Raw genomic sequence first — 72,089 nt, forward strand, 5'->3', positions numbered from 1 at the left:
GAACTGGACGCGTAATTAAAAGAACGGACTCGAATTCATACACGTTTATTCTTTGTTTACTCTTGAATACAATGACAATGTTTCTCGCACGGTTTTTAGAAAGAAAGGTCATGAGTTAAAGATAGGTATGTGCGATATTCTATTAGCGCAAGGTTAATTCAGTTACAGAGGTATGACAGCTCTCCCCCTCGTAAAGCAAATGTAATACAATTCAAAATTACAAGTTAAGTTTTTGGGGGGCTCGTATAATTCGGGTTGAACGCCTTAAGGGCTGCCCTTCTGATTTCCTGGCAACATCAAGCCGACCTGGCTGTTCAGTGATGCTCGTTGAAGATGTCTCCGCTGTTATGTTTGGTCGATTGGTGATGCTAGTATCTTCCACCGCCGCTGAAGCAGTATCGGTGGCAATCAGCAACGGTTTTGAAGTTGTGCGAGTGAAGACAGGAACTGTTGGTAGAAGAATACTCGGTTCAGGGATAGCTCCCGGAGCTACACGAGGCATCAAACATTCTCCAACTCCAACGATGTGGTCTACATGTCGCTCCCATACCCTTCCGTCGTCTAGTCGTACTTGATATCGTAGCTTGCCTGCCTTGAACACGATTCTCCCAAACTACCATTTGTTAGGTGTTAAGAAATCTCGTACGCGCACTCGGTCTCCATCGTTCGTACAACATGATTTGGTGATTCCTTCGGGTAGTTCTTGAGAAGCAGTAGGTCCAGACGGGAACGTATGTGTCTTCCAAACATTAGCATCGAAGGCGATTGTCAGTTGAGGGATGAATGGTCTTGCGGTATACCATTAAGATGTTCGCTATCTCGGTTTGCAGTTTCGATTTCGTACACTTCAAAGCTTTTAGCTTTTGCTTGAAAGTCTGTACGTACCGCTCCGCTTGTCCATTTGAAGCGGGGTGGTACGGGGCCCCCATCTTATGGACTACTCCATTTCGCTTCAGGAACCGTTGAAAGGAGTCAGCTGTAAACTGAGTGCCATGATCGCTTACGAACACAGAAGGAATTCCAAACGTACTGAAAATTTCCCTGCACATCGCCTCTGTAGCTTCGGCCGTTATAGCCTTGCAAATCCTGATCTCTGGCCATTTGGTGTAGGCATCCACCAGGATGAAGAAATATGTGTCCATAAACGGTCCAGCGAAATCAGCATGTACTCTCTGGAACGGCATCGTAGCAGGTTCCCAACTGTGCGGTGTTGCTTTACTAGGTTCTGGTCGAACAGACTGGCAGTCAGTACAATTTGCAATCATTTCTTCAATTTGTCTGTCCATACAAACCCACCAGCAGTAACCTCTTGCTAGAGATTTTGTCCTAGTAATGCCGAAGTGAGTGGTATGGAGTTCCTCGAGAACCCTTCGCCGTAACATAGGTGGAACATAGACCCGAATACCTCGCAGCAAACATCCACGTTGAAGAGAGAATTCACTCTGGTCTATTCCAAAACGGTCTTTGGCATCAACCATTTGTCCATGCTTCAGTCCCTGGATCAAACTGTTCACAGACTTGTCATCTGCAGTTGCTTGCGATAGTTCATCCGCTGTCAGAGGTAGTGTCTCTATTTGGTTCATCTCGACGATATCGGACTCCTCGATGACGTTTCCCGAAACTGTTTGCTTCAGTGGAATCCTCGACATGACGTCCGCGTTCGCATGATCTGCAGATCTCCGAAAACGTATCTCATAGTCGAACGATTGCAGAAACGTAGCGTAATGCTGCATTCGTAGAGCAGACATTACGGGAAGGCCTCGGTGCTCACCGAAGATCTTCGTTATGGCTTGGTTATCCGTGAGTAACACGAATCTCCGGCCGTACAAGTATTGGAAAAACTTTTTGACGCCGAACAGTATTGCATAAGCTTCTTTGTCAACTTGCATGTATCTTTGCTGGATACTGTTAAGAGTCTGAGAAGCAAATTGGATTGGTCTCTCTGACCTATCTGGGTACAAGTGGCTTAAGACTGCGCCGACACCGTAAGGAGACGCATCCGTGGCGAGTTGCAAAGGTAATTCAGGTGAGTAATGCACCAAGCAGTTCTCAGACTGCATCCTCTTCTTCACATCTTAAAAAGATTGCTCGCAATCACTTGTCCACTTAAACACTACGTTGTTCTTTAACAAGTTGTTTAAGGGATACAGCAGGGTGCTTAGGTTCTCAAAGAATCTTCCGTAGTAATTGATTATGCCGGCAAACGATCGGACCTCGTCCTTCGTTTTAGGTCTACGCATCTCCTGAATTGCTTCCACCTTTTTCTTCATTTTATGTATGCCTTCTCGATCGATCTCATACCCGCAATATTCGATCTTATCCGCAAAGAAGACGCACTTTCCTTGATTCACACGAATTCCGTAGTAGCTCAATCGACGTAGAACCTCATCCAATCGACGCAGGTGGATCTCATCGTTTGGACCAGTAATCTTGATGTCGTCCAGAAATACCGAAACTCCAGGAATGTCTTGTAGAATGGTTTCTATCTGACGCTGCCATATAGCGGGGGCAGATGCAATGCCGTACATCAGACGATTTGGACGGTATAGCCCTCGATGGGTATTGAGAGTTAATATTTCACGGTCTTCAGGTGCAACCTCTACCTGTTAGTACGCCTGTACTAAATCGATTTTGGAGAATTTGTCACCCCCGGAGAGTGAAGAAAACAGTTCATCCACGGTGGGTAGCGGATGCCGATCAACCATCAGCAGCGGATTAACAGTTTGTTTGTAGTCGTCGCAGATACGCACACGATTCTCCGATTTCTTTACTGGGACCATTGGGGTTGCCCATTCACTTTGATCGACTTTCTAAAGCACCCCTTGAGCTACCAACTTATTTAATTCGTCCTCCACAACCTTCTTCATATTAAACGGTACCTTCCGGGCCTTCAAGAAGACAGGTTTTGCATTGGGCTTCAGCCGCAAATTAGCTTGCACCGAGGCAATCCTTCCAATTGAATCGCCAAACACATTGCGGTACTTAGCAAATAAACTTTGCAATACCACGGAACGATCAGCACTTGCAATTGAATTGACACAACTTGATTGCAGAACTTTGTTCCAATCAACGGCCAATGCTTTCAGCCACTCTCGACCCAGCAACGGATGTTTAGTGGAAGGCACGACGTACAAAGGCAAAACCTTCTTGGTACCCTGATAATCCACCTCTGCATCGAAGTATCCCAGAACATCAATGTTGGCATTACAGTAACTGACCAACTTCAAAGAACTTGAAGTGCTTCCCATAACATTCTGCATTCACAATGCTTACGGGACAACCCGTGTCTTATTCCAGACGCACTGGAACACCGTTCACAATAACTGTCGCCCACATTTTCGCATCATCAGGTCGACTGGCAACCATGCAAATTTCTTCCACAGCAATGTTGTCAATACTTTCTGCTTAGCATTGCTCCTCGACGTGGAGTGCCCTCGCTGGCGCTGATTTCAAACCGGATGGTCCAGACTCCGATCTCTTCCCTGCAGCCTTTTTCATGCATACTCTCTCCAAATGGCCTTTTAACTTGCAGTACGAGCAAATAGTGTTTTGATGCTTACACTTTTTCGCAAAATGCGATTTATCTCCGCAACGGAAGCAGTGCAAATCATCTGCATTCCTGCTGGATGACTGCAAGGATTTTCCCACGTTCTTATTCTTAGCCTTACCTTGTGGCTTCTGCAAAGCGTTTACCTCCTGTTTGGCCATCGCACCTTCTATCTCGGCACCGCCCTTCAACGAGAGCTCCATGCTGACGGCGACGTCAATAGCATCCTGTAGTGTCAGCTGTCTTCGTTCCAACAAGCGGCCGCGTATGTTGTTCCTCTTAAGGCCGCATAATAATTGGTTACGCAAGGCTGTTTCCAAATAGTTGCCGAAGTTGCATGTTACTGCGATTCGCCTGAGAACAACTAGATACTCATCCACGGTCTCGTCTGGAGAAGCGGCGGTTTTATCCCCTTGGCGTCGACATTTGAAGCGGAAGTTCTCACTTATCTCTAAGGGCTGCGGGTTAAAGTGAGCTTCCAATGTATTCACTATTTGTTGATAGTCCATCTCACGTACGTTTTGCGGAGCTACCTTGTCACACGCAATCTCGTAGGTCTCCGGTCCCATAAGGGGTCATGCACAAATTACGTCACGCTCCAAGGGGGGAGGGGTGACAAGCCTTACAAAATTTTTGTACGACTCATACAAAAAACGTGACAAAGGGTGACAAGCCTTTCAAAATTTTTGTACGACTCATACAAGAAACGTGACAAAGGGGGGTCGAAAAAGTCGAAATTTAGCGTGACATAATTTGTGTACCATCCCTAAGGTGTAGTAGAAGATTACGACGCAACACGGCATCGTTGACGTCATAAATCGCAAACGCAGTTTCCAACCTTTCGACCCACCTACACCATCGAATTTTCCGTCTGTCGTAGGGGTCAATGTGGAAGTTGGGTGGCAAAGCTCGAGCCCCAGCCGCAGGGATCACATTTGCTGGCAGCTCAGCGTTGTTTACCGGAACACCCGGATTGTTTACCGGAACACCCGGATTCGCATTCTGCGCCATCTTCGTCGCCAATTCTGTTGTATCCGGGGTAAATCTGGACCGAAATCCGCAAACGGAACTGGACGCGTAATTAAAAGAACGGACTCGAATTCATACACGTTTATTCTTTGTTTACTCTTGAATACAATGACAATGTTTCTCGCACGGTTTTTAGAAAGAAAGGTCATGAGTTAAAGATAGGTATGTGCGATATTCTATTAGCGCAAGGTTAATTTAGTTACAGAGGTATGACATATTGAAATTCTGAATTGTCTCCGGCAAAGATGTTCAGCAGTTCAAGGACTATGAAAACGGAATGAGTTCTCAATCAGATTTTCTATCAGACAGCCCTTGATGTGCTGAACAATTTTACTGAAAACATCAACATTCTAGCTCATCAGGATCTTGAGTTATATGTTTAATAGATGCGTGACTTATTTTGGTATCCAAAGAATATCAGGAATAACTTCTGAACCATTTATACCATACTTCTGAATGCTTCAGACTATTAACTAGAACAGTTTTAAGGGAAATCCTGGAATTTCAAAATTATTCTTCAATGACCATAAAAGCTTTGCACATACAAGTGTGTTTCACTACATCTTTTTTCCCACCTAAGTAAGACCTTTGTGAAATAATATATATTTGAAAATGAATAGAGTGGTAGATCTTCCACATATTCGATGCAATCCAGCTGAACAAACTTAAACGAGTTTTTGTCTCACCGATGGGGAAAGAGTTTGAAACTAGTGCGATGTTTGCAGAAAAAAAAAATGCGTAAAGTGATATTTGCATAAGAACACACACAAAATTTTTTATAAGATACTCAATCTAAACTTATGCTACTATTCCCAGAACAAGCAAAGTTTTTCGAAACTAAGGTAAAACGCAAAACATTGATGCAGAAACTAACAGACCTTATGTACAAAATCTAAAAAGATTAAATTTTCATTTTGTTGCTTGAAATTAAAGTTCGAATTCATTCAGAACTGCGTCTAAAACAATAAAAACGACACTGTACTTTGAGAAAGGCTTATCTGACTTCATCGATCCTCTCCTTCGACAATAAGCGCCAAAATTAATACTTCCGATGCAAGAAACTACGATTTTCTGTCGTACAACGAGAGCAACGATGGATAGGAATTTATCATTGCAATTGAGCCCTAATAAAAAATCAAGTGCATCTTAAAAGTCCGAGAAATCGTCATTACTTTTCCCTCTCGGGTGACGCGTTCTTTTCTGCCGGGCAGTGCGTCGAGAAAGCCCGAGAAGTCGTCAGTTTTTTTTTTCTCAGGTTGCGCTTTCTTTGGAGTGCATGGAGAAAGCCAGAGTAATTTTAGTTTGTTTTTCCTCGGGTCGCGCACCCTTTTTTTCTGAGTGCTTTTATATGGCCGAGCACAAGAGTGAAGCTGAAAGTGGATTGTGGCTGCTCAATCAAGGATGAAGGATCAATTGGTAAGCTCGTTTCATGCTTTTTTTTTCAAATCTGTAAATATGTATGACCGCACATTTAGAGGTCTATTTTATAAGTCGAGTCGATCAAAGTCTTAGTGTCGGCATAAACTCTTATTCATAACTTTTTTGTTTTATATTTTTTATATAACATCTCTTACCTTTATTTCTATAAATAAAAAAAGCTTTGAATGGTTCGGTCTGTTTGTCTATGCTAGAAGTGTAGACTTGCAAAATGTTCATTTTATTCAAAAGACTTTGAATGGTTCGCCACTGTAAGTGTCGGCATACGTATGTGATGGTCCAGCCAATCGATTTTTTTTCATTTTGAGTAAAATATCCTAACAACTGTAGGAATGTTGCTTTTAGCTATTTGTTCAACAAACTTTGAATGGTTCGTCACTTCAAGTAACGACATTATTTTCTCATATTTGAAAATTTTTCACGTCAATTGAAAATATTATATTCCTAAGTATGCTTATATCTCACAAATAATCGTTTATCATGGTCTAATCGCTTATCAAAGTGAATCCTGTGACCCAACGATCCTCCCCATTAACAACCATCCCTCCCAGTAACCTTTGGGGAGATGCAGAGGAAAACACGGTCTCCAAATAGCAAAGGTTACACACTAACATTCCTCCCCTCAATCCGACCTGACTGCAAGGATGTGGCCGGCGCCGTTATTGACCATGTATGAATAGAGGCACTGGATTGTGCACACTAAAGAAGATTATGGCCAATTCCAGCCAAACTTCTAGTTGATTCTTTGTGCATTTTCACTGACTTCGGTCAATCACGGAATAGCAACCATTGATATGTGTAGTCAGTCTAAGCTAAGCTAAGCTAAGCAATTGAGCCTCAATAAAACATCAATGTTGAAATTTTTTTAGCGAGTATCTTCAGACGAATCCTTGAAGAAATTGTTGAAAGGATTGAAAAGAAGAATCTCTGAATTGAACCTCGAAGAAATTCCTGGAAGAATACTTGCAAAACTCTCGGAAAATTGTACGGTTGAATTGCAGGAAAGATTCCTGAAAAAATCTAGATGTATCTGTGAAAAATGCACAGGAGAGCCATTTCATTTAACTTTTTTTTCATGAAATTCATTGAAAGAGTTCTCAGATTCCTCTGAAAAACATCCAGAAAGAATAAGATATTTCTAAATGAATTCGCAGGGTATTTTTTTCAAAAGCAAACAATAAACATGAAAGTATTTTCTTAATACCATTCCATGAATCTTTAGTTAAAAGTATCTTCGTGGAAATTTTCCTAAATTTTAATTGTCAATAATGAAGTGAAGTTAAGAAAATATAAGAAAATTTTTAGAGTATGTTTGCTGGAATTAGTTGAGGATTCCACATTGAAATATAACGCTTTTTGATAGTCACCTGAAAAATTCTTTTATACGCTCTCAAGCAATTTCTAGAATCTCTTGAAGATTTTTTTGTGTAAGCAATAGGGGGTTTTCTTGATAAATCTTATAAGGAACCTGTTAGCTTCGTGGCCGTGCGGTTAGTGTCGTCAGGCATTAAAGCGCATCGTATCATCGGGTGTGGGTTCGATTCCCGCTGCAGCCATTGAAACTTTTCGTCAGGAATGCTTCTCGGCTGTAGGCGTTGTCTAGTGTTAAGTTTACAGTCTGTGTAGCTAAATGATCTTTTAAATACGTTTCTGAGAAAAATATCGGACAGATTCATTGTAAAATTCTTGTAGGAATCTCTGCGTAATGTCTTAGAGACATGTCATAACAAATTCTAGAAAGATTTTCCGTGGGAAACCTATGAAGAGTTATTATAACTATGACTGGAGAATCTTTCGGAGGAGCATTTGCAAATTTTTGTTTGTAAAATTCAGTAGGAATCGGAGAAGGACATTTTTTAGAAAAAATCTGGAGCTATCTTTGTAGATGGAGTAGTCTTAGTTAAAATTTTATGGATGTTTTGTGGGAAGCTTAGGAATTCGCAAGGAGTTTCAAGAGTTATTTTAAATGGAACTCTTGGAGGAACAGCCAAAAAAGAATTTAATGAAATCGCGAAACATTCTTAATAAGTCACTTCGAATAACGTTTTGAATATTTTTTGAAGAATGTCTGCAATAATTTCTTGTGGAATATCCAGATTAATATCTTAATAAATCTTATAAGCAATGTTCATTAGGGCACTTCAAATTTTGAAAATGTTTGAAAATGCAATCTCCCATATGTCATCCTCCATATCCATACCATCCTTACCATAAAACAAATTTCAGCTTACTAGGTGGTGATTTAAAGGTGGCCCAAAGACGATGTAGGTTTATATGGAAATTACTATGGAGAAATTTTGAGAAATGTTCCAAACACGCTAGTACTGTAATATAAGTAGAAACTTATCATCCCATATTGAAAACTCATTTTTCAAACCTTAAGGAAGGATGTTGCTGAGAAGCAGGCTCTGTTCCAGTGGGGACGTAACGCCAGAAAGAAGAAGAATCAACATGCATGCAAGTCTAGTAGTGATTTATTTTCTTAATTTACTACATAATTCAAACTTCATGTTGTAGCGGTGTTCCGAAAATAATGAAATTAATTAGCATTCCCACAGAACAGAATAACAAATAGTAACATAATTCAGTCACTGTTCAAAACGAACAACTCAATAAGTAGATAATCTTGCATACAAAATTGAATCCACATAGCTTGTTAGTAAATCCAGCATTAAAGTTCCCTCATTTTAAGGTCGGTTCCTGAGAAGGCCATAGATTTAGCAATTCCAAATTTACATAATTTGATCCTTGAAACACGCGAAAATGTGATATTACCCAGTAAACACAAACTCGTATACGATAGCGCATATGAGTACAAAACTGGAGGCGATATACGTACATGCGCCTTTAAACTGTATGCAAAATGTGCGTATATCGCCTCCACATTTGTACCTTTATATAATATTATATACGATCGTGTGTTTACTGGGTAGTTACGCTGTGTTATGAATTACCAAATTAATCTTTGAATGAAGCCTCGATGAAATTTCTGAAAAAATGCTTGCAGCACTTCCTCAAGGTTTCACGAATGAATTGCAGAAAGAATTCCTGGAAAAATCTAGGTACATCTGTAAAATATATTCAGGAGAGCTTTACAAATTTTTTTATGCATTATAAGAATGCTCAGATTTTTCTATATAAACTGAAAAACTTCCAAAATGAATTATAAATTATTTTAGTTTGTTTACCGACATATCGGTATGTCTCGCTCAAAGTAGTAGGGAGCAAGGAAAAGAAAGCGAGTAATACTGTTTCATATGGTTTCATATGTCCTCTTCAACATCTAATCCAGTTTCTCTCTTCGTTCCATCTAGTTTTGATTGCTTTCTTCTCCTTGCTCCCTACTACTTTGAGCGAGACATACCGATGTGCCGGTAAACAAATTAAATATAATTATTACGGTCGATACCGTAATCCGGGGTAACATTGATCATTTTTTTGTGGTATTTCTTAAATTTTTCATTTGAAAATGCAAATGTCGCAAGTTTTTGTATTTTCAAAACAAGAACTGGCACCCATTTCTCGTGACTATATACTGTATTTTGGTTTTCAAAATATTTACAGTATAGCCCATAAAAAAATGCGAAAGTCGTCATATCATGTTTTATGGTAGTTTTTACATAGAAAATGTGAATGAAACATAAATATTATCCATTACTTACATTGTTTAATCTCGAGTTCAATATCTGTGTGATGAAAGCTTCTTAAACATTAACGATGGCGTGAGATTCTTCACAGACCTTGTCTCCAACATACGCCCATATCAAATGATAGAATTGTTTCATACCTGGGTAATAGGAGACTTAAACATATTTTCGAAAAAACGGCTCATTTTGGAGAGCTTTGATTGAACCTTCACATAAGTGTGATAAGCGGCTCCGTTTTGCTAGTAGAAGCATTAACCTAAGAATGCTAATGTCGCTACTGTTCGTGTTACCAACATCTAGTTTGCCACGCGCTGACAGCTTGAGTACCGGCCCTCAAAGTGTCAAATAAATTTTAAAATCATCCACTACAACATGGCATGAAATAAACAATGAAAAGACACAGTTAAAGGTGATAATATACTAATTCAGTTTTGTGAGAACAGCGCCATTAGCGTTCTACTACTAATATTTCTATTGTTTTGCTCAAAACCCATGAGCTAGTATTGATATAAGTTGTCTCTAACCAAAGGAACCAATTTCATCCTCAAAAATCTGATAAAGGCCTCCGTATTTATTTTTTATTCCACCTTAACAAAAAATAAAGGCATATCAAACCTATAAGACGCAGATGCCCTCAAAACTATGACACTGGCAAAATATTTTATTGTGATCATGAAAAACACGTTCTCTAAGAACTCCTCCATCCTCTGATACCAAACAAACTAAAATTTTCAACAATAAAGTGTGATTTTTGAAGGTGGAAAGTTTATCACCAGAGTATACGACAATCAGACGCTGTTTCTAGCTTTGGACGGACAAAACCTTTGAACTTATTTGCTTTATTAGATTATTTAGGATAGTAAGAAAAATATGACAAAAATTTTCCTGGATAGCGAAGTTATGTCAGAATATACTACAATAATCAGAAATTACATTCACTATCAAAAACAATGAAAATAACGCTTGTGAATGCTATATTCACGTTCGAACAATTTTCGCATTTTTTTATGGGCCATACTGTAAGTATGTTTAAATAAATGTTTTAAGTGATTTTTTGATTTAGCAGATATGGGGTAACATTGATCACCCATGTAAACAACGTTTGGTAATATTGAAAATGTCGTTGCTTACTTAAATCATGGCCCGTGAAGCCGAATATGAAGACCAAACTCTTACAAGTCATTTATTTTTTAGGTAATTTCAAAAGTAAAAACATTTTGAACCGAAGAATACGCCTAAAGGTAGGCAATTTCCTAAGGAAATTCTGCATTCTTAATAGAATAATAAACTTATAAATGATTTGACAATGGAATCGTTTTCGACGATCGATCGATTTTAGTAACAATCGATTTTTCCTTACTCATACCATTTGCAGAACTCATTTGAGACATTAATCTACGGTATGGACGACAATTATAAAAGTCATTGATTCAAAAAGTTTTCAGATTTACGCATGATCGAAAAACAATTTTGGCAAAAACCTCAATTTTTATTAGCTTATGAATGTAAGAAAGAGAGCGCCATTCATGCTTTGAAAATATTCCATCAATAAATTATGATTCGAACTTTTTACGAGAAGGGTCATACCGATCAATGTTACCCCGGATTACGGTACCTTTGTATGTAAAATAAATGAATTTTTGGGAGAAATTTTCAAGAAAGACTTTTGATGATGAATAACCCATGAAAAATAGTGGAGTATTTTTTTTCGAAATAATATTCCGTGAAAGGATGTAAAAAGTGTTTATGAGAAAATTCTTCAAGAAATTCTGGGAGCTATCTATGAAAAAAACTAGGTTGGGCAACACGTGGGCTGCCGAGAAAACGACCTCGGCTGGAGGACACAACTAACGTTAATTTTGAACCTAGAGGAAGGTATAATCTATCAACAAAGTGTATTTAAATACTGTTTCTGGTGAGCTCAACAGAGCCAGATTTGTTGAAAAAGTAATAAATCAAACTTATGTTATGATTTTTTATTTCCATCATTCTTTGAAAGGTCATCCACAAAATTGAAATCACTGTTGATTGGTCATTTCCATCCTATTCAAATCCATCCTATTGGCATTCCCCCTCGTTCTGCTCGCACCACTTGGGCGTTACGGCTTCCGGTTTCAGCCCCCGCGTTATCAGCCGCTCCCGGTGCCGATAGAATCGTCCTTCCGCTTTGGAGGCATCTTGCTCCGGATTCGCCCAGAGACGCTCTCCCACCGCGGCCAATCGGGGCCATGTGCGAGAATCTACAATATGAAAGTTCAATTATAATAGAACGTCTGAGAAATTCGACTTACCTAGCGAGTTCTCGTCGATAAACTCGGTCCAGATGCAGGCCTCTCCACCCAGAATCTTAACGTTATTCAACAATCTGTTGTTGTACACCTTGCGCCAATTGTAGTAATTGGTGATTCCCCAGAACCCATGATCGAAGTACCACGCATTCTTGGTGGAAACAATCAGTCGGTATCCCTTTCTCACCAACTGCAGCGGAAGATCCTTGTCCGATTCGACCCACGTTTGTACGATGTACCGTTCCTTGGGCAGATACTTTTCAATCACGACCGGATCGGTCAAATGGCTGGACCACAACACGGTGGACTGCAGTTCTTCCAGCCCTTGACGTTGTCGATCCCACAGCTCCAGAACATTCTGCTGAAATTCACCCCACAGATCCAGGAAGTCGTCCGGTCCCCGACCCTTGTTCTGCCCGGCCAGGTACTCGACTATCTCATGGGTGGCATTCCAGCAGCCGAAGAAGACTTCGTCACCGCCCATGTGGAGAATTTCTCGTGGAGGAATTAGAGAGGAGAAATCGTGATACAATTTTTGAAGCGTCGGGTAGAGATTGGGATTGGCCGGGTTCAGTTGTCCGCAGGGGGGCTCTATGCAGAGCTTTCGCCACGGTTGGCGATTGACGCAAACGGCGAGGTTTCCAAGGCCGGCTTCCGGGCCCCATTGCCAGCCATTTCCTGGAAGAATGTTTTTTTTCGAATGGGTGGTATTTGGAATTCATGTAAAATATATTGGGAAGCAGAAAAAAGGGTACTTATCCGAAGAGTTCAACCGAAGATCGCACTTGGCATTGTATAAAGATCTCTTGCAGAGATTGATCCTAGTCATTCAGGTATTCTTACAGGATTTGCTCAAGAGATTCTTTGATGGATTGCTCTAATATAGTTTTTGGAATTTCTTGGAATTCTTTCGTAGATGTTCCTACGAAATTTTAAAAAGTATCTGCAAATTATTATTAGTAGTTTCTGCTTGGAGTTCTATTATGAAGACCTAATAGAAAACATGGTTTTCTTCAGCTGTTTCTCCATCCAGTCCAGAATTGTTCCAAGAATTTTAAAAATAAATTTCATCTTTATTATGGTACGCAAGAACACATTTAAGCTTCAAGTTAGTTGAATGCAACCTGGAATATTACTTGGGAGGGACTTCTGTAGAAATGCAAATATGTAATATAACAACTCTTCCAATGATTTCGTGGGAAGCTGTTCGAAGTGTTCCTCCTTGAATCGGGCAAAGAATCCTTATTATGCCACCTGTAAGCATTGCTTCTAAATTTCTCTTGTGATCTCATGTGTTTGACTCGTCAGATAATCGTTAAGAAATTTCCCAAAAAAATCCTTAAACAGTTTTTTGAAGTAGTTTATCAGGTAATTCCTTGGAATTTTTCCAGACGTTCCTCTTTATGAAACTTTCTTTCTAGTTCACAATCATTTTCTCCAGAGATTTTGAAACTAGTAAACGAACTCATGAAATGTTTTTTCTTCAATTCTTTTAATAAATTCTGGAGACATTTATGTAGGGATTCTTCTAGAATTTCGTCCCGAATGCTTAGTATTCTCCAAACAACTGGTATAAGTATTGTTTCAGTATTTTCTATAGATAAAACTCAAGGGAATTTTCTAGATATACTTAGGAACATTTCTTTTAAATAAATGGAGAGATTTGCAGAAGAGAGGCATATAAATTGTTAAATTTATACCAAGATATCGAGCTGTCAAGATAGCTGTTGAAATAGCAAGATATCGAAATAGCCAGATAGTTAAATAGCCAGATATCGAGAGAGAGAGAGAGAGTCAAATATCTAGAGACAGATATCGAGGGAGGCAGATATCAAGAGAGAGAACCAGAAATCGAGAGAGCTAGATATCGAGAGAGCCAGATAAAGAGAGTGCCAGATATCGAGAGAGCCAGATATCGAGAGAGCTAGATATCGAAAGAACCAGAAATCGAGAGAGAGACAGATATCGAGAGAGCCAGATATCGAGAAAGCTAGATATCGAGAGAGCCAGATAACGAGTGAGCCAGATAACGATATCTGGCTTTTGGTTGCTTGGGAGGATAGAGAGAAAGAGAGATAGAGTGATAAAAAGCTAGAGAGAAAAGAGATAGATATATAGAAATATAGAGAGATAGAGAGATGGAGGGAAAGAAATAAAATGATTGAGATATAGAGATAGAGATATGTGAAGATAGTGATATAGAGATACAGAGACGATAGGTAGAGAGATTCTGATTCTGATTCTGATTCTGATTCTGATTCTGATTCTGATTCTGATTCTGATTCTGATTCTGATTCTGATTCTGATTCTGATTCTGATTCTGATTCTGATTCTGATTCTGATTCTGATTCTGATTCTGATTCTGATTCTGATTCTGATTCTGATTCTGATTCTGATTCTGATTCTGATTCTGATTCTGATTCTGATTCTGATTCTGATTCTGATTCTGATTCTGATTCTGATTCTGATTCTGATTCTGATTCTGATTCTGATTCTGATTCTGATTCTGATTCTGATTCTGATTCTGATTCTGATTCTGATTCTGATTCTGATTCTGATTCTGATTCTGATTCTGATTCTGATTCTGATTCTGATTCTGATTCTGATTCTGATTCTGATTCTGATTCTGATTCTGATTCTGATTCTGATTCTGATTCTGATTCTGATTCTGATTCTGATTCTGATTCTGATTCTGATTCTGATTCTGATTCTGATTCTGATTCTGATTCTGATTCTGATTCTGATTCTGATTCTGATTCTGATTCTGATTCTGATTCTGATTCTGATTCTGATTCTGATTCTGATTCTGATTCTGATTCTGATTCTGATTCTGATTCTGATTCTGATTCTGATTCTGATTCTGATTCTGATTCTGATTCTGATTCTGATTTCTGAATTCTGATTTCTGATTCTGATTCTGATTCTATGATTCTGTTTCTGATTCTGATGTGCTGATCTCGATTCTGATTCTGATTGATTCTGTCTGATTCGATTTCTTGATTCTGATTCTGATTTGCTATTCTGATTTCTGATTTCTGAATATGAAGTGTAAATTTCAATTTCCAATTTCAATTTCAATTTCAATTTCAATTTCAATTCAATTTCAATTTCAATTTTCAATTTCAATTTGCAATTTCAATTTCAATTTCAATTCAATTTCAATTTCAATTTCAATTTCAATTTCAATTGAGATTTCAATTGAGATTTAGATTGAGAACTGTATCAACAAATGTTGTTTATTAAGAACACTTTGTACAAGTTAAGGTTTAGATTTAGATTGAGGTTGATATTAAGAACTGCAGTGAGATTGAGTTTCAAAATCAGATTGAGATTGAAATTCACGAAGATTGAAAATATGGTTCAGATTAAGATTAAGATGAAGACTGTAATTGATATAAATCGAATGTGATCTTCGTATCAACCAATGTAGCCTTTCAAGATCACTTTGCACATGTTTTGAAATGGTCTCTTTGAACACTTTTGTTTTTCTTCTAATCAGAATACAGGGGATAGGCAAAATGATTGAGATAGGCAAAATTTTGCCCAAATTCAAATGCTTATAACTTTATGAAAAATGAATGAAATTGGATGCATCTGGAAGCAGTCGACGGCAAATTTGGTCCAGTTTTAGGAACTTCCTTGGCCATGCATATTGGCCACTGGACACCGGAGATGTTCCGGATTTTCTGAGGTCATGTCCAAATGTCATTTTTTCTGTCGCTTGTATTTTTGTGCGGTGTAAAGTTAGATAGATGTTTGCAATTTTCCTAGAAACTAGAACTAATAGGAAGTTGAATGCCACCGGACGCATTAAGATTGGTTGGAAATCTTCAGAAATATGACCATATCCGTAAAACTGGTTCCGGAAAGCATGGTCAGTCATGTTTGTATTTCCAATCATGTAAATATTATCCGGAGCTATATCCAAGTGGACATCAACCTTAAAAATGATGTTTCCTGCAGCGTATTCAGAACCATTAGATGCACAGACCACTCTATAGAAGGTTCCAGGTGCCCTGGGGGAAGTGGTCAATTAGGAACATATCTGGAACCATATCAATATGGGCATCAAACTTCATGATTTTCAAAGGTTATGCTTTCCGAAGCATTTCCAGCACCACCGGCTACCATGACCACTTTATAGAAGATTCCAGGTGCCCCGGGGATGTGGCCAATTCAAAACATGCCCGAAAACACATCAATATGGGTAAAAACATCAAGATTTTTGAAGGTGATGCTAATAGAAGTATTTACAGCGCAACTTATTTATATGACCACTGTATAGTAGGTTCCATGGGCCCTGGGGGATGAGGTCATGTTTCGAGTTGGCCACATCTCTAGGAGCCCCTGGAATATACTATAGAGTGATTATTATATCTTGTGGTTCTGAAAATGCTCGCCATTTTCCAAGTCACATGGATCTTACTGTTTATGGTAGAATGTGATTCTAAACAGATAAACGGACATGTTCCGAATTGGCCACATCCCCCGGGGCACCTGGAACCTACTATAAAGTGGTTATGGCAGCCGGTGATACTGGAAATGCTTCGGAAAGCATAACCTTTGAAAATAATGAGGTTTGATGCCCATATTGATATGGTTCCGGATATGTTCCTAATTGACCACTTCCCCCAGGGCACCTGGAACGTTCTATAGAGTGGTCTGTGCATCTAATGGTTCTGAATACGCTGCAGGAAACATCATTTTTAAGGTTGGTGTCCGCTTGGATATAGCTCCGGATAATATTTACATGATTGGAAATACAAACATGACTGACCATGCTTTCCGGAACCAGTTTTACGGAAATGGTCATATTTCTGAAGATTTCCAACCAATCTTAATGCGTCCGGTGGCATTCAGCTTCCTATTAGTTCTAGTTTCTAGGAAAATTGCAAACATCTATCTAACTTTACACCACACAAAAATACAAGCGACAGAAAAAATGACATTTGGACATGACCTCAGAAAATCCGGAACATCTCCGGTGTCCAGTGGCCAATATGCATGGCCAAGGAAGTTCCTAAAACTGGACCAAATTTGCCGTCGACTGCTTCCAGATGCATCCAATTTCATTCATTTTTCATAAAGTTATAAGCATTTGAATTTGGGCAAAATTTTGCCTATCTCAATCATTTTGCCTATCCCCTGTATGTTTAAAAGATGCACCTGATCTACCCTTAAAAACTTCCTTTTATAAATTCGATTACTTATCATTGGTGTTCCAACCCTACGACCAGCCCACACATTGAGACCAACCCACTCGAAACTGTTTCAATAAACGCATTTGTCCTTAATTAATTATCGATCGTTGACGAGCGTCTATCTATCTGCAAACGTTATCAAACAACAAATGCTTCGCAAATACAGAATGCAATTCTATATTCCAAACACTTAACCGTTCATATCTTACCAGCATGCGCTGGAGCGTCGAACTCCAGTATGATCCGAATCCCCCGATACTTTGCGTACCGGAAAATATCCTTCACATCTTGCTGGGAATAAATCTGCCGTTCCGAGTAAGCTCCATATTCAGTCATCTGCGGTAAGCTGGGAATCTCCAGTGGGAAACTCTGCGAATCGGTGATGTGCCAATGCAGGACGTTCAACTTGGTAGAGGCCATCCCGTCCAACTGACGTTTGATGGCTCGGGTTGAGATGAAGTTCCTAGCTGTGTCTAGAAGGAAGCCTCGATGGGAATAGTGCGGATAGTCTTTTAGATTGACAGCCGTTAGAATGAGTAAACAGTTGCCATCGGGGTAGGATCGCAGAGCTGTAAGCTGAGAGACCGTTTCTAGAGCATGACGAGCGCCAAAAACTGTTCCGGCCACGATCGATACTTCCAGCAGTCCGTCATGATCGTCTACGAAAAGATCGTACGACTCGTCTGTTGACCAAGTCAGACTGGTTTCGGTCGTTTCCACCTTTATGGTGAAATATATCCTGGTGTTGGTTGTAAGGTTACAGTTTCGACCACATTCCTTGTAGAGATTTTTCAGGAATAGGCGTGTCGATTGATTGAGGTAGTCCTGCACATTGACATCATCGGGACTCGCGTGGAAATCGAACTCGATATCACTGGGAACAAATTCGCGCGTATCATAACCCAAGTTCACTACAACGGCCGGAATCGGCCAAAGTGCTCGATATTCGCCACACACCAAACGGCACTCGTTCAAACTGTCCAGATATGATTCACTTGCGTTCAGGGAGTCCTTGTGCTGTCTAAGGCATTTGTCCCGAATGCAACAATACTTGTACAAAGAAGACCTGAAACTTACACCAAAACTCCACTCGAAACAACCGGCGACGACAATCACCACAAAAATGATTGTTCGCACTTCGGAAGTGACCGTCCGCATTGTAGCGTAAAATTAAACTGAATCCAGACCAAACATCGCTCCGACGACCAGAATTGAAAGCCTGCTATCGGTGTTGCAAACTCGTGCTGAGTGTGAATGTTCGGCACCAGTATTGCTCAATTAAAGTTTGCTCAATTAAAGTTACATTTAAGTTACAGTCTTAAATGCAACTGAATCTATAATTTGTATATCTCATCGAGCATCACCACAATTCGACATTTATTGAAAACCATTTAACAAACAAGCACAAATAAGTTCCGATGATTATTCAGAACGGTTGAATTACCCTGTTTTGCACACATCCAGTGAAGCAAAAAAAAAACGCAATTGTTCCTCACATCTATCCCAGTGGGCGTCCCTGTTGTAAGCGATTATCGTTCGTATCCACTGTGAAGCTTGATGATGTCACCGTAAAAACTGTGGTTCTTCATATCAATAAAATATGACCATAACATTGTACTGGAAACAATCCAAGTTGTGCCGTCGTCATGCTGTGTGATGAACTCTACCACGCACTGTTTGATTAAATTATGGAGACAGTTTTGCTATTAGCAGCGTGATTACTTTTTCTAGTCAGTGAAATGAATGATAAAAAAAATGGTTTAAATTTTGATTTACAGTGTATATTCAGTTTTGAACATCTATATCATTTGTCTTGACTATGTATGGATAGCAAATATCATTTTCAACCTTGATTTCCAGTCTAATACGTTCTTTGAAAACCATTTCAGTTAGCACACACGTTATCCAGAAGCATTTATTTTAACTTTTATCTCGGAATTTGAGAATTTTAGAGACGTCCCAGCAATCTCCACATTCCCCAAATAAACGTAAAATTTCATGAAAATCATTAAAATTCATTGTAAAACAATGAAATATGACTCAAGCTTAATTCGATTAAATACGAAAACAATCATAAATGAGAGAGAATAAATGTAGCTATCTTTATAAATTACGAAATAAGTAGAAACAATTTTAACTTGTTAAGAGCCAGTTCGCGAGAACCGCAACCCCCTTACCTAGAGAGGTTGTATTAATGTTCTCCGATCGAGCTGAAATTTACGAGAGTTGTTTAACTATACAAAAAAAAAGATATTTCGCAAAATTTCAGATTTTTATTTAACCACTAATGATTTATTTATTTTTAACACAAAATCAATTAAACTACTTATAGCTATTGTAAAAATGCACGGATTTGTATGAAATTTGGCATGTTTATTTTACGTTTTATGAACTTCAAAATAAACATGGTATTTGAATGAAAAATGTATAAAATCGAAAAACAATCTTTTTTATGTATTTATTTTTTTCAAATCGGCTTATTTTTTTGTCAACCGAACTAGGTCGAAAAACTAAATATGAATTTTTGTATGGCAACTCAAGGGCTTTCATTTGAGGTGTACCGTTGGGAATCAAAATCGGGACGGTATAAGCAGCGTATGGAGGCGTCTTGTATGTAGTTGTAATACCGGTTTTATTATACCGTGTTGCCGCTGCCATATCTGAAAGAAATTACACTTCCTTGCAAAAGTGATAATGTGGATAACAATAGGGTCCTAAAATATTTAATGAAATCTTGTTTTTATTCAATAATACGAAAAAGCATGTTATTGCAACTACTTTAGCAATTTTTCCCGCTCAAATATCGGTTATATCATATATAAACTTCAATTCAAAAGTTGGGTCCATAAATGAACCATGACATGTAAGATCATATTTGACGTTCGTTCAGTCGACAAAAAACACCATAGGGGTTTTAGTTTTAGCACTGGAGTTGTTCCTATCTGACATTTTGGAAGGCACACGGAAAACAAAATACACCCAAAAATTTGAGTTTAAGCCAAGGGGTGCGACAAAATCTAAAATAATATAAAAACAATATTTTTTGACTTAAACAAACGAAAAACATCAAAAACATGAGTAAACGTGTGTTTTTGGCCTAAACTAAAGCGTTTGGCACTAACATTGGGACAGGGCTTTAGGACCCTATTAATCATTGCACCAATGTTTTCGTTGGCAGCCTCGGCAGTTTAGTAATAAGCGTTGTTTCTTCTCACGCTGTTTGGTTGGGAATCAACTACCGCATATATTTTTGGGTAATGTTTTGATGAGATCGATTGGGAGGGCCACATGTGTGTGTACCTTATATGATGATATGTCTGTTAGAGATCATTTTGTAAATAATTGAATTTAGCTAAGTTTAGACTGACTGTACATATGGCTGCTACAGTACAGTACAGTGTCTCACTGTTTATATCTTGAATGGAATTTTGACTTTTAATGGCCTTGATGTTTGCAAATTTCACGAAAATTGTGTATTTCTACAAAAAAAAAACATATTTTTTAGTAAAATTTATTTATACCTTACAGTAGTTCTTGTGATTTTGTGTATTTTCCAACACAAAAATATTGGCGTTCATTTTGACTCACATTTCCTTTAAGAAAAGTATAGTTCTGCCAAATGGGGTTTTTTGTTGAAAAGTAATAAATACATCTTGAAAAACTATAGATTATTATGAAATAGTTGACAAGCTTTACATTGTGCACATTGTAACTTGGTTACCTGATTAAGTTCAAACACTACAACGAAAAATGTAGCAAATCATAAATCCGGACACTTTTGAATCAAAATGCGAACAACTATGTTTTAACATGAAATTGTAAAATTGAACCATGCAAAGCTTTTTAAAATCAACTAAATATATCACGCCTTTAATAACTAGTAAACTATAACTTTGTATATTATTATGTTACAATAACTATATAAAAATCATATATTTCATTTAATATAGTTGTATAAACGTTGTGGGTGTATTCGTCTACACTTTCACTAATATAAGTTCACCACGGAGAATAGAAGTTCGTCTGGAGTAACCTATTCGTTTTTTTTTTTCAATTAATTGTCAATGGTAACTGAACTATTTATTCGTGTAAAATGTTCAATCATGTTTATAACAAGGAAAGAATTAAAATAAACATATTAACCTTGAATTAAGCATCTTATTGGTAAATATTATCAGAGTGTCCAGATATTGACGTCGTCCGATTGATTTTGCTGACGGATTCGCGCGTATTTTCGTTGCCGGAGAATTTTTTCCCCTGTTTTGGAGCGCCTTGCTGGGTAGTGCTTTGTGAAGCCCAAGCAGGACAGTTCGGTTTTGCGTCGTCCGATTGATTTCGCTGACGGATTCGCGCATATTTTCGTTGCCGGAGAATTTTTTTTTTTTCCTCTGTTTTGGAGCGCCTTGCTGGGTAGTGCTTTGTGAAGCCCAAGCAGGACAGTTCGGTTTTGCGTCGTCTGATTGTTTTTGCTGACGAATTCGCGCGTATTTTCGTTGCCGGAGATTTTTTTTTTCCCTGTTTTGGAGCGTCTTGCTGGGTAGTGCTTCGTGAAGCCCAAGCAGGACAGTTCGGTTTTGCGTCGTCCGATTGTTTTTGCTGACGGATTCGCGCGTATTTTCGTTGCCGGAGAATTTTTTCCCCTGTTTTGGAGCGCCTTGCTGGGTAGTGCTTTGTGAAGCCCAAGCAGGACAGTTCGGTTTTGCGTCGTCCGATTGATTTTGCTTACGGATTCGCGCGTATTTTCGTTGTCGGAGATTTTTTTCCCCTGTTTTGGAGCGCCTTGCAGTGCTTTGTGAAGCCCAAGCAGGACAGTTCGGTTTTGCGTCGTCTGATTGATTTTGCTGACGGATTCGCGCGTATTTTCGTTGCCGGAGAATTTTTTTTCCCTGTTTTAGAGCGCCTTGCTGGGTAGTACTCTGTGAAGCCCAAGCAGGACAGTTCGGTTTTGCGTCGTCCGATTGATTTTGCTGACGGATTCGCGCGTATTTTCGTCGCCGGAGTTATGAGCGTAACTTTTATGTAATATTAAAACAAACTTTGTATGGTTCGTCACTATAAGTGTCGGCATTATGCTTTTTTCTTATACAACTTCAATATACATATATTTTTCTCTTTTTGACATTATTAAAAATTATCTCTTGAATTGTTCGACATTGTGAATGTTGACGTATTTTCTAAAACTTCTACCATATCGAGACAAAATGCACAGTAATACTCATATGTAATTTTCAAACAAACTATGTATGGTTTGTCACTACAAGTGTTGGCATTATTCCTGTTTCATTTAAGTTAAAATATATAAATGCAATTTTCAGTTTTTGTCATTAATAAAAACGTCTTTTGAATTGTTCGACATTATAGATGTTGACGTATTTTTTCCAAAAACTTCTCGAGACAAAAATACAAAACTAGCTTTAAATACAAGTCGTATATTTCCCCCTTGTCCATGGATCGCATCACCGACCAGAGGTGACCCCCAGATCTTTTCCTCCCTCACTAATAAACACCCTTTCCGTGGTGGTTGTGGAGATGCAGAGGTATTCTCGGTCTCTAGAAGCAACAATCATTACACCCTAACATTCCTTCCCCATCCCAACTGACTGTAAGGACTTGGCCGGCGCCGTTATTGATCAATAATATTAGATCTGCTAAAATTGCACTTCGAGAGTAAGCGAAAACTCCCATCCCTTATTCATTTGGATCGTAGTGCAATTCTTACCAGTTCCGATCAATCACGGAGTAGCAACCATTGACATGTACAGTCAGTCTATGCTATGCTATGCTATGCTATGCTAATATTATCAGAGTGTCCAGATATTGATACCGTCTGAACTTTGATTCACCACGGTACACCGCGAATGAAAGCTCTAGAGCATGGTTGGGGAAAATCTTGACATTCACTCTACAGTAGCCAAGCAAAGCAAATCACAGCGAAGCCTATGAAAAGCCTTGAAAATAGCAAAATACCCGTTTCTAAGGGCAACCCAAAATAACTGTATAAAAATGTTCTATTTCCCGCAGCATTTCCCGCATTTAGAGCCTTCAATGACACTAATGATTTAGAAAAGTTGTGCACCCAACGTAGGTTACTTGATGAGACTCACATTTTTGAACTACTGTACTGGGAAAACTCAAGTAAGTTTCTCGAAATTCAAGCCTACTACTATTACCATTTTCAGGACTGCTCTTGAGTTTTCCTACAAAACTTCATATTTAGTTTGTTGACCTAATTCGGTTAACAAAAACTAAGTCGATTTGAAAAAAAAACAGTTGTTTTAGATTTGAAACATTTTTTTAAATCCAAATACCATGTTTATTTTGAAGTTCATATAACGTAAAATAAACATGCCAAATTTTATACAAATCCGTGCATTTTTACAATAGCTATAAGCAGTTTAATTGATTTTGTATTAAAAATAAATAAACCATTAGTGGTTATTTTGTACCGCTTCCCCCTAATATAAAAATCTGAAATATTGCGAAATATCTTCTTTTATATAGAAAAACAATTCCTGTAAATTTCAGCTAGATCGGAGAACATCAATACAACCTCTCTAGGTAAGGGGGTTGTGGTACTCGCAAAATGGCTCAAATTCAAACACTACCCCGAAATTTTTTTTTTCGAAAGTTTGTCAAACGGCATCATTGGATTACACCTCAAATGAAAGTCCATGAGTTACCCTACAAAACGTCCAATTTAGTTTTTTGACCTAATTCGGTTGGCAAGAAAAAAATCGATTTGAAAATCACTAATTATTTTCTGAAAAACTTGTTTTTATCGATTGGAAGCACTTTCAAAATTCATATACCATGCTTATCTTAAAGTTTATATAGCGTAAAGTAATCATGCCAAATTTCAACATAATCCGTGCACTTTTACTAAAGTTATATCAGTTTTTGTGATTTTGCATGTTTAGTGACATGAAATCATTGGGGGTCATTTTGACCCACTTTCCCCTAATATAAAAATCTAATATTTTGCAAAACATCTTCTTTTATATAGAAGAACGATCCCTGAAATTTTCAGCCTGATCGAAGAACATCGATACAAGAAGGGGTTGCAGCTCTCGCGAACTGGCTCTTAAGTTGAAAAAATTATCTATTAGTTTGTTTATTATTCTCTTCAACATAAGTCGTTATTATAAGCTAAGACTGAGCGAACTTTACTAAGAATACACATTAACTTCAGTCGATAGTTTTCAATAATTAACCTTTAGCATGGTTCCTCTACAGTGTGTTCAGTGATCTTCAATTGTTCTTTTGATTATCAATTTTAAAATGCCTGAAGTTAATTGTTTTAATGCTATGACCTATATGTTGATGCTACTTTAATTTATGTTGAAGAGAAGCTTTGATTTTCGCTATGTTACTTTATCAGAACATAGAACAAAATATGTGAACATTTTTTTTTATTTTGAATAGTTATTATCTAATTAGAGTTCATTGAAAAATTGTATGGTTGAAAATTTACTTATAGTTCAATAATTGAACTTGTTTTATTTAAAAGTTGTAAAATCCCTGGATATCCCGAGACAGCCTTCAATGTTTGTTCCGAATCTCAGGACAGCCGGAAAATGGGCACTCTAAACCAAACGGGGCATATTGATGTCACCAAAGTTTTCCTTAATTAGTGTTAGGCTATTTTCTAGCTAACCTAAAAGATTGTGCATAATGTTTTAATTAGAGAAATATCAGTAGGAAACGTTTATGCAATTGCAACACCCTCAGAATAAGGAATGTGACTACATATTAAGGTTAATGAAGATATGCAAATATGCAGATACTTTATCAAGACAAACGTTAAAAATGTATAAATGTATAAATGTATAATGTATAATGTCAAATTTCTTGAAGTGCAAGTCATTGTTAGCAGCCACTTTCTTACCCTTTTCTACCCATACACGCTGCTGAAGAAAAAGCCCTTGCTCCCAATCATTTCCTGGATTGTACTCCGTTTGACATAAAGCCGTTTGGCATAATGGCCGTTTGGCATAATGATTGACTTAAAATGTATATCGGCATTTTTTAAGCTTTTACCGAGATCAACACCACCGAGCCCATAGCAAACAAATTTGGTAGGTTCTAAACAAGGGTTGTGTTCGTTCAGAGATTTTCCAAGCTAAGAATTGTTGTGACATTAGAGAGCATCACTAAATAAAACTCGTGACGGGTCTCTACATCTCAGAACATAGAATATCTTTGAGCTTGTTGCGATATACATATTTGAAAACAGTATATTAGCTAAGAAAGTTCGCAGTTATTGCTCATAGAATATTTCGCTGCAGATCAAGCTCTGTCCCAGTTTGGACGTAACACTCGATGAAAATTACTTGATAAAAGAATGATTTTTTTTTGCAAAATATTAAAAGCTCTAATCCAGAGATCTATCAATGCGACTTAATGCAAAAACAGCCTATATACGAGAATAGATTATTTTGCGTTTAAAACGTTTAAGGCTCTAACGCAAAAAAATCTTTTCACAGCATAGCTCAAATTAACAGCACGTCTATAAATTAAAATATTTGTGGCAAAACTTTTCAACGGTTGAATATAAATTCTAATTTTGGAAGTGTACATCAAAACACCGTCTATTATCGAGAGAAGGGAAAATTTTTGATTGAAATAATATGTTTTTCCAGTATATCTCGGAGGGAGATCACGCGTTTGCTCCAAAAAAATATATGTTGAATATTGGCAGGTTCTAAAGTAATAATCATTCTTACAAAACATCTGGAAAGAAAGGATAAAACAGCAAAATATAAAAATGGTTGACATTTAGCTTTACTAAATAATAAATATTAGAACAAATTAGAGTTACATCATATTTGCGATACTCAAAGGAAGAATTAATATTTGAAAGAAGGGTAATTTATGGATAATTAATAAAATACTATAGGCAAAAACTTTCCTAATATGCATAAATTGATTCAAGAGCGAATAATTGTTGAATAATGTGTCATTTTGTATCCATTCACTCCAAAACAAGCCTGATGTCATCAGAAAGATTCAATAGAAACGTAAAAACGAAAAATTGAGAAATTCTTGGTTTCAGACTCATTATGCCAAATGATTATTATGCCAAACGGCTTTATGCCAAACGACCATTATGCCAAACGGCTTTATGCCAAACGACAATTATGCCTAACGACTTTATTCCAAATGGCCTACCACCCATTACTAGTAGTTTTATTTTGAAGCTACGGCAGGCAACAATAATTCATCAATCTATTTGTGTTGTTTTATATTATATTAATTTGTTTTCCCCTACCCTAACGAAACGAAAGATGCAAAACTAGGGGAAAAGCACCAATTTTCGACCCATCCATATGATTTTGGCCTACTTTGTATGGAAATCCGAAAATTGGCACAGAATTCTTGTGGGTCAAAAATTAGTGCTTTTCCCCTATGCGCTTTGCGGCAGTTTCTCTCTTTACCGTTCGTTTGCCCGTAATGTAAGTGGGCGGGGCTAATTAGTCTGGCTGTGCTGAGAGCATAGATCAGCCTATGTGCTCGAGGTTGAAGAAAACTACTCGTCTTTTTCATTCGCCGTAATAACATACTTGACGTCATGTCTGCAATTGCATAAGAACGTCGAGGGATTGAAAGAGATAACTAGTGCTTTCAACCAGCAGTAGCAAACTCTGCTTGCATGGCGTGCAAAGCAAGGTACACGATAAAATGTAAGCATCATTATATCAATAGGGTTTCGTTCTACTTCGTCGTAAGAGCTACTATTCGTCGTATCAAACTTTAAATGTTCCACTACGGCGGGTATTCCAACTTACCTGCAACATAGATTCATTTTCCGAATGTAATTTTGTGAAAGCTTTTATGATTCGTCCACCTGTTCACCAAAAATGCAATGAAACTACTGTATTTCGATAAACAACTTCAGTTCAATTATCCACTTTTCACTTTTTCACCGAAATCGCATGGACGAACACGATTTGAGAGAAATGCTTAGCGATCGACACCAGTCACACCACTTTCGAACACGAGTTTCTTCCCGCCCCCGTGGGTGACTTACTTCGCCGGGCACTTATTTTCACTATGGAAAACCTTCGTACTTCTTCACTGAAGGATTTCATTCCAATCACACGCCGTAAAACTTCAATTAATCACCAAACTTTACGAAATTTCCTCAACCGCCGCGTATATTTGAGAATGTAAACAAAGTTCAATCCGTCGTACTGAGAAAAAAAGCTTGTGCGCATCAATGTGTGCGCGACGCTCGACGTAAAAATACGGTTCCTTTGATTGTGTTGTTTTCGCTGTGTTATACTGTGAGCAAATGCCATAATTGTACGGTCAAAAGGAATTGTGTTCATATGTTTAGGCTGAATTTTGATGACGAACAATGAATTTTAAAGGAAATTAGTATATTCCATCATGCTGAAGGAATGGAGGGAGATGTCCGTAGATCTATATATTCTAGTAAAACATTTTATTATAGCGTTGATATATTGTGTTTTAACCACTCAATACATCACAGTGAGTCGTAAGTTGTGGGACGAATCTGGAAACTGATTGCGACGGAGTTGAAAACGATACGACGGATTGAGAATACGATAAGATGCATTTTCTTTGCATTATTTCCAAAAACAGATCAAGATTTATCAAAATGTTATTGTACAATGCTAAAGCCGTTTTGAGAAAGAATTGTTTGGCATCGGTTTGTATCAGCATCATTCACTGCAATACAGGTCGGACTCGATTATCCGGGATTCGATTATCCGGAATTTAGTTTTTGATGTTCTTGTTTTTCAATTTTTATGCATAAATCTGAGATAATTTGGTATTGTCATATACAATATGAATGATTTTGCAGTTAAGAACGTGTTTAAAAAGAGGGGGTTTGAAAAAGTGTTTTTTTTTTTGTGTATGCTGGTCAAAAATTTGTTTTTCTTGTGAAGGCCCGTACTGTTCCTAGAAAAAAAATCTGGCTACACCACCGCATCATATAAATAAAATAACGAAAAGAGATAATATTTTATTTCTTTTATCGAAGATTTCAATATTTTTCTTAGTGATTCGATTATCCGGAAAATTCGATTATCCGGAGTGAAAAAAAAATCGACACTCCGGATAATCGAGTCCGACCTGTACTGGGAAAATTGCAGCTCTCACTGATCAATGCTTAATACGATGGATACTAGTTCTGCACTTGGAGTTGCACTACTGTTTAATCTTGGCAATATTAAAAAACATTTCTTGAATTCAACGTTGCATGTTTTGATTTGAAACTCAAAAAAAAGTAAATTAAACGTTTCCGCCCAACCCTGACTTGAACCTTCAACCTTTGAAGTGCATGTCTTGTGTCTTACCTAGACACTAACTTGCATCTATTGGAAGGGATTGAATTAACTTCAATCACTTTCTACAGCTAACTGTCTAGAGACCGTCCATAAATGACGTAACATTTTGAGGGAAAGGGGGGATTCTACGACTTTGCTACGAACCATGTATTAGGTATGGAAAAACAGGCTATGATAGGGAAGGGCGGTGTCGAAAATTTGCCAAAAAATGCTACGTCATTTATGGACGGTCCCCAATGATTAATTTTATACAAGCGACATGATGTTCAAAATCATTTACATTTCATTTCAGTCTCTAGTGCTAGAAACAGTAGAGCCAATCCAAAGTTCGAACCTCTTAAATCATTGTGATTAGTATTCAGTAAAGGAAGACATAAATTCTTTCAAACAAACGTACTGATTTTTTACCGTGTATGGGTCATGCGAGATGCGAACGAAAGAGAATTTGAGAAAAGAATCCGTTCGTTCGTGGGTGAATTGCATAGTAGGAAATAATAAAAAACTGTGAATTCACGAATATATTATACATGTCATGCCGCGTATTGGTTAAAACAATATGGCCTTAAAACTGTTACTAGGTCCACGTTTGGCTTGTTCGCTTATTCGGCGTACAATACAGTAATCGAATAATTCCGCAACTCCATTGAGGCGTGAATATATCAGGAATCGCATAACGCATCCTAACTCCTAACCTTATCCCACTAACCCAATACATTAACCTTTCCAGACAGAAGATCGAAGACTCTAGTAACAATGGTTGTCTAACTAACAATCCTTTCCTTCCTCGACGACTTTGAGGACGTGTCCGGTACCGTTATTGACTTTTAAGGTGATTATGAATCGAAGCCAAAGTTCAGATTTTCAAGAGCACGGATCTGGAGAACCAAACATCCATTTGAGCTGAAAACCTTATCGATTGGTCACCACCAGCTAGTGACCGATCGATTATATTTTCAACTCAATCAGATGTTTGGTTCTCCAGATCCGTGCTCTTGAAAATTTGAACTTTGGCTTTGATTCATCTCCACCTTAAATATTGAGCTTGTACACTTTGAGAATGGTAAGCTAGGCCCAAGCTCCATTCATTAATCTCTGTGCAACTTAGATTGTTCTGGTCAATCACGGAGTAGCAACTACGAATTGTACGCTCAGCTCATACGCAAAAGATCTCATCTCAACTATTATGCTGCCAAATATTGTTTTTAATCTAACAGTTTTTCGCGAAATTGACAATTTTGACAGTTTGTGAGAATTCAATAATACCGTACCTGGTTCAACAAATCACCCACTGTTCCAAGTTTCACCTCTGAATAAGATACCCACATCATAGGACTTTCTTCCATTTTCAAGAGGTGTACAATAATAAGACCAAACCGTATTCCCGGCCGACCAAACCAAGCCATTTGCAAGAGAAAGTGGATAGCTTAGCTTAGACTGACTACACATATCAATGGTTGCTATTCCGTGATTGACCGGAGTCAGTGAAAATGCACAAAGAATCAACTAGAAGTTCGGCTGGGATTGGCCATAATCTTCTTCAGTGTGCATAACTCAGTGCCTCTATTTATACAGGGTCAATAACGGCGCCGGCCACGTCCTTGCAGTCAGGTGGGATTGGAGGAAGGAATGTTAGTGTGTATCCTTTGCTATTTGGAGACCGTGTTTTCCTCTGCATCTCCACAAAGGTTACTGGGAGGAAAGTTTGTTAATGGGCAGGATCGTTGGGTCACAGGATTCACTTTGATAAGCGATTAGACCATGATAAATAGTTATTTGTCAAATATAAATATGCTTTTATGAAAATATAATATTTTCATTTGATATGAACAATTTCTATGTAGAGGAAAATTATGCCGACACTTGAGGTGACGAACCATTCAAAGTTTGTTGAACAAAAACCTAAAAGTAACATTCCTACAGCTGTCGAGACGAAAGCAACAAAAAACTCGATTGGCTGGAACATCATAGAACACTCTTATTCTTATGCCGACACTTACAGTGGCGAACCATCCAAAGTTTGTTGAATAAAGTAAACCTTTCGCAAGTCTACACTTGTAGTGTCGAACCGTTCAAAGATTTTTTAATTACAAAAATAAAGATAAAAAGAAAGGGGTGTTTTGAAAACAAAAAAATGTTAAACATAAATAATTCATGAATTAGAGTATATGTCGACACTCACAGTGACGTACCATTCATAGTTTGTTGAAAAATCATATTTACGTCCTTCCGTTGTATCGATTAAATGTGCAGTCATACATTTTTTTTAGATTAGAAATAGTAGCATGAAACGAGCTCACCAATTGATCCGTCATCCTTGACTGAGCAGCAACAATCCACTTCAGCTTAAGGTGAAGATGAATCGAAGCCAAAGTTCAAATTTTCAAGAGCATGGATCAGGAGAACCAAACATCCGTTTAAGCTGAAAACTTAATCGATTGGTCACTAGCTGGTGGTGACCAATCGATAAGGTTTTCAGCTCAAACAGGTGTTTGGTTCTCAAGATCCGTGCTCTTGAAAATTTGGACTTTGGCTTCGATTCATCTTCACCTTAACTCGTTTGCTCGGCTATATAAAAGCACTCAGAGAAAATAGGCGCACGACCCGAGAGGGAAAACAACTGAGGACTGCTCGGGCTTCCTTGACGCACTGCTAAGGAGCAAGCGTCAAGGTCGGAAGATCAAACAGAACTCCCATTTGCAAGAGAAAGTGGATATGAAATAAAATTCGCAAAAATGTCATTCAATCGTACGTGCGTGCGCAATCAAATCCGGCTTCATTAGAGAAAAAGGCGAACGAGAATGTGTAATATGTATTTAAAACTGCTTCTGAACAGAGAATGTCTCCACAAGACGACTGACTAGCGAGAAGATTACAATGAGAGTGCTTTGGCTTCTAGCGTAAATCTGAATATGTACACTTGCATAAACTATGTATACGTATAGATGTGCTCAAAATAGTGGTAGTAAAAACCGAGTTTGACAGAGAGATAAACTTTGACTTGCTGTTACTTTGTGAATAAGAATATTGGCAGAAAAATACAAGTATGCTCAAGTTTATTATTACCACAAAAATTTCACCTGGTGTCAAACTTTTCACAAATTCTCTGAAAACTTTCAATGTTTTTGGTAATGAACTTGAGTATATTTAGTTCTCTGTCGATTTCTCAGAGGGAAACAAAATTAGTGCATGCCAAAGTGGAGCAGTTTATATGAAAATCGACTTTCACCACTATTATTCTGAACACAACTGTACACTGTGTGTAATGGAAGAGCTTAATTCCTATTAGCCCCACTGCTGGAATAGTCAATGCAGCCTCCGTTGGTGGTGAGATCGATCTCTTCGGATCCGTCCGAAAGGTCACTACCGTTGGAATCCTCCGGGTGGTTTGCAATGTGAGTGGCCGCATGAGCCAATGGGTACAGTTGACGATCGTCTCGTACTGTGGGTTGCCCTGTTGGTCCACCGTTAGGGAAAAGAGCAGGGTGATTTGGCAGATCCGGTCGTTTGGCTGCTTCGGTGGAGTTGTTCGGCGAGGATCCATTTGGCCCCTGGAATGCCGGGTGCATGAGGGTGAATTCTGGTTCTTTGGGAGGTGTTCCGGAGCCGTCCGGTTTCTTGCTAGGGGGGTTGTTGTTGTTGGCTGAGGCAGGGTTTTGTGGATCTGGAATGAGACGGTGGAATAAATGGAGCTTTTCTAAAAGGGGAGAATGGTGAGTGGTAGGACTTACCAACAACTAGTTGCGGTGAGTTGATACCTAAGCAACGCATTCTCCATGCGTCCTGCAGAAGCTGAAGCCTGGCTTGTTTTCTCCATTTTGCTCGGCGGTTTTGGAACCAAACCTGCATCAGCGAAATAAGAAAATAGACGATATTATGTTAAATTTTGGAACTATTCTGCTACTAAGGTGGTAGCAGTATGAGCAAATTATCATGTAATTAGAAACTCGTTTTTAACTTTCATCGTCCCAATGAACATATTCATTGCCAAAAAGTTTTTGAAAATAACATTTATTGAACTATCAACTTTTTAATATGTTGTTTTTTCGAGGCTACAGACAGTTATTATTTCTTTTATCAACAATTATTAAGGTTAATGTGTGAGCATTAGACTGAGGCAAATATTGATGTTTTTGCACCCCTAGATTTAAACGGTGTCAATTATGTCCCGAAATTTGAAGTGATTAGACACGCCATTCGAAGTTTCTATGAAAATTTCTATGGAAAAGGAAAACCTTTTGTGTTCAGTCCTCTAACTGTTCGTAATAATTACACAGCGTAACAAAAATGACATTTTTGCTTGTCTTAAGAACCAGATTATGTGTCTCTTGTAGATTTGGGGTTGGTGAATCTGATGCCGTTCTCAGAAATGTTCCAGCACGTCACAATTCATGGCTACAGGTCACCAAAGTTGAATAAAACTCTGGTTTAATGGATGTTGACATAACTTATTTTGTGATCTTATCGACCAAGCATGCAAAATAGGACTTCAACTTTCATTTTAGATATCATTTGGTTGAAATCACACGGTTAATTCCAGATTAAATGGATTTTTTCAATATGCTTGTAGTCTCCATTCCAAATTTCTCGTTCCTCTTATATGACACAATACAATACTTTTCTAAATCATCAAAAAATAACTTTTGAGCACCGACAATATTATGATTTCTTATTATGAGCAAAGACAAACAGACGTAACAGCTGGAACAATTATCAATTGAGAAAATAGTCACGTGAACACTTACGCCCAATGCTAAAAATACCTCATTTGGCCAACAACGAACTAGATGGCGGTAGTGAGCAAACGTCAAACTCGAACAAAAGCGACGCGAGCGTTACGATTGGCCCGTCGGCCAACTACCTAACATTAGAATTGGGCGCTATTATTCTGTGCGATGTAAATTATTAGAGTGTTACGTCTATTTGTCTGTGTTATAAGTGTTGTTTAACACATGGAGTTTGAGTTATGTGGTAAATTAATCAAATAAATTGCCTAACAAGCTGTCAAACTTGCATACAAGTTGGCTGATATAGGCAAATTTTGCACTTTTAAAAACAGAGATATTTTCGAAAATTTCAACAGTGATATTTTTGAAAGCTGCAATGGACTCAGTAATTCTTAGTTAAGGCGAAGTAGGCCGTCATTGAAATTTGTGCGCGTCGTTGATGATTGTTGCTAATTCATCTCACGTTTTCGAATCAAAGAAAATCATTTAGTTTTGCATACTTTATGCATGTTAGCGCGTACAGTGATACTTTTTCAAGTCAATATAAACTATCGAGACTGAGTTTTATCACTTTGAAATGCAAGCTGAAAAGTCATCATTGTTGTTGCCAAAACGAATGACGGGCTACTTAGCCTTAAGCTAATAGCGGTATTTTGATGCTTGGGACAAAAACGTGTTCCGCAGTGTAATCGCAGTGTTAACAGAAAAGTGAACACATTTTTCTCCTGTCAAATCTTCACAGTTACAACTTTGCCGAAGACCGCATTTTGATTGGACTTCGTAAAATTAGTAAGCAACAAGGCCAGTAAACGTCAATATCTCATGCAAAATAAAAACAGTGCAGAGCCCCATTGTACCTGCCCGCCAGGAGCACCACTGTTGCCTGCCGAGCAGTTGGTTAAGCATACAAAATGCAAACCCACGTTTTGATTATGATAAGCAATTTATCCTATTTAAAACTTGCCGTAGCAGTTCAGATTTTTTACAGGTGAGTTGATTTCACCTGCTTATGGGAGAAAAAAACCTAAATTATCCTAAACATATAACGCATTAATCGTGGCAATAGAAGATTGTAACGATTTTTACCTGAAATTATTAAAAAAAAATATTTGACATTTGTTCCAATTTTTAAAAATTGGATATTCTATGTAATTCAATGGTACTTTACCAGAGAGGAAGCTTCAGAATCATTTTCAAAATTTTGTTTTGAATTCTCTGCATTCTTTCCTGGTATTACAACAGCTAGTCCATATTGGTACAGCATACAACATGACTGGCCTGAAAATTTGTTTGAATATCAAAAGCTTGTTCTTAAGACAAAGTTTTGATTTTCTATTAATTAGGGGATAGACTTGAATACCCTCAAATGTGATTTTTGAAAGTTAAATTCTTATCTAGCATGAGCCTTTGATACTTAACTTCATCTGACCAATTTATTGGAACCCCTCTCATCGTGACAATATGTCTACTTGAAGGTTTCAAATAAAGAGCTTTTGGTTTATGTGGGAATATTATTAGTTGAGTTTTGGAAGCATTAGGAGAAATTTTCCATGTGTGCAAGTATGAAGAAAAAGCATTCAAATTTTTTGCACTCGACTACAAATGACACGCAGGCTTCGTCCTTTGGCGGAGAGGCCTGTGTCATCCGCAAACAAAGATTTCTGACATGAGATCTGACAGATGTGAAAATATTGTATAATATTGGTCTCAAAATGCTGCCTTGAGGAACACCAGTCTTACAGAAATTCTTTCAGAGTTGAAGTTCCGATAATTAACCTGAAGTGTACGATTTGACAGATAACTTTTGATGATTATAACAATGTATGTTGCAAAATTTAGGCTTTTTATCTTTACGATCAAGACTTCATGCCAAACACTGTTGAATACTTTTTCTATGTCTGGAGGAGCAAGACCAGTAGAATAGCCTTCACATTTGTTGGAATGAATCAAATTTGTTACACTTAAAAGTTGGTTAGTGGTCGAATGTCCATGGCGGAATCCGAACTGTTCACTGGCAAAAAAATAATTTTCGTTGATGTGGACCATCATTCTGTTCAAAATGACCTTTTCAACAAGTTCACTGATAAAGGAGAGCAAACTGATTGGACGATAGCTAGAAGCTTCTGCAGGATTTTTGTCAGGAATATATACCAACTGAAAACATTTGTGAAATATATCAACTAAGAATGATAAAAAAAAGCAGCACTCCACACTGAAGAAGTCTGTAAGTCGTAGACGAAAAAGGTCTATCTGTCAAGATAAGCAACATATTAGAGTTTCAAGGTATTTGCTCGTCTTACTAGTGATTTTTAGTATTTACTTTTTCTTTTGCAAAAGTGAAGTAAAGTGTTAAAGTTCACATAGTAGTTTTTTTTCTTAAACATACTCTAATGATCCCTTCCATAAAATATATGAAGTGTGGTTACGAATGATACGCTACTTTCTGGAAGTTTCTTGATGAGGATGAAAAAAATTCAATCATCGCCAGGGGCTTTCTTTTCTTGATTGAGAATATTTTCGAAGCCCTGAGTAACTTGATTTTCTTTTGGACTAGTATGTCTTCTTCTTCTTGGCATTAGCGTCTCCACTGGGACAAAGCCGGCTACTCAGCGTAGTGTTCTAAGAGCACTTCCACAGTTATTAACGGAGAACTTTCTTTGCCTATGTTGCCATTTTCGCATGCGTATATCGTGTGGCAGGTACGATGATACTTTAAGCTCATGTAAGTTAAGGAAATTTCCATTACGAAAAGACCCTGGAACGACCGGGAATCGAACCCAGAAACCTAAAGCATGGCTTTGCTTTGTAGCCGCGGACTCTAACCACTCGGCTAAGGAAGTATGTCCTAAATTAAAATTGTGCGCACTTTCAAACAGCATTGCATGTTTTTGAGCTTTTTCGCAATTAGTTAGTAATAATTTGTTTTCAATGCCGGTATTGGCTTCTGAGGTTTATTTTTTTCATAATTTTAGATAATTCCAAAAGTGCTGGCTCTAATTGAGATATTTTATTATATTTTTTTCTAACTGAGAAAATCTTTTTTAATTTTCCTGTAGATCATTACATTTAATTTTTATAGCAGGATCGCGAATGCGTTGAAATTGCCTTCTCTTCACGTTTTTAAGACGGATCAAGAGTTCAAATTGTGAAGCTCAGAATCGTTGTTGGCAAGCGGGAGCACCACGAAGAACCTTGCATTCTATTCTGACATTACTATAGGAGTGAGGCGTCGAAGTTGTGCCATGCCTACTAGATCCTTTGATGTCCGATCCGATGTTACATTCTCGGAGTTCTTTCAACAGGCGTTTGATTGTCAACCATCATAACAGGGTTGGAAGACAAGATCTATGACAATGTTCATTCAGTACCACACATCCTCCCTCTTCTCAGGAAAAAAAAAAGTTTGAAGTGATGAGTTTTCACATCGTTTCCGTCATCACGAAAGCTTTCAGGAATTCAGGATGTATATTTCACATCGCTAAGAACTTCACCGATGTATACTGTTTCATATCTCAACTGTTCACTTGTACATGCGACTTTGAAACATTTTTCCGCTGTAGTTGATATTGATCGGTTGAATGTCGTTCCATACATTAGAAACGGCAAGCTAATTATATGAAATGACATATGTAAGACGAATTTTGGACAAAATATTGCTATCAATAAACTGACATATATGCGTTCAACAGAGTAGCATCAGTGTTTGACTTTCATCTTGTTGTACATTCAATCCACCGTACTTTTACGGAAATACTCACTCAAAGACTACTTGTTTTGATATAACATATCTACTAAGTTACTAGCCATCATTGGGCTTACATATCTTATTCTTTAGATACATTTTCGACCGCCAGTCGCGCATGCATGTGAACATTACTTTTATTAGGAACCAATTTGTGACCACTAGTCGCGATAGCAAGTGTACACCACCATTACTTAGAGCAAATATACGACCACCAGTCGAGTTAACAACATCAATAGCAGTTACTATGAACAAGTATGCGACCACCAGTCGCGGTAGCAAGTGTACACCACCATTGCATAGAACAAATATATGACCACCAGTCGAGCTTACAACATCAATAATACTTGCTAGGAGCAAGTTTACGACCACCAGTCGAGTTAACAACATCAATAGCAGTTACTATGAACAAGTATGCGACCACCAGTCGCGGTAGTAAGTATACACCACCATTGCTTAGAACAAATATGCGACCACCAGTCGCGCTAGCAATATCAATAACATTGATTGCTAGGAACAAGTATGCGACCACCAGTCGAGTTAATAACATATTCATTGCAACCATCTGTCGCGTTAAAAACAACCAAATACCAAACCAAATGCAACCACCAATCGCGGCAATAATATTTTCTTTATTGCAACCACCAGTCACGTTAATGACATTTTTTTTGTATTGCATACACCAATTGTGTGAAGGGCATTTTTTCCATAGCAACCAACAGTCGCGTTAAGGATATTTTTTTCAAACAATTTTTTTTTTTTAAACATGGCATTTATTTAGAAATAATAATGAATTAAGTAGATTTGAATAGTTTGGATCACATCGGTTATCGATACAAAATTTACAAATTTCACCGATTCAATATGCTTCACACTTAACTTGTTCGTTAAACATTACAGGATACACAATGTACTGAAGCAAATAGGAAAGAAAACAATCATGTGCATTATTGGTCAAATTTGACCAAAACATCGATAATACTGAATCGATTAAAATTCGATTTGTCCTTTGTATCGATTTTATTTAAATTGATTCGATTTCTTCACTCGTAAACAAATTTACAAGAACAACGACTCAAAATAAGATCAAATCCCTTGTATTAGGATTTCATGTTGTTTCAACATCAAAAAATCGATTAATTGGAACGAAAAATCTACTTTTGGAACACCAATTCAAAATCGCCCATGGTTAGGAATAGTTGCACACACTTACATTCATTTTTCACTCTATTTTATTTTATTGAAATTATGTTTTTATTTGAAAGCAGGAGAGATAAGATATAGAAATGTGTGAATCATCACAGAAGAAACGATGAAATGATCACATACAACCAAAGCGAAGTTTTATTATTATTCATATAGAAATTTGCACAGTTGATAAATGTTACGGGAGTTTTTTTTTCGATTGAAATTATTGATAAATAATTGATAAGTTATACAAATTGATTAATATTCATGAAACCCACTAATAACTTTAACACTTCACTTCTCTTTTGCAAAATCACATTATTTTACAAATTATACTTAATTATACGATATTTTTTTTTATACACGTTTTGTACGGATATGTACAATTGACTTCTGCAAAAAAAATAGTTCAGTTCCTAACGTTATTCTTCTTTTCGTTCAACCTATGCAGAAAATAGGTCCCTGATAAAAGCAGAATGCGCACTTCATAACTTAGATGAATCAGCTCAAAATGATCATAATCTTTGAATCGGATAAAATAGATGAAACACTTTCTATTTCATTCAAATATTTCCATCTGTTTGAATTCAAATGCAAAACAAAATATTCACTTCAAAGCCTGCATCGCGCAACTCAAATAGTTGAGGTGATGCTGGTGTTCAATAAGAGCAACAACAAGGACAGAGAGAAACATTGCTGCTTCAGCGAGTAGTGAAGCGGCTAATGCATATTAATGTCTTATTTCCTCTTCAATCAGTTTTCTATTATTCATAGAAAATACCACATTGCTGTTTACTTACAGATGCCTTTTTATCAGATTCAAACTTCACTCCACAATCACTCTGAATACATATTTTCACACGCGGTTTAAGAAGCACTCGACACAAACACATTTCCTAGTGGACACTCCCGCTTGCTATCGAATCCAGGCTCTCCAGGAAAAATTTATTTAAAATTCTAGCAGGTTCGCCAAATGTGAAGCTCAGAATCGTTGTTGGCAAGCAGGAGCACCACGAAGAACCTTGCATTCTATTCTGACATTACTATAGGAGTGAGGCGTCGAAGTTGTGCCATGTCTACTAGATCCTTTGATGTCCGATCCGATGTTACATTCTCGGAGTTCTTTCAACAGGCGTTTGATTGTCAACCATCATAACAGGGTTGGAAGACAAGATCTATGACAATGTTCATTCAGTACCACACACAAATCATCGTCTATAATCACGGATTCAAATTTTACTTCACATTTTGGAATTGCAATGCTCCTGGCTTCAACAATGGAATTTGTTAAAGTTTCAAGAGCATTGTCAATATCAAGTTTTGTTTGTAAAAAAATTCTAACAACAAGATTAGAGTCAACATACGTTTCATATGTATTCCAGTCGGCTCGAAAATAATTGAAAGTGGAGCTGATTGAAATGTAATAGGGACATGATCAGAATCAAAATCAGCATGAGTGACCAGTTAGTAGTATCAGGGTATTGAATTGAGTAATATCCTGAAGAGCACGCATCAAAAACATTCTGCCGTTGGAATTACTATGCGAATTACTCCATGTGGCATTACAGTCGCCAATGACAAAAAAAATCTTTGACTTATTGCGAGTCAATTTTTGCAAGTCAGTTTGGATCAAATTAACTTGCTGCCCAGTGCATTGGAAAGGCAAATGGGCAGCTATGAAAGTATATTTACCAAGCTGAGTTTCAACAGAAACACCTTATGTTTCGAATGACGACAAAAGTTTTTGTTTTATACGCCTATGAATGATGATTGCAACTCTCCCACATGCCCCATCAAGTCGATCATTACTATAAACGGAAAAGTTTGGATCCAGTTCTCAAATAAGTTTCAGTAATAACTGCTTTTTGTTGTTTGCTGTTGGAAAATTAAACAGCTCGTCCTCTTTACCATTTAAAGAACAAGCATTCCAATTAAGAATTAAATAACAAATATTTTGATCAATTAAAAAGTAATTCGATGACAATTGATAAGTGAATTTTAAACCAACTTGAACTGCTTCAGTCATAGTTTGATTTGAAACAATTAGAACAATAACTCGTAGTATGAAAGTTGAATCTCCCTTAATTTTGATCAACCATCGGTAATACAATGATTAAATTTTCGGATATTTCATGGAGTCCCAATCAGACTTCTGCCAAAGATCTGCCAAAGAAATCATTCAAAGACTTTATGAATAACCCGCCATGGATCTTGTGAGTAGAAGATCGAAGTGTGCCATGAAAGAAAAAGGACGCGAAAACTTTTCTCTGCCGTCAAAAAACTGTTTCATTCTGCTTATTTATATTTTAAGAATGTGTTTTAGTTTAATTATTATGTACCAGAAAGATATAGTGAACAGAATTGAAAGTGCAGCGAATTATTCAATTTCTATTTCTGGTGCTGAGATTCTGCTGAATTTTTGCACCCGTTGTGTCTAGGGCGGAATGTAATTCTGCATCCAGAAGCGACAGAAGATTTCAGCAAATAAATGCGGTGAATTTGTTCCATTATTTTAGCCACGGATTACTTTAAACTACCATTTTCAAACCTGTTTGGCTTTTGCCTTCCGGTATGCAAGACGAAATGCAGTAATTTCGATTTTTTTTTCGCATTTTCCAGGTGTAGCATGTTCGGTATACGCATTTTAACCCCTATCCCAAGTTACGGTAAAGATGGGCGTGGCCAGGAATAGCAATATTCATGCGCTTGGTAATATTGTTCAAGATTGGGTCAAGGTTTTTCCCAAGCCTTGTTCCTGAAAACAGTCTGGATGATATTAGAAAACGAAACATTATTGTTGCTAGTATCCAACCTACGCAGTATACCGTAGCTATGCTAACGCTAACGCTAACACTAGCCCGCCATGGATCTTGTGAGTTATCCGCCAAACATTTGTTTTAAAACTCGAAAGGTTTGTGGTAAGCATCTATTGAATCATCTTGGGATTTGTCTAGGGATTCGATAGAGAATAATTCCACATATTCGCTAGGAATTCCTTCTTCTTTATTTTGCTTCACTCACTTTTCTTCAGATTTTTATGCAATTTCATCAAAACCCTTTCCAATAATTTATTCTATTCTATTCTCGTTTCAGGGAGTAGTGTAAATTTATGCATAAAGTCCTCAGCAATGTTGTTGAGATATAATTTTAGTTTCTCATTTTTTCTTCTTTGCCAGAAGTTAATCCATGGCTTCAATCAATAATTTCCTTAAAATCTCTACACAAATTTCACAATGAACTTATTTCTCTAGACACCATTGAGAATTCATCTATGGCATCCTGGTTGAAGCTTATTTTTCATGTTTTTGCTTTCGTCCCATGTAAAATTCGACCGTTTCTTCTGTCCAAATATCTTCAGTTATCGCTCAACATATTTTTTTGGGTAATTGATTCTGATAGCTTAAACAGGATTTTGCCTTTAATGACTTCAGAAAGTCTTCCAAAGGCCCCTTTAAAAATCCATTTTCTTTAAATCTTTCTTAGAAAACCTTGATGAGATGCAACCTTCGGCATCCCCAGCATCGTCCGAGCCAGGGATATTTCACGAAATTACTCTAAGGGTTTTCAAGGATTTTGCCTTGAGTAGTTTTAAGAGATTATCCTAGCAATTTCTCAAAAAATGCTGGTTTGGCTACTTCAAGGAAGTTCTCAGAATTTTTCCGATAATTAGAATATTTTTAGACATTGTCGCTGTATATTTCTCCAGAGCCAACAGATCTCATAACAATTCCTGTGAAAATTTTCCTTATTTCAATTACTTTTTTCAAAGTTCATCATACAATCATATAGAGATTTCAGACATTCTAAAACATTCAAGAGTTCGAAGAGTTGAATAAGTATTATTTAAAATTTTATGTTTTGATTTCCTTCAAAGTTTATCTTAAACATTCCGCATTGATTTCTCCAGTAATTGTTTCTGTGACTTCTCGAGAATAGTTTTCTCAGAATTCCTCCAAATACTAAAACAGAAATTTTTCAAAGGGTGATTGAAAATAATTCAGAGTTTTTTTCAGGATTTCATCTAATGCTTTGGATTTATTTCTCTTATTTCTAAGAATAATATTCCGTAGAATCATATACAGTAATATCTTCATTCATCATATTCTTCGTTATTTCCTTCCATAAATTCTAAAAATGTTCTTAGAAAAAATACTGGTGTTTATTTGGCAAGATTTTTTTTCTAGAGGAATCTTTCAATTATGATCAATGGAATTTTAAAGAGAGTTTCAGGAGTTTCTAAAGAAATTCTAAGAGAAGATAATTTACACCGTCTTCAGCACATAGGCAGCACAGACTGAACGATCACTAACCATAGGCAACGGATAACACGAAACACCCAGTAGCCCAGCGATGATTTTTTCGTTTGACGAAAAGTTTTCACTGACTGGAGCGGGAATCGAACCCACACCCCGTGGCACAATACGCCTAGACGACTGACGCCGCTAACCGCAAGGCCACGAAGCCCACAAATTTGTATACGGGTGTTTGTAAGAATTTCGGTAATTCGGAAGTAATTTTGCATTATTTGAGTGTTGATTAGTATTATTTTATAAGAATTCTTAAAAATAAGGCTGAAAAAAAAACAAAAAATGAAACAAAATAATAAAAGAATTTTGAATGTTCATTCAGAGAGAACTTTCGAGGAAATACTTAGATATATTTCATTAGCAGTCTCAAGAGAAATTCCTTCGCGTTGGATTAATTTTCTCCAGTATTCTTGAACATGTATCACAGAATCCAAAAAAAAAAGACGACTAGGAGTAACGTGTAAAAACAATCTTGATCATATCTCAAGAAACAAAAATAGATTGGATTCTGAAGAAATTCTTGAAACAGTTTTAATTTGATACTAGAAATAAACATCGACACTATTTCTGAGACAATCCATAGAGAAATTCCGAATTCAATTCCTGAATGAATTTAGGAGAAAATATTCTGAGATGTTCGGAAATTCAAAACTGTTTTGAGAGATACAATGAATCTTTAATATAATTCTTAGAAAAATAATTTTAGGGATCCGGAAAAACAGGTGGTACAGTAGGTACCAGTAACAGTAGGTAGGTCATTTGGCATAAAGTCGTTTGGCATAATGGTCGTTTGGCATAAAAGCCGTTTGGCATAATGAGTCTGAAATCAAGAATTTCTTAAGATGACACTCGTTTTTACGTTTCTATTAAATCTTTCTGATGATATCACGCCTGTTTTTATAGTCATGAAACAAAATGATATTTTCTTCAACAATCACATGCTCTTGATTAAACTAAAGCATATTAGTAAAGTTATTGTCAATAATATTTTATTATATACCCAGACATTACCCTTCTTTCAAATATTAATTCTTCTTTTAAGTTTCGCTATTGGGATAAATTTTTGCACTGAAGATTTTGATAGCACAAATTCACCCTTCTGTCACACGTTCTAGTTTTTTTCTAAATATGATGAAACTATAGTTATAGGTATAAAAATCGTTGATTTAAAATTTATATGCACCCTTCTTTATTTAATTGACGGTTCTTTCGAGTTTTACCGTCCTCAGCATTTTTGCCAACATGTGTATAACCGAGAATGACAGAATAACACCTTCTTTTGATTGCTTATCTTTCTTTCTCGTTCACTATCCAGCCACTGAAGACTATTGTAGCACCTATTTAAACTGCACCACTTTTCAGGGAAACCGCTCATGCGGGGAAATGGCATTCAGGGAAAAGGGTCATTTAATGAACAGGCATTCCGGGAACCGACATTTGCAGAAACCACATTCGGGGAAAAGTAGCACAAAAACTTCGATGATTCTGAACGCAATTGTTGATGTCTTTTTGTTTTATTACGCCGCAATAATTTTTGTCGTCCAATCTTCTATTGATTTAATAATAAATTTTGCCTTCTTTTAAAAATAGGTTGTTCTTTATATTTATACTATTTTAAATTTTATTATTTCGTAAAGCTAAATGTTTACCATATTCATATTTTGCTGGTCTATCATTCTTTGCAAGACGTGCTGTTGTAATGATAATTACTTTGGAATCTGCCAATATTCAACTTTTTTTTTCAAACGCATGATCTCCTTTCGAAATATGCTGGAAAAATATTATCTCAATCACAAATTTCACAAATCACACTTCAAAAATTAATAAATTTATATAGAATGATTGAAAAGTTTTGCCACAAGTGTTTTCTTTTATAAATGTTTTGTACATTTCAGTTATGCTGTGAGAAGATTGTTATGCGTTAGAGCCTTAAACATTTTAAACGAAAAATAATCTGCTCTCATATACAAGCTACTTTTTTTCATTATGCTCCAATAATAGATCTTTGGAGCTTTTTATATTTTGCAAATAAATTTTCTCTTCTTTTATCGAGTGCTACGTCCACACTGGAACAGAGCTTGATCTGCAGCGAAATATTCTATGAGCGTTCCCTTTATGAATTACTGCGAACTTTCTTTGCCAATTTACTATATTCATTTGCTCATAGATACTCTGGGATGTAGAAAAAATAATATTCCGAAAAGATCTTCCACCAGACCCGTCACGAGTTTTATTTAGTAATGCTACCCAATGCCACAACAATTTTCGGCATTCATAGCTTGGGAAATCTCTGAACGAACACACCACGCTTGTTGAGAACATACCAAAAATGTCTGCAATGGGCTCGGTAGTGTTGATCTCTGTGAAGGCTTCAAAAATGCCGATATTCGTTCTAAGTCAATGATTATGCCAAACGGCCATTATGCCAAATGACCATTATACCAAACGGCTATTATGCCAAACGACCATTATGCCAAACGGTTTTATGCCAAATGACCTTATGCCCAACGACTTTATGCCAAACGGGGTACAATCGGAAAAACATACTTGAAAAATCTTTGAAATAGTATACGAAGGAGTCTGTGCTTCAAATTTTTGTATAAAATTCATCAGTAGTATTTTTAAAATTTTACATTTTACAGATTAAAAGGATTTGATTTTAATGAACCTTGAGACATTTTTTGGGACAATTTCTGACGGTTTCCTTGGAGGAATGCTCCGGAAAACAATTTTAGGGATATTTGCAGAAATTCGAGAGTTACTTTCAGAACAAATATTGATGGAATCTATCTTAGAAATCCTTAAAGGAAATGTATGAACTCATCATTTGAATCTCTACTAATCGAATTTAAGAAAGTTTTCCGATCTGGACTTTTCCGAACCGTTAATGGACATGTTACTCAGACAACAAATTGAACCAAACTTTCGTTCTCCATTTTGCGCACTGTGAATGAAAAATGAGGATGGATGTTCATAATATTTTAATGCAAAAAGGTGCAGAAGTTGTTTGTAATGATCAATTTTGTGTAAAAATAGTAAATAAACTTTCAACGTCGCTCGCCTTTCCCTGAAGAAAATCCTGGTTACGCTCCTGCCCGCAACCCTCAGTTTGATCTTGTTTAATAGCTGCACGTTTACCGGTAAGGCTAGCTCCCGAGCAAAGATTGGTAACAAAATGATAACAAGTTGTGTTATCCGATAACAAGCATTTGATAACTCAGTTTGTTTTTATTTTGGTAGAATAAGCAGGCAACATAACAAACATGATAACAAAAGTTTGTACTAAATATTTCATATAAATATCTCATTGTGTTATCATTTGAAACAAATTGATAACAAGTTTTGTTATCCAGCCAATTTCCCTCACTGATAACTCATTATGTTATCAATAAGTTATATTGATCGAATTATTATAACAAACATTTGACGTCATTCACCCGTCGGCGGCATCCTCGATCTGACAGATCAAAATTCGTTGATTACAAGAGTCTTTGTATAGATAACAAAAAATAAGAAAATGAAATCATGATGTACATCTTGTTATCACTATGTTATGCGGTTGTTATTCGACTTTGCTCGGGATGGGCCCCTAAATATTATTGAAACTCACAAGTTTTAATTTGTGATGTCTAAACTCGGGGATTCAATAAAACTTTTAGTTTACTAATGATATCGATTTTTGAATAGTATATGATTATCTATTTTTAAAATTACAGTCTTCTTAGATTATTCTTTGCGCATATTTCAAATTGTGTTTTTATTTGAAATCATCTTTGAAAATCAACCTGAATCACTAAACAAAGATTACACTGCAAACATTTGTTTTTTCTCAAGCACCAAAGTACTGCATTTTACCCAACTTAATTTTGCTAATTGGCAATGAATTTTGAAAACTTCACATCATGTCAAATTTTTGAGATGCAGCCTATTTAAAAAGCATTATTTGTCGATTTCAGTCAACTTGCTAGCAGCATTGTACGTGTATGGTGAATTATTTGCTAAATTACCGTAGAATTCAAACTCTATGAGTTGAAGAATTCTTATCAACAAAGTTAGTAATACTTCTGATCCAAAACTACACCCTACATGAAAGTTCAATTCCTTTTTCACATGCTTGCTATTAGATCACTTATAAGTTGGATTAAGCAAAATGTCGATGGGGATGACAATGGGCCTGTGGAGAAATCTCTCCAGATTTCTAAAGCTATTTACAAAAAAAAAAAGATTTTGAGACAAGTGGTTTATTTAGAACATATCAACGAAAGAAGCTTGAAATAAAAAGCTTTTTCAAATTGCTCATTCAAATTGCCCCCATCTTATTCATTGTTTTTGGTAAGTCTATCAAATATGAACATAGTTACAGTTCTTCTGGTGCTTTTCTTTTGCGGATCAATTCTATCTTTGTTGACACAATGCCACCTCCTCGATAGGGTGGGAATTGGTCATTTTTTGTACGTTTATTGATCACTGAATTTCAATTCAATAAAATTGCTGATAAATAAGAAAAAAAAACATCATAAAATTCTGACAATTGTCACGTCTAACAACCAAGTGGCTCACTCTTCAAGAGGTTATCATTTTTTTTTTGTAAACACATTTATTTAGTTCATACTACATTTAAAGACAATTACAACATAAAACAAAGTCAAGTGCTTCTATTGTAAAACAACTGTTGACATCTAAAACAAAGTTTACATACACAATAAACATTTTTAGAGCCTTGTTTCTGGTATTCACTTCAGTGTTATTCAGTTCTGGTAAAGATAACATTTTGTAGGTTACTCTTCTATTTAAAATTGTGTCTAATTTTAAACGAAGATGATTCCACAGATGTTGCACGCGAACACATGTTGAGAGTTTGTGCTCCACCGGTTGGACATTGGACTGTCAATCCTATTTTGTCTGAAGAACAGAGCAGCGTGTGGTATTTTCTCGTTGATGACCAAATAGTAGGTGGACTTTTCCTCCGAAGTAAAATGTTTTCCGCGAATGTTTTGCCAAACTCTTGCCCAGTGAATATTTGGATTTTCTTCTACTATTTTTGGTGATTTAATCATGTTTCTGAAGATGGAATGAATTGCTGGTGCATCATTGACATTTTAAGAGGTATAATAAATCTGCTGTAAAATTGGCATAAATGTTTTAGGCTCAACAATCTTTGACAGCAGCTTTGAACATGCCCATGACATGACATGCCCCTGTAAAACTACCATAAAATTTAAATAAATCCAAGCAGCTTTGAAAATGTAGGTGAGTAGTGTATCAGGTATGATTCCCTTAGTTTTAAAAATTCAATCATTGTTGTTCAAGTAGTATAATATCAATCACTTTTGATCTGTAGAAATGTTTTATAAAATCACTATTACGGAAGAAGATGCATATCGCTAAAGGCTTTGATTATGAACATATCCACTGTTAGCTCGAAATTTATCGACACACACATTCCACGATTCACTATACATTTTTGGTCTGTTCAAATCCACATGAAGTAGTTTTTTTCAAATCTGAATCACACCTGGACACTATTCATTTCAATTGTGCTTTTAGCATATTCCATTGTTCCAAAATTCAAATAGTTCACCTGAACTCGCGCTTCACTGAGACTGATCCGGAGGGCAACCTCCTCTCGAAGAAATACATCCGGATAGTGTGTCTTCTGAAAAAGCGTTTCCAGCTCCTGCAACTGTTGGGGCGTAAAAGTGGTCCTATTCCTCCGCTGTCGCCTCCTCCCGAACATATACTCCGTCAACAGGTCACCGGGCAGTGGCGATAGGAACGGTCCAGCCATTCTATCCTCTCTATCAATTTGAACACTTTTTTTCTATTTCTTTTTAGCCCGGAATTGCACAACCGACTCGCTCGAAGCCTACAATGGGACTGAAGATTTTTATCATAAACATCCCTTAAAATTGATGCATATCAGCGATTCCTCCCTCGTTGCACCCTTTGTGGCACTTGAACGGATGTCCTGTTTTTGCCTGATGCAGCGAACCGCGTGGCTATGCCAGGTTTCGAGAGAGGGAGCGAATTGAGTTGGAAATGAGAGCAAATTGTTTTTTGGTTATCACCGCTTGAGATTCAAGATTTTTTTTTCTAGTTCATGCAAACAGAGTTAATGGATTAAATTTAGGAAAACGTATATAAAAAGAAATCTAACTGAACGTAACAAATTGAAATCAGCATTTCAATATAAAATGTACAAACTTATCGATATGGAGAAAATTCCCACCCCATCCAATCTAAGGGTATACGATATTTCGAACGATCCGTTGATGATGCTTCGAAACCCAACGAAATTTCACGGAGTTTGACGATATATATCAAGGCAAAATTTCGATTTTTCAATTTAGATTCGTACCGCAAAAGTTTTTCGGCGTAATGTTTTGGAAATTCATGAATCAAAATAGAATATTACAAAATTTTAATCCTACTACTTGAACACATAAATTCAATAAACATAATCAGCATACGCATACCCTTGATCCATCCCCATCAAAAAGCACAGAGAGAGCGCGAAAGCGCGCCAGTGCGTATTTAATTCAATCATATTTCCTCCCACTTTTCCACGGTTGGTCGCCACTTTCTCCCTACTCTCGCTATCCAACGCTATCCCTTAACGTAATTATATTTAGCGCTTGCGCCGCTATTGTTGTGCTGTACAGAGGAAAGGATAACGATTGGACGGCTATCGTGGTTTTTCTATCTCTTCTCATCAGGATGGCACCTCTCGTCCCCTTGCTTCGTTGTCTCCTTTTTCCACGAAGAGATTATGATAATTTTTGTGTGGTTAAATCAAGAATCGGAGTCGAGAGATAGGGTAAAGGGATGCGAAACAAGCATTATTGTGTATTGTGCCAGGAGGATAGCAAATTGGGTGAGCTGCAGAAGCAGAGTCTAGTAGCAGAAAGCACCGGTACGGATTGTTTATTATCGCGTTTTTCGAGTTATTATTAAAAAGGCGGGGCAAATTGAGGCCAATCATAAATGCGGATGCGGCGGCACATGCTATAAGGTAGAGGTGCAGGATTCACGTTGTTTGTTTCGCCTTATGTCGTGTCGTTTGGTATGCAGCAGAGGGGTGCAATTCGGGAAAACGATTTGATTAATGAGTTTTTTCGCGGCACTGACAGGAGGACAATGGACCGAGCGTGATTTGTAATTTGTTTAAATGCGATAGGGGAGTATTAGATTTGAATTTGGAGACAGAATTATCTTTTTTGGATAGTCTACTTACACTTGTCTTATGCCGTCAAAATCGAATTCGAAACGCCAAACATATATTTTTTTGATAATAGTTTTTTCTAAAAGCAAAAGCCCATAAAACAGGTTCTGGACAAACTATCATTGCCATCATAGTCAGTAAACTCAAATAAGTTTAAAAGCAAATGATATTCACAGACTTCTACCCATTTCCATGCGAAATATCAGTTTTGATTTTTTCTACATTCACACTAGCGAACCAGCCCCCTGAAGCCTCCCCATTATTTGTCATGTTTTTTTTTAACAATTATCATTGATGATCGAAATAAAACTATACACCCGTTAGTTTAGAGGTGAAATCCGCGACTGTAAAGCAAATCCAAACCTAAAATGTCTGAATTCGATTCCCCGTCGGTCCAGGATATTTTCGTATAGGAAATTGCCCTAATGACCTTGTCTTCCCTCTCTGCCACAGTGGAGATGTAATCCCAAGAAGAAGAATAAGATGATCGTAAATAAATTGGAAGCCTATAAAGGCATTGAACCTCCAAGGTGAATGATCTCTTTGATTTTGGCCACTTCAAAGAAACAAATTTCGGTTTAAATACAGTATTGGACAAATCATTTTCAACTTTTTCGATTTTCCGTACAGAATGGTTGGATCGGAAATATACATGCGACCTATCTGAATGAAATTTACACAGTTCTTCAAACATAACCTGAATTTCAACATATATTTTTGAATGATTTTTCCAATCACCAGTTCAAAAGCAGTAACTATTTGACTTAAGTGAATACTATCCGAATTTCAATAATTGGCAATACTAAATAAATTGAAGGAAAAGCTTTATGATGTTACATGATCATGAGGATCATGAGCATAGATGACCGTTAAACTCGTGGTTGCTTCTCCGTGATTGACCAGCACAATCAAAATTGTACAAAGAAACGATTGTACCCCGTTTGGCATAAAGTCGTTTGGCATAAAGCCGTTTGGCATAAAGTCATTTGGCATAATGGTCGTTTGGCATAATGGCTGTTTGGCATAATGGTCATTTGGCATAATGGCCGTTAGGCATAATGATTGACTTAGAATGAATATCAGCATTTTTGAAGCTTTTACCGAGATCAACACCACCGAGCCCATCGCAATAATTTTTGGGAGGTTCTAAACAAACGTGGTGTTCGTTCAGAAATTTTCCATGCTATTAATGTCAAAAATTGTTGTGACATTCGAGAGCACTACTAAATTAAACTCGTGACGGGTCTGGTGGAAGATGTTTTTGGAATAATATTTTTTTCTTCATCCCAGAACATAGAGTATCTTTGAGCTTGTTGTGATATATATATATATTTGAGAATAGTCAATTGCCAAAGAAAGTTCGCAATTATCAATAAAGGGAATGCTTATAGAATATTTCGCTGCAGATCAAGCTCTGTCCCAGTTTGGACGTAACACTTGACGAAAATCACTTGATAAAGGAAGGGAAATTTGATTGCAAAATATTAAAAGGTCTAATCTTAAAATCTATTACCGCATCATTATTCGAAAACATCCTATATACGAGAGCAGATTATTTTTCGTTTAAAATGTTTAAGGCTCTAACGCAAAAAATCTTCTCACAGCAAAACTCAAAGGAACAACACATTTTTAAAAGAAAATATTTGTGGCAAAACTTTTCAACGATTCATCAGAAATCTTAATTTAAGAAGTGTAGATCAAAACACCGTCTAATATTGAAGATGCAATATTTTTGCCAGCATATCTCGAAAGGAGATCATGCGTCTGCAAAAAAAAGTTGAATATTGGCAGGTTCTAAAGTAATTATCATTATAACAGCACGTCTTGTAAGAATTGAAAAAACAGCAGCTTTACTAAATATTTAAATTTAAAACAGTATAGATATAAAGAACAGCCTATTATTAAAAGAGGGCAAAATTTATTATTAAACCAATAGAAGATTGGACACCAAAAACTATTGCGGAAAAGACAATCATCGGAGTGATTGTGATACTTTTCCCCGAGTGTCGTTTCTCCAAATGACGGTTCCCCGAATGCCAGTCATCGAATGACCGGTTTCCCCGAAAAGTGGTGCAGTTTAAATAGGTGCTAAATAATCTTCAGTGGCTGGATAGTGAACGATAAGCAATCAAAAGAAGAAGTTCTTCTGTCATTCTCGGCTATACACATTTTGGCAAAAAAGCTGAAGACGGTAAAACTCGAAAGAACCGCCAATTAAATAAAGAAGGGTGCATATTAGATGGCCAGTTTGTTCACCACCCTGACAAACTTTTCGATGAAATGGGCTAATTGAGGAAATGGGATATTCGGGGACTGGCATTCAAGGAACTGGCGTTCGGGGAAACGACATTCGATGAATAGTAGGACAACCCATCGAAGTAACTGCAGTAATCGATGCCTCTTTTCGCTGATAACTTGAGCAGATCAATGTTTTTGAATTAGTTAGTTAGGAATATAGCTCCAAAGAACAACCTATGTATAAAAGAAGGTGAAAATTATGTAAATTTTGAATCAACAGTTTCTATACCTAAAATTATGATTGTATCATATTTAGAAAAGAAATATAACGTTTGAAAGAAGGGTAAGTTTGTGCTAAATATATCAAAATCTTCAGTGCATAAATTTATTCCAATAGCGAAAGTCAAAAGAAGAATTAATATATGAAAGCAGGGTGATTTCTGGATAAATGATATAATACTATTGGCAATAAATTTCCTTATATGCTTTAGTTTATTCAAGAGCATATGATTATTGAACAAAGTGTCATTTTATGTCAATTGACTCCAAAACAAGCCTGATGTCATCAGATATATTCAATAGAAACGTAAAAACGAACATTTTAAGATATTCTTGGTTTCAGACTCATTATGCCAAACGACTATTATGCCAAACGACTATTATGCCAAACGACCATTGTGCCAAACGACCGTTATGCCAAACGACTTTATGCCAAATGATCATCATGCCAAACGACTTTATGCCAAATGACCTACCACCCAAAAGAAACTAATAGACGGAGCTTAGGAGTAACTCAGCATCTTCAGAGTACAATTTCGAGAATTCCAAACATCACAAAGTCAATAAAAGTGCCGGCCACGTCCTTATGGTCATCGGGGTAGGGAAGAAATGTTAGTGTGTCATCTATTGTGTGTGTGTGTGTGTGTGTGTGTGTGTGTGTGTGTGTGTGTGTGTGTGTGTGTGTGTGTGTGTGTGTGTGTGTGTGTGTGTGTGTGTGTGTGTGTGTGTGTGTGTAATCCTTCCAACCCCCACTGTCCGGCAGTGGTATTATGGAAGAAAACTTTCTGCACTTCAGAACATTCTTTGTTTGCAAAAAGTTTTAGTCCGGGAGTTAGATGGCGATAGCTCTATTGCAGATCCCATGACCCATTTCAGAATGGCTGGAGAGACACGTCCATTCAGAAGTCACTTTCACTTACGACAAGCCCCGTCTTTATCAAATGGATAATGGCAATATATTCACACTTCCTGGTTTAAAGATTTCATCTTTATACCTGGCGCGTATTTAGTTAATATTCATGATAATATGCATGTTAATATAATTGATTCGATCTCACTATTTTCTGCTTTTCCACTCCTTTTCCGATGCTATAGCTTCCTCTGAGATTCTCTGTGTCCCTCCTCTTTCTTTTATTCGCTGGATCAATCTTCTCGTCTTTCTCTTTCCTTCTTTCTATTTCCTTGATTCGTTCTCCCGTCCTCCCTGTTTCAACCTGCAATTTATGAAGGGACATTTTATGAGTAGATATACTGTTCACATTTTATCATAATATAAATTATAAGCATTATAATACGGTTCTAGTTTTTTTTCTTTTTTTTCTTAATGTTTCTTTTATAGTAATAATTACTAATAATATTATTATTATTTTTTGTAAGTGTGCTTTATTTGTTCTTGATCACATACATATCTTATTATACATATAATTAATATTACTTTTTTTTTAATTCCTTTTTGTAATCAATCTGCACCTTGGCCCACCGAGTTGCTTATTGGATGTTGAATGTCCGTGTCATTTTGCTAATCCATTTGAATGCTCATCAAACGCAATTTGGATGCTCCTCAAACGAAATCATTTAACCAGGTCCAGCAATACTGAATGAGCGCAGTTGATCATTACATATGATTACATAATTTTACAAAATATATTTAAAGCTGTGTGAATCTAATGCTGTTACACTTCAAAATATTAAGTTGTATATTATGTTTTCCTAATCCTCCGTAGTATTCAAAAATTAAACGTGAATTCCTGTTTTTTGTCTTGCTCTTCTCAACATTTTCTTTATTCATCTACACCTGATTCCGATTCTTCTTCACTACCCGTTGTTTTATATATCTGCTCTGCCTGCCTTTTTAATTCGTACTTATCTTTCACTATTCTATTCCAATCCTCCTCTGTTATGTTTGGTAGTCTATCTTTATCTTCTCTAACCGCTTCATTCCATGTTTTGGCAGGTCTACCTATCTTTTTCTTTTTGCATCTAAGATTTTGTGCTATTTTTAATGGATGTCCTTCTACTCTTCTCTGTATGTGTCCCCAATAGTTAATTCTCATGTCCCTTATCTTTTTTACTGCTGTTTTACCATCTAATAATTTTGATGCAGTTAATCTCCCTTTTGGCCTGTCTTTACAATACTTAATCATTTCTTTTAATATCTGCATTTCATACTTCGTTATTGACTTTCTATTTCTTTTAATTAATGTTGCTGTCTTAAGTCCGTATGTGATTGCTGGTGAAATGACTGTCTTATACATTAATTTCGCTAAGCTCCAGGGTGGTTTATATCTTCTCAAAAATTCTATCATTATTTTGCTACTTCCTATTGCTAATTTACATCTCTTCCTTGAAGTTTGTGGCCTATCTAATGTATCTGATAAATATGTTCCTAGGTATCTCATATTATTCACCACTTCATAATCTTCTCCATCTATGTTCACTTGTTTCGGTATATTTCTGTCCGAAATTGGTTCTCTTATCATAATTTGGCTCTTGTTATTATTTACTTCTAATCCAATTTTTTCCAATTCTGTTTTAAGTATTTTAACAATATCCTCTATCTCTTTTAGCGGTTTTGCTATAATAAGTATGTCGTCTGCAAAAACTATGATTACTGGTAGTTGATCGTTATCAGGCTCTAACAGATTAATTTTGGGATACTTTTTTTTTATTTCTCTTAATATGTCCTGTATAATTAGTGTGAATATGTAAGGTGATAATGGACACCCTTGTTTTATACCCTTAGCTTTTATCCTTTCCTCTGTGCATATCCCTTCCCATAATATACATGTTTTTTCTGCATTAAGTGCTTGCATTACCCTATTTGTAATGTGATCTGGTACTGCTAATTTTTTAAGTATCTTAGGAACTGTTGTTATATCTACATTGTCAAATGCTTTTCTTAAATCGATTGCTGCTACTATTGTTGTTTCCCCACCATTCCATCTCTCATCTAGAAATCTTCTAGCGTAGAACATTTGATCATCTGTTGACCTATCTTTGGTGAATGCTGCTTGATGGTAATCTGGATCTCCTGCATCTCTTAGTCTCTGCATTAACCATTTGGTGTATATTTTATATCCTAAGTTACATAAGCTTATTCTTCTAAAGTCCTTAGTTTCTTTCGGTGTTTTACATTTCGGTATAGGTATTTGGGTTGATTGTTTCCATTGACTAGGTAAATCGTTTGTTTCCCATACTTTTTTAATTATTTTGTACAGTTCCTCTCCTGTCTCATTATTTGCATATTTAATATATTCATTTCTTAGTCCATCTCGCCCAGCTGCTTTTCCGTTTGCTAATCCTCTGATAATTTCCATTATCTCATCTTTGCTTGGTCCTTCTGTCAATTTTTCTCTATCAGCTTCTATCACAATCGGTTGTCCTTCTGTTAGTTTCAATTCTCCATCCCATTTTTTAATCGAAATATTTAGTTTCTTGGACTCTTTTCCCTTCATGAATTGCTTAAGATACCGATACGATCTTTTTATCCTTTCTCCTATTTCATAATCCTGTAGCTAATTATAAAACTTATATACTTCTTTTTCACGGTGCTCTTTTACTTTTATATTGTATTCTTGTCTTCTTATATTTATATTGTGCCTATACCACTCTGTGCCTATACCTCTTTCTTTAGCTAACCTCATTTGCGTCCTTGCCCTCATAAGATTATTCAAGGCTCTTGAATAGTTAGTGTGACATCTATTGTTACAAAAGACCGCGTTTGCCTCTGCATCTTCATAGTTGTCGCGGAAGGAGTTTTTGTTAGCGGGAAGCATTCAGAAGCTACACAATCTTGATTCACCTTGGTATGTGATGCGATTCATGTAATCTCAGTTGAAAATGTCATCTATTTGAAATGTTGGGAGGAAGTAATGAAAACACACGCGAGACTATAATTCGGTTACTACTAATTGATTAATTTATTACTCTAATAGTTTCTTCCCAGCAAACCAGAGATTATATAAGGATGTTCATTTCAAATTGTATAAATGTACAATTTTCGTTGGAATTGGATATGATGCAAAATTTAATTTATTGAAATCGTTAATGGAGCCATCAATTTCATCTGACTTGAATTTGCATCTTATAGAATTACAATTTAATCTGACCGAATATGTAACTTCATACTGCCATTCCATTACGATTTCTTTTTTACTTGGTATGACTCTAGTATAATTATCAATGTGAGATTACATATGAGTTCATCTGATGTAGAAATAAAGTTATACAAGGCAAAAACCCAACATAAACAGAAAAGGTGGAATTCATAAACATAGGTATTGACTTACCGGTTAAAAGAGCATCACCGTTCAACAGAAAAACGATGAAATCAATTTGCATCAGTGTTTTCGTACGATGTCTATAACAAATTGCTGCACTTCGTTCCATCTGCAAACGTTAACATGAAACCTTCAGTGTTGCACTAATATGGTCATTTGCCAAAACGACTATTAGGATTGGTCACATTCACATACGATGCTCTAGTGTTTCATTTATATTTGCTTATAGACCCAAATCTGTAACAACGACTGCGTGGTATAGTGGTAGCGTATCAGGCTAGTAATCTAAAGGTCAGTGGTTCGATGCTCGTATCATATTATTTTGTTTGTTTTTATTTTATTTGTTTGTAAAAATTAAGTCATATAAACTGCAATACACAATCATACATGAAATTATAGTGAACCCCAAATCAAATTGTCTGGAGTTGTATTGACCATGTTAAATTCTCTGAAATGTACGTATATGGCCTCCAGATTTGTGCGAATAGAGGGAATGTGTGCATTTTATACAATCTATTTTTACCGAATAAGTATTCACTTTATTCGCTTGAAATCTCAGTTATGTGAACATATTTGTTGGCTGGGTTCTTGTGCGTCTGCACTGGTCGACGTTCGGTCAGGAAAAAGACCGAACGGAAGTCAGCATGTGCTGAGCAACCTAACCGCTATAATTAATTATATAGCATCGGACAATACTATTTGTTTGACAATGGACTATTGTTTAAGGCAATACTATTTGCATTAAGTTATCTAGATATACTACACTTTTAACATTGATGAATACTAAATATAAATCAGTTCTTGCATCGAGCTGGTCTTGATAGCACGCGCTTTTTTACTGCGTCCTTTTCTACGTTTTTATTGGATTGTGCCATCGTTATTAGTGTTTTTCTGCCGTTTACTATTTTTTCACGGGGTACATGTGTGATCATAGTTGTGGTTACTAATATCGTTCACGCGAATAAGTGATAAATAAGCCACGGGGCACGCCCCCCGTACCGGTGCGTGTGTTCTTCACCCGGGAGAACGAAGTTTTTGCGCGCTTTTATCGTGTATTTACGTGGCCGTGACACGTTCTGTGACTAGCTTAGTGTTCGACCAGTGTCACAATTAAGCATTAGAAAGGAGTAGCTTCTACTCCAGCCCCTCGGGGCGAAGAAAACGCCCAGAGTGTTTTCTGAGGACTATGGTGAGCAGCTTGTGATAGTTCTAGGCAAAGTTTTGACTTTGCTAAATTGAACTCCGCTTTACCAGTACAAAACGGAGGATAGGCAGAATTAAAGGAGCAGGGTATTAAGGAAGTCCAAAGAATCACGCGTCGGAACGGACAAACGCGAGAAAATACTCCGGCCTTGGTGCTCACCTGTTGTGGAACCATCCGGCCTGAGACAATAGAGTTCGGGTACATACGCTGCAGGACTCGGCCTTATTATCCGAGTCGAATGCAGTGCTTCAACTGTTGGCTCTTCGGCCACACAAAAATGCGCTGCCAGGCCGAAAAAGCTGCCTGTGGGACTTGTTCAGAAGATCACTTTATCGCAGAGAACAGGGAGTGTAGCAACAATACTTTCTGCATAACTTGTAACAGTGAGGATCATAAAATATCGAGTCGTGCCTGCCCCCAGTGGCAGAATGCGAGAATGCGATTCAGAAGGTTAAGGTCGACCAGGGCATCCCCTACCCTGCCGCTCGCAGAATAGTTGAGCAGAACCGAAATGGAAGATCTTTCTCCGCTGTAGTTGATCCTGCTACAACGGAATTAAATCAACAAATCAACGGTAGAGCGGATCAACATGCATCCGCCCTTGCCGCAAAAGATGCTGGAATTGCCGAACTTCGAGAAGCGCTTGCTATCCGTTCTGCTCCCCTGGCAGTAGCCAACAATGAAATCGAACAGCTAAAATCCATCGTCGCTGAACAGGCGAAACAAATTCAGTTACTTACTGAGCAGGTTTCTGTTTTTCTTAAGGCTGTCATGCCCGCGGCAAGCTTTCCAAACCTCACAGAACCCAATAAAACTGCCACACCCGCAGTACTATCTGTTTCCAACAATATCAACACTGCATCCTCTGCTTCATCAACAATCTCGGATCTTCCGATTAACATCCCCTCCAGCAACCCCCCATCAAATAAAGATATCCCCGAATTCAGCTCCGCCTCTGCCATAACGCAGTCTCTACAATCCCTAGACTCCAAAGCAGCCGAGGTCAATTTACTCCAAGGCGCTTCATTAGAAAACGTATTCTCAGATTCCGACACAGCGTCTTCTGACCGTAGCGTCAATACCGAATTATATTCACTCCAAGCAGTGAGAAATCTAGCTTCACCACAAACACCAAAATCGTCCCGTACCAGAGCTTCCCTCCCAAGTGGAAGAGGAACTGTAAACGACGTAGCTAAAACCTCTGGTAAACGTCCAATCAGCTCTGTCTCACGAACGGAAACGCTGTTCTAACAGCACAAAAAAAAACCAAAAAGAAGGTGCCCGATGGTCCGACGACCATTCCTAAGAAACGGTAAGTCCATCATCCCTCTTCCTCTATTTTCTCACCGCCACCCCATCCACCCAAATCTGACACCCCCAACACTGCCATCCACCATCGCACCATTACCGCAAGTGGTAGTCCACAGTCAAGCACTGATCGTCCGAGCACCGGTGAACTGGAAGTCATGCCCCAACCAGCATCGCCAGACCGACTCCGACATCGTGCTCGAAACAACAGTCTATCAACCTCTCTCGATAGTCAGGGCGTCAACGTACTGGACGTTTTACCCCAACCGGAATCGTTGGATCGACTCCAGCGTCTTGAAGGTAATATGGATGAAGAGCTCCTGTTCCACTTTCTTCGCTGCCCAGCTAGAACCCCCGGTAGCCAGTGCCCCGTCAATGCGGCCGTTTCCCACTCCGGAACTGGCGGACACCCTTTGGCGCTAGGGGAAGACCTGGAAGAGGGAAACCAGGCTTCCGAGCCTACCTCCATGGACGACGAGGGAAGTGAAGGTTCACAAGCAATCGGGACACGGCGGGTTTTGCCTGCCACCCCAATGCACAATGGTCCGAAGGCGCCCAAAACCTCAAAAATCAAAGTTGTTTTATCCGAACAGTTATATTTTTCCCGACTTTCTTAACACTTCTGTGGTTCAAATCCAAAGTTTGAAGCAGATTCATTGGGTTTTGAATTTTATACAGCTCCTTGAGTGGACCATGGACATGATTTTTCAAGAAAATGAATATTTGCAATCCATGTTTCACAAGCTATTTATGAATTTAAAAAGAGCTCAAGCCGCAACGGTATCTTCAGAGAAGTTGTTTGTATATAGATAAAGTACTCCTGAGTTGAATAAAAATATTAATAAAATTCATACAAAGTGAATTAAAGTTAAAATTGTTCAAAAACCATATTATTTTTTTGAAAAGTACCCTAAGACATTAGTAGCCCGCGAATGCCCGCGATGAGAATAAGTTCATTCGAAAGCTAAAAACAAGAGCTTTCAAGTAGGGTACAAATTATTTTGCGAAAACTTGCGATAGACCACTTTCAACGCGTTTGAAGGTATACGGAGTGCAATTTTAATTAAATAATAATAATCCTGTGAAACGTAGTACTTGCATTGCAATCGCAGTAGCCATGAATTGCATACCGAGAAGAAACGAAAAACTCGCTGCTATCTTCTTCTTCTTTTTTTCTGGCGTTACGTCTCAACTGGAACAAAGCCTGTTTCTAAGCAGGCAGGTGTTCTTATGAGCGCTTCTGCAGTTATTAACTGAGGACTTTTTTTGCCGATTGACCATTATTGCATGTGTATATCGTGTGGCAGGTACGATGATATTTTATGCTCTGACAAGTCGAGAAAATTTACTTTACCAAAAGACCCTCGACTGGTGGGATTCGAACCCACGATTCTCAGGTTGGTCTAGCTGTATAGCTGCGCGTTTACCGCTAGGACTCTGGGACCCTACGTATACAATATTTTGGTATTATACTTTAATCAAATATTTTCCACACCTATATTTGATATTATTAGGGTATTGAAATACTTTGAATTCAAATTTAGTGACAGTAAATTTGAATTCAAATTTACTGTCACTGAATAATAAAACACAAATGTGGGCTTCATAGTCGTGGCATTTGGCCGCATCGTGCTAAGGAGTGTGGGTTCGATTCCCGCTGCAGGCCGGAAAACTTTTCGTGAGGAATGTTCTCCGACTGTACCATTGGGCGTTGCATGCTAGTCCGTTGTCTAGTGTGGTGCTTTCTTCAAAGGGCAAAATGCCCACTGGAAGCATTCATGTGTCGGTGTCTTGTAAAAAAAATTATCTCGGCTCATTTAAATGGTTGAATGAAACTATTTCCTTCGACGTGCACTGCCCATAAAGGCATAACTGTCCCATATGGAATTAGTAGGCATTGAGAAAACAGCGCTCAAAGTTTGAAGTTCGCATTTTCATACAAATGTTTATAATTTTATGACAAATTTTTGAATGCAATAATCATTTAGCTCCACCCCACAGGATACTCAATTTTCTAATATTGATCAGTAAAAAATATAAAGTTCAACATAATTCCAGTTTTGCAGTTGCTATTGGGGTTCAAAGTTCATATAGAGACTGTTATGCCTTTATTTTTCAATATGGGACTGCACCAACTTCATATTTTTCCACAACATTTTCAAACAAAGTGTACAAATTTTGATATGCCTAGTGAAGTGCATATTAAAACATGAATGTTGCGATGAAAAAAGGTGTTGGTTCGAAAATCAATATGGGACAGTTAAGCTTTTATGGGCAGTGCAGTCCCCAGATAAAATGAAACAAATTGGAAAAATCATTCCCTACGTGGACTTGCTTTTGCTTATAAAACAAGTATGATAACAGATTGAAGCTATAGACATGACAATTATTCTGAAACTGATTAAATGGATGATACTTGCATCATGGCAAGGTTAGATCTGAGATATTTATGGACAAATATGCATGAATTTTTCACATTTTTTTTTCAGACAACTGATGAATTTCAACATATATTTTTGAGTGACTTTTTCAATCACAAGTTCATCGTAGTGATTTAGTTTATAAATCTGAAAAATTGACGTAATAAATAAATAAGGTGAACATTTAGACCAGTGATTCCCAAAGTGGGCGAATTCGCCCCCCTGGGGCGATTTTTAGGCTGAAGGGGGCGAAAATTTGTAAAACAGAATTTGGGGGGCGAAAAATACAGAAAGGGGGCGTAAAGCTAATACGGGAGCATTTGCAAAAAATTACTTACAACCTTTGGAAGACACATATCTGACGGTTAATCAATTCCAAACTTATCTATTTCAAGGACAATTTTACCCTAAACCGATATATCTCTAATCATAGTCATTTTAATATTATGACAGACAACGATTGATGATTGTCAAACACAAAATAATTGTGTTATGCATTCAGGTTTTTAAAAATCATGTGAGTTTTAAGAATGCAGTATTAGAGCTTTTCACAAAATTTTGTAGAGGCCAGCTTTTTCAAAAAAAAAAAAAAAAAAAACTAATGTACCCGTTTTAATGTTCTGGTTGCACTCATTCTCATTAATTATTATGGTACGAATCATTTAAAAAACAAATTTTGAAAAATTTAGTAGACAAAAAACGGGTTCCAAAGATGTCAAATGTATTTTTAAAACACTAACACTAGTGTTTTAAAAATACATTTGAAAAAAAAATCAGAGATGCGTCAGATTTGAACATTCAGAATGTCCGAAAAAATCGAGTTTTCTTGATGTTAGAGAAAATACTCTTCTAATAAATTGCATTGAACAATGAGCTGAAAAACATTCTGGATTTTCGTATATGTTTCTGGGTTTTTGGATTGGCTAAAAATGCGTTCCCAGAAACATCAAACATTTATTATTCATAATTTATGAAAATTATAGCAGTAAGTAGTTTTAGAAATGGCAGATAAATCAGTAAGAATTCACAATTCACGGACGTTTGCTCGGGAAATATTGCATTTGGTTCAGTTTTGGGGAACTTCGCCCCCAACTTCGTCATAAGGCGTCTATGCATACATTACATTTGATAAGTTAAAATTGGCCCGAACTTTTATCGACTGATCCAGTGGCCTGTAATGCACGCAAAATATTGTTGAAATTGATATTATAAATTACACTCCAATAAATCATTCACAGTAATTGTGAGTTATCGATATTAAAAAAAATATGTTTAAATGTACATAAAAGTTATTGTATTATGACTCTATGGATATGCGAGTCGAGGACATTTTTTGGCGTACAGCGCCTAATTAAAACATTTGAATCACATATCAGGGGGGCGATTCCAGATAAATATTAGCCTCAAGGGGGCGAAAGTTGAAAAAATTTGGGAAGCACTGATTTAGACGATCATATTTACTTATGATGGTTTTTGTGTAGAGTTTCCATATCTTTGGATGAATAGTTTATATTTTTTTGTCAAAAAATTCACTTTAGTCTAGTTGTTTTTACTATTGGAGTTGTGCCCGGGAAAATTACTCAAAAATATATGTTGAAATTCAAGTAATGCCTGGCATGCTGTGAAAAATTCATTTCAATCCGTCAATAAATAACTGAGAACTAGCCTGTCCAAGTTGACCATTTTGTATAAAAGATTGAAAAAAAAATTTATTGTCCAAACCTGAATATTCTAATTATCAGTCCAAAACAAGAAAAAAATTGAAAACAAAAGTCTGTAATAGTTAAATATGGCATAAAATATCTCAAATATATGATTTCAGCTATATAAAAGAGAGTTTGAGGTTTAGTCCGACATTTGTTCTAGATCGAACCACTGTGCAATGGACAACGCGGGAAGTCAATTCACATCTACCTCCTCCGTAAATGATCTTGGGCACCCCGGGAACCCCAACCCGGGTGGTAAGTCCCACTCCGCCATCGTATGCTCTTCTGATGCTCTCTTAACACCCCTCACCACCGTGGTCGCTTTCACTCTGGACGACGTGGGAAGTCAAGGCCTGCAAGCTCTCGGGACGCATCGGGCTCTACCCGTTACCCCGAAGGACAACGCGGGAAGTGAAGCTACCTCCAAACACAGATCCATCCAAGCTCTAATTCCCGGCAACCCAACCCACCGAATATCGCCCCTTGCAACCCCCTTTTTTCCTGGCGTCGGGACATCCAGCCCTGTCGTCCTGCTTAGTCGCGCTTAGTCGACGACTAAGAAGCTTTTCTTAGATTTTTTTAAAGAAATTTTCACCCGAAGGCATAAAAAATGTAAGTAATGTGATAGAGTTTTCGGAAACCAACAACAATCCAACGCCCCTTAAGTCACCAAATTTCCAACCTGTACCAACGCTTTGGAGTAATTTTATCTTATTTCATATAGAAATCAATATTCAAAATTTAAGTATCAACGCCCTGGAGTAATTTGATCTTATTTAGATCAGGTGTATCTGGACGCCCTGTAAAATATCAATTGAAAATTTCAGGCTTATCAACTCCCTATAGGAAATTAGTCGGGATTGTCAAGCTATATCAACGCCCAGGAGTAATATGACCTTGTTTCATGTAGATTAGCTGCAACTTCACGCCAAGTAGAACTTCAATTGAAAATTCTAAGCTATTTCAACGCCCTTAAGCAAATTGACCTCAACTTACGTTAATTTAATTTTAAATACCAAGCTTAGGAACGCCTTGTAGTGATTTGAATTTATCTCACATAAATCAGCCGCATCTTACCGCCCTGTAGGACATCATTTAAAAATTTCAAACTATATAAACGCCCTGGAATAGTTTGACCTTATACATCAGATGCATATTAACGCCCTACTAATTATAAAATTCAAGCTGTATCAACACCCTGAAGTAGTTTGACTTCATTCCATGTAGATCTGATACAACTCAACGCCCTGTAGGACATTAATTAAAAAAATCCAAGCTTTAGCACCGCTTTTAAGTAATTTAGCCTTATTTCACGTAGTTCAGAAACATCTTAACGCTTTGTGTGACATCGATCTATAAAGCTTTATCAACTCCCTGAAGTAATTTGACTATTTTTCACATTGATCTTTGTGAGAGCTAGAAATTTTCTAGCTGTATTGACGCCCTGGAGTAATTTGACTTTATCCTAAGTACATCATCTTAACGCCCTGTATGGCATCAATTGAAATTGTCAAGATTTATCAACGCCCTGAAGTAATTGATATTGTATCATGTAGATCATATTAACGTTCGTAGAACATAAATTGCACATTCTGAGCAATATCAACGCCCTGGAGTTTAATTATCTAATCCTATGTATATCAGGTACATGTATGACATTAATTGAATATTCGAAGCTTTATTAACACCCTGCAGTAACTGAACCTTATTCCACATCGATAAAGTGCATCTTAACGCCCTGTAAAGAATCAATCAAAATTTTCAATCTGTATTAACGCCCTGGAGTAATTCAACCTTGTTTCACGTAGATCAGGTGCATCTTAACACACTGTAGAAAACCTCTTTTTTTTTGCTCTATCAACTAGTGTAAAAAAAGTGAAGAGCAGTGTTTGGTTCTTCAATTAGTTCATTTGTTTTTGCGGGAACAGTCGATGCAATAAGATCAATGGTGATTAGCTTATTGTGTGTACCTAATAATTTATTTATTATAATGGTAAGTTCGTTCCGGTGGAAGTGTGTTTTTATTTAGTTTTATAATATCTATATTTAATTTCATATAGTTTTACCATACTATACCATAATAATTCTGGTACTTTTCCCGAACGATAATTTTCCTTAGAAATTTTTTTTTTCGAATAACTAGTTTTTGCAAAAAGTGATGTTCTTCATAAAGGTACAATAATAGTTTTCAGTGAAAGGCTAGAAAGAACGAATAGGAATCAAAATAAGGAGATCTTTGGTCATTCTTGATCATTTGACAAATATGCCAAGGACGGTGAAACTCGATAGAACCGCTAATCAAATAGATAAGGGTGCATACTAGATGTGAGATCCGTTCACTAATTTCACCGTAGTGAACGGATCTCACATATATGAAGTTGTGATAATTATGAATACTAAAAACTGTTTGGAGAACTGACATTCGACATTGTTAATTTATCGCGAGAGATCTTTTGATAAAACCACGTTGTTATTAAGGAGCACAAGACCACGGTGCATTAAAATGTATGGACGAAAACCACAATAATGTGGATGGGAATGAGTTTGTAAAAACCGAAAATTATATAACGTGGTTTATGCAGAGCCCCTGCTTGTTTCATAGAAACTCAGGGGTCCTTCATGATCCACTTGAAAGTCAAAGAACGAGTTGCTGAGAGAAAAAACAATCTTGGAAAATGATCCTTGCAAAATCGTCAATCTAAGGATAATTATTGAAGAACTTTTTGAAAGTAATTAGAGAATTAAAAAAATATACGTTGCCCAAATTTGCACAAGAACGCAGCAGATCAGTGTTTCTCAATTTTCTGGACTATCGCCCAATTACCACCTAAAATTTTGAAATCACCCCCTGACATGTAAATCACGTTTTTCGTATAAAAAATAAGATGGTATTCAAATCATGACGCATACTTAGCATAAGTGAAACAATATCGATCGAATTACCTCGTTAAAAATAAATGTTTCGTTGGTTCTGGTTGAATAATTATCGCTGAAACCATGCAACCCTCGGCACATGTCATTAGAATTAAATTTATTGTCGTAGTTCGCATCATTCTTGCATTTTTTTTTTATAAATTACGTATCTCATATATCCCCTGAAACACAAAGCAAATATAGAAGCATCGTAGGGAAGAAAGATGTTGCTTCCATTTAAATAATTTTAAATTTGGCCTTCATCTTGAATTTTATCAGAAAACGTGTATTCACCATAATCGTGCCGATCGTTTTGGATTCTAAGGGCACCATAAAAAAGCTTTATAAAGAACTGACATAGAGCAGCTTCTAAAACTGAGCAATGATGTTTACCGAATTTACGATTGTGCTTATGCAAACATCATATTTTATTTTGATGAATGCTTCCGACTGTGATGACTAATTTCTTTCTAAAGTTTTATCGGCTCTATCAGTCTTAAGGCAGCTAAAACGACTTTTGCTTCTACTACTCTGACGTTTCGGCGTATTTTTCGCTTTCTTCAACGGTTTAGATAGAGCCGATAAAACTTCAGAAAGACATCATATTTTTCAATAAAATAACAAGTATTCAATCGCTGGTTCTTTCTTCGTGTCAACTGTGAAATGGATTTATCATTTAAAGTGACTCAAATCTAGTTGACATCTTGCTTCTAAGTAGTATAATGAGTTTGTTTTGACCAAGATAGTAGTGATCATATTAAATTGAAATTGGAATTGAATTAAAACAAGTACTCTACTATTCTGAGAGTTTTGATCGGCAATAATGACATGAGCAAAATTTATGATTTGAGATACTAGAGTGGGTTATGGCTACGCGTCAATCAAAGGAATATTTAAAAATCTCCAGAACAATAAGACGAACGATTAAAATCGACACATATTCTAAAAACAGAAGAGGTTTTCGAGATCTTTTTAAAAATGATACAAAATTCTAGTTCAAAATAATGATGCATGCATTCAACGAAAAATTCAACACAAATCCCATCAAGAATTTATAGTCACTCAAGTCATGAAAACTGAAATGGCAAGATATCGTAATTATATTTATATTAAAAAATGTTTTGAAATGTGGACTAACCCACTATTACTTTAACCATAAATTATTTGTCATTTAGTAAAACACCAGGTGTTGAGAGAAATTTTCATACAAATCGATTCCTGAATTTTAAAGAAAGTCTAAAAGTACAGAATGATATTTTAGTAAGTTCAAGTAATGATTAAAAAATGTAAGCAGCCACAGTAATATCAGTTTACACCGGTCACGTTGCAGCCTTTTAAAAAGTTATAACGCATCGATATAAAAAGATGGGGTAGTTTTTTTTTTTATTTTGGCTGGGGGGTGAACCTAAACAATTTTATATTCTGTAATGTACAATTTACCTATATAAAAATCCAAATATTAATCATAACAATTTTAAAAAAATTATCTTGGTAGCGCCGTATGTTACACTGAAAGCGAACCAAAAATGGAGTGAGCATTAGTCCTGTTCATATTTGAAAAAAATTATGGAAATCTTCCGGTAGAGCAGTATTCTGAATTCACATGCTAAGAACAATGTTGGTACCCAAAAATCACAGTTTTCTGAATAAAAATAAATAATATAAAAAACACACATGAGCATTATTTTTCCAGGCAATAGTCAACGGAAAACAAACATTATTTATCTATGGAATCATTAACCGTTAACAGCTTACATGTTGCTTTAGGAAATAAATAACAAAAAATGCCTAAGATCGAACAACCCATCCCAACCTGATGATAGTTAAATCGTGCATGACACATGTACCGTCGAATGAATGATTTGAACAAGTTGGCATTGCATTTTCTTTCCGAGTAATGATTGTTTTGATCGAATGTCACTGACTATTCAGAACTATTTGAAAACAATCATTATCATCGACTGTGAAAAAGCAGTGCTAACGTGTTCATTTTTTACATTCCTTGAAGCTCATGGTGGTGTTCTTGGCTCACCCACAGCTGATTTACGTATGTGCTTCATAATTGCCTATTTTTACAATTTATTTTCGTAAGATAAAAGGTATCTTTAAACTGAAATGAGTTTTAGAAATACATAGTCATCATGTTCTGGAAATTCAAAATCCGAAATTTCCATACAGGTATGTTTTTTAGGGAGATCACTCCCTAAAAATGGTGATTTTCAAGAACCTTGAAGCACAAACCTCAACCAAACTATGTTCAAACATGCTCCAATCATGTAACCGTGTTCGACAAAAGTTCGTAGAATTTAATAAACTACTATGTAGAGATATTTCCGATAAGTTTTAATATTCCGTTCAATAGTTATGAATTTTCAAAGCTTGAAAATAGTCCAAAAACACAAAATTAATTTGAAGCACATCTAAATTTTATCCAAATTGACTGAAATTTTGACCAGATGTTCATTTTGACATGAAAAATCAAAATATTGGTTGACTGAGGAACTTCTAGACACTTGAATAGGTCTAGTGAGCATGTTCTAATTTAGCACTTAACACAGTAGACAGTGGATTTCCGAGACGGTGCTTGTGTCGCCCTCAGTTCAGTAAACAAAACGTTACAATTCCATGTTATTCGTTGAAAATTTTACCTGGTGAGTAATTCGAAAATTTATCATTAATTCAATTTATTAATGATTTAAAACACTTCTTCTGATTTTGAGCCCCTTCTACATATATAACATTCACACATGTGATAACTATCTGTTAGTACGATTTGTGGGAAATTAACAGACCATATTTTTCAACTTAATGTTGTTTAACCCCATGTGCTTGCTCTCTTCATTTCATATGGTAATTGAAATGGAGCATATATTAATCGCGTGCACATGCATAAAGGTTTTCGTTAGTTCGGGATTGAATTATTTATTATTTATTTTAAAGGTTTTAACTAAGGTCATACGCGCCTTTTTTTTGAATGTATATTAAGGTGTTTGTGATATACCTATGTGATTTTATGATATTTGTGATATTTGTGACATTATAATATTTGTGATGTTTCTTATGAGACGACATCATTGACGCCTGGGAGTAGAAGCGTCCCCTGGGCTAGAGCAACGCCCCTCTCAAGATAAAACGACTAAGGAGCTCAAATTTTACGACGACAGGGCTGGGGACATCCCTGCATTTGGTGGACCCATCTTCTGGGTCTGCCATCTGTAGAGCTCTGTGTTGTTCGCGCACCGAGAGCGATACCAAAATACCATCCGATCGCCATTCAAGTGCCATAGGATCTCCACCGCTCATTGCAAGATCACCCTCAGCATACACCGGTGGAAGGAATGCGGTCCATCCGTGCACCAACACCACGAACTATAACACGAAGTTTCCGGTAGAATTGAGAAGAGGTTTTGGAGTGGTACAACGCTAAGGAGGTCAATTTCGTGCCGAAGCATCTCAACCTCCCAAGTGCACCGAAACTGCGACCAATTGTAAAAAAAAAAATACTGGGCCATCATGAAGCATCCTTAGGAAGTGAAATCGGAGGAAGATATGAAGCAGTGCGCATCGTACCTTCGTGCTGTGCGTACACGAATTCTCTCTGCTCTTGGAAGTTTTCTTAAAAACTACCTAAAGCAATAAAACAGTACTTTTCAGTGCTACAAAAACAGTACTTTTCAGTGCTAAAATTAAAAACGGTACTTTTCAGTGCTACTAAAACAGTACTTTTCAGTACTATTGATCCCTTTACGATCCTTGTTTGGACCCGTGCCTTCGATTTTTCGTTGGACCCGTTGGCGAAAGCTAGCGGTGGTAATCCTTCTTGGACACCGTCTTGGGAAAAAACCTTTCGAAGGTCACGTCTTCTTTCGTTTATTAATTAAACATGGTATCAACAACAAACAAAAGGAAGGGTGAATCTCTGAATTCACTACTTCCTTCCAAAAAAGTGGGTTTTAAAACTGTCACTACACGTGGCAAGAATGGAAGAAAGGACGCTTCCCCGGAATGCGAACTTTCTTCCAAGGGTGAAATGAATAATTGTATCGAAATGAGCAATCAGTTCGATGCTCTAGACAAATTTTCCGAACACCAAATCGAAGCAGCCTCTAGCCCAGGCTCTTTGATTCAAGTGAGGAAGCAAAGAGTGCCGCCTATCGTGGTCAGTTGTTCCGAATTTGGGGGATTTAGGCAGGAGATCTTGAACTCCATTAGGGGAATCAAGGTTTCCTTCCAAATCGCAAAGAAAGGAGACTGTCGCGTTTTGCCGGAAACTCTTAAAGATCGTGAGCTTCTTCTCAAACATCTTGAAGAGAAGAAGCACAAATTTTTTACTTATGACGACAAAACTGAACGTTTGTTCAAAGTTGTCTTGAAAGGTCTCTCAAGTGACTATAAATCACCTGAAGAGATCAAAAATGGAATAAATGATTTACTTGGATTTTCCCCAGTCCAAGTAATCATTATGAAAAAGAGAACCCAATCTGGCATTGTTCGGAAAGGGCTTTCTCAAGAATTTTATTTAGTTCACTTTAACAAAAAAGAACTAAATAATATTAAAGCTTTAGAAAAAGCAAAACTTTTGTTTGATGTCCGTGTGACATGGGAACATTTCCAGAAACCTGGAGGAAATTACCAGAACCCCACTCAGTGCCGTCGGTGCCAAAAGTGGGGTCATGGTACAAAAAATTGTCGCATGGATGCAAAATGCATGATTTGCGGAGGTTCTTCTCACGCCAAAGACGTCTGTCCAGTGAAGGAAGATACCACCAAATTCATATGCTGTAATTGCGGGGCTAACCATAAGTCCAATTTTTGGAATTGTCCTTCACGAAAAAAGGTCATTGAGGCTCGTGCCAGGCAGATGAAAGATAATATCCGTTACGATAACGGTCGTTTCCGGAATTTGCCTGGTAGAGTATCGAACAATGCTCATTTTTCAGTTAACGATCGCTTGATCATGAATCATACCCATCAGGAAGATCATAATCATGCTCATTCACAAAATAATTTTAATCCGTCGGGTAGCCGTTCGAATCTTTCAATTTCGAATGTATCTACCCACGGTAAATCCTTTGCCGATATCGTAGCTGGAAACTTGAACTCCTCCCCTGTTCGATCCATGGGTACCCATTCTACTTATTTCAAATCAAATGGAAAAAACCCTACCGCCACAGGTAATTCCGCTTCTTCGTCTACCGAAAATTCTAATGGGAAATCACATGACATGTCTGCCTCTGATTTTAATTTTCTAACTGAACAATTGAATCTAATGATTGATGCAATGTTCAAAGCCACCACTATGACTGAAGCAGTCCAAGTAGGTGTAAAATTTACAAATCAAATTGTTATTGGATTACGTTTTTCTAATGGATCCAAATAATAATTTAAATATTTTAAATTGGAATGCTCGTTCTCTAAATGGTAAAGAGGACGAGCTGTTTAATTTTCTTACGGTTAATAACGTGCATATAGCAGTTATTACCGAAACGTATTTAAAACCTGGATCTAAACTCAAAAGAGATCCTAACTTTTTTGTTTATCGTAATGATCGACTTGATGGGGCATGTGGGGGAGTTGCAATCATCATTCATAGGCGTATAAAGCATCAACTGTTTTCATCATTTGAAACTAAAGTTTTTGAAACTTTAGGTGTTTCTGTTGAAACACAGTTTGGTAAATATACTTTCATAGCTGCCTATTTGCCTTTTCAATGCTCTGGGCAGCAAGTTAATTTGCTCCAAACTGACTTGCGTAAATTGACTCGCAATAAGTCAAAATTTTTTGTCATTGGTGACTTTAATGCCAAACATCGGTCATGGAATAATTCTCAAAGTAATTCCAACGGCAGAATTTTATTTGATGAGTGCTCTTCAGGATATTTCTCAATTCAATACCCTGATAGCCCCACATGTTTTTCCTCTTCTAGAAATCCATCTACGATTGATTTGGTCTTAACCGACTCTAGTCATCTTTGTAGCCAACTGATTACTCATGCTGATTTTGATTCTGATCATGTCCCTGTTACATTTCAAATATCCCACGAAGCGATTCTCAATCCTATCAGCTCCACTTTCAATTATTTACGAGCCGACTG

The 72,089-nt window shown here is 37.0% G+C and overlaps 2 protein-coding genes across 2 annotated transcripts; both read right to left on the bottom strand.

Moving 5' to 3' along the window:
- Positions 1-11,621: 11,621 nt before the first annotated feature.
- LOC5569687 (chitooligosaccharidolytic beta-N-acetylglucosaminidase) lies at positions 11,622-18,389 on the bottom strand. Its single transcript, XM_021838119.1, has 3 exons — positions 17,359-18,389; positions 11,952-12,626; positions 11,622-11,900 (listed from the first exon to the last, which is right to left on the bottom strand). The coding sequence occupies exons 1-3, from the start codon at positions 18,305-18,307 to the stop codon at positions 11,719-11,721; spliced, it is 1,806 nt and encodes a 601-aa protein (XP_021693811.1). The 5' UTR covers positions 18,308-18,389; the 3' UTR covers positions 11,622-11,718.
- A 12,869-nt stretch (positions 18,390-31,258) lies between these two features.
- Positions 31,259-48,285, bottom strand: LOC5569688 (retina and anterior neural fold homeobox protein 2). The gene is made up of 3 exons (XM_021838732.1): positions 48,007-48,285; positions 32,193-32,304; positions 31,259-32,125 (listed from the first exon to the last, which is right to left on the bottom strand). Exons 1-3 carry the CDS (start codon positions 48,211-48,213, stop codon positions 31,737-31,739), a joined length of 708 nt encoding a protein of 235 aa, XP_021694424.1. The 5' UTR covers positions 48,214-48,285; the 3' UTR covers positions 31,259-31,736.
- Positions 48,286-72,089: the final 23,804 nt, after the last annotated feature.

This window comes from Aedes aegypti, chromosome 1 (genome assembly GCF_002204515.2).
Source record: "Aedes aegypti strain LVP_AGWG chromosome 1, AaegL5.0 Primary Assembly, whole genome shotgun sequence".
Taxonomy (NCBI): domain Eukaryota; kingdom Metazoa; phylum Arthropoda; class Insecta; order Diptera; family Culicidae; genus Aedes; species Aedes aegypti.

Excerpts from the sequence above, each read along its gene's own strand:
- LOC5569688 (XM_021838732.1), bottom strand. The coding sequence starts at position 48,213 with ATGGCTGGACCGTTCCTATCGCCACTGCCCGGTGACCTGTTGACGGAG. Across the intron at positions 32,305-48,006 it reads TCAGTGAAGCGCGAGTTCAG|GTTTGGTTCCAAAACCGCCG; the intron begins GTGAACTATTTG and ends TCGCTGATGCAG. Across the intron at positions 32,126-32,192 it reads CTCACCGCAACTAGTTGTTG|ATCCACAAAACCCTGCCTCA; the intron begins GTAAGTCCTACC and ends GTCTCATTCCAG.
- LOC5569687 (XM_021838119.1), bottom strand. The coding sequence starts at position 18,307 with ATGCGGACGGTCACTTCCGAAGTGCGAACAATCATTTTTGTGGTGATT. Across the intron at positions 12,627-17,358 it reads CGACGCTCCAGCGCATGCTG|GAAATGGCTGGCAATGGGGC; the intron begins GTAAGATATGAA and ends ACATTCTTCCAG. Across the intron at positions 11,901-11,951 it reads TATCGACGAGAACTCGCTAG|ATTCTCGCACATGGCCCCGA; the intron begins GTAAGTCGAATT and ends TTCATATTGTAG.